The sequence below is a fragment of the Equus caballus genome, unplaced genomic scaffold, assembly GCF_041296265.1.
Source record: "Equus caballus isolate H_3958 breed thoroughbred unplaced genomic scaffold, TB-T2T haplotype2-0000437, whole genome shotgun sequence".
NCBI lineage: Eukaryota > Metazoa > Chordata > Mammalia > Perissodactyla > Equidae > Equus > Equus caballus.
The window spans coordinates 2,813,638-2,875,475 of record NW_027222394.1 but is presented as its reverse complement, the minus strand read 5'-3'; the positions used below and the strand labels follow the sequence as shown (position 1 = coordinate 2,875,475).

The following is a 61,838-nucleotide window of genomic DNA, read 5'->3' as shown; positions in this document are numbered from 1 at the left end:
AACAGTGGCAGGGTAGAGATTAAAACCCAAGTCAAAGCCCACACTCTTTGCCACTATCCTGTACTCATCTCGGGCCCCTGCTAATCCAAGGCTTGGTTTACATGGACTCTGGAGCCATTAGGCCTTAAAAGTTTATTAGACACACAAAGTGAGAGCATCTTTATTTATTTATTTATTTATTTATTTATTTATGCAGGGGAAGATTTGCCCTAAGCTAGCGTCTGTTGCCAATCTTCCTCATTTTTTCTTCGTTTTTTCCTCCCAAAGTCCCCAGTACATAGTTGTGTATAGTTGTAAGTTCTTCTGGTTCTTCTAAGTGTGCCAGCACCATAGCATGGCTACTGACAAATGAGTCGTCTGGTTCTGTGCCCGGGAACTGAACCCAGGCTGCTGAAGTGGAGCACGCTGAACTTGAAGTGCTAGGACATCAGGCTGGCTCTAGAGAGCATCTTTAAAACTGGGGAAAACAGAACAGGTTTTTGAAATGGAGAATCCTTTAATTGTAATTCTTTCCTCCTTTAATTCCAGTGGAGAATTTAGAGCCCCATTATCTTCCTTTCAGCTTTAACTGTTACAGGCAAATAGATTCATTAAGTAATGAAGTCCGGTTCTCCACCCAAGCCCTGCTCCCTGCCTTGCCAGGAACGGGGCTGGTGGAGTACACAGGGGCGCCCGCAGGATTTGAGCCTCATTCTAACTTTTCCCTTTTGTGGTCAGCTCACAGTAACTACCAGGTTTTGAAGTCCTTACTGTATTCCAGCTGCTATGCTATGATCTTTAGGTAGGATATTTCATTTCATTCTCACAACAACCTTATGTCTACGCAAAATAACCCATAACCAGTCTATAGGTTAGAGAGATAAGCTGAGTTTTACTTGAGCCAAGTTGAGGATTATAACCTGGGAAGGCAGTTTCCACAAAGGAAGAAAATGTTCCAGAGAAGCATGGTTTTCAGTACAGTTTTATAGCTTTTTAGAACAAAGAACATACCTTAAACATGCCCAGGATACATACTCATCAAAGTTTCAAAGAGGTATTCAGTTAAAAATTAGCAGGTCAACCTGACCCTGATGTCCAGGAAAGGGAAGTTATCTTCAGAGTGCTGATATGGGTGTTACTAATAGGGAATTACTGACACTGGATACTGGCTGAGACTGGCATTGTAGGAGGGGACGTATGCATTCTTGTAAGAGAATGCATTCTTTAACAGTTAAAGCAGATGTACAATGTGTGTTTGATAGGCAGTAAGTCAAGCTTCCTTAGTTCAAGCCAAATCAGTTTTGAACCAGAATGGCTACCCCATATACACAATATGTGAAAATCTCATATCACTTATGAAGTAGGTGTTGATATGACTCACATCAATGAAGTCTGAGAACAGAAATTGAGCAGCTCCAGAACTAGAGCCCTAGGTGGTCAGACTCTAAAACTAATCTCCGCTCTACATTATAAATTTTTCTTGAATCAATAATGATTTCTCTTGCTCCTATTTGGTAATCCAATTTCAAGATTTCAAGATTCCATCTCAAGATGTCTACAGATAAAGCCCATCAGATGGAGACCACCAAGAACACCTGAAGCTGGGTACCTGAGGGTTACTGTAAACATTCGATTCTTTTGACCTTGTTCCAAACACAGATGTAGGTGAAAGGAAATTAATCTTGTCAATTTGCTGCTTTTTTTGTTTAACTTGAGTGGTGACTCAAGGGTAACAAGGATTTATAAGCTTATTTTGCAGAAGAAAAAGAATGCCTTCATTGTTGTTACTTTTAATTTTATTATTATTATTTTGGTGAGGAAGATTGTCCCTGAGCTAACATCTGTGCCAGTCTTCCTCTATTTTGTATATGGGGCACCGCCACAGCATGGCTTGATGAGTGGCATACAGGTCCGTGCTCATGACCTGAACCCATGAACCCGGGGCTGCTGAAGTGGAGCATATGAACCTAACTGCCACACCACCAGTGCAGCCCCAAGAATGCCTTCAATGAAGTTACAATCACCAGATAAACAGCCCCCAGCTGCCCTTGATACCCAGAAGTCAAATTGCCCAAGGGCTTATCTGGAGCGAAAGGAACATCACGGATTTCCCCTTTGTTTCTTTGAAACTCCTCCTGCCAACCCCCTTAGCTTATGAAATCCCCCACCTTCCTCTCTTGTGAAGGTGGTTTTGAGAGAACCTGTTTTCCTCCCCCTTGTTTTGGCCAATTTGAATAAATCTTTCTCTGCCTCCAGGCATGCATGTCTCTGTGTTCGGCTTACTGTACATCAGACACGCGAATTTGAGATTAAGAGGTTTGGTATCACAAGTTGCAGTTAAGCAAAGTTTGGTTTATTTACTTGCTGCTGCAAGGGAGAACATGAGGCCTCCCAGGGGAACCCTGGGGAGTCTGGGCACAGTGACCTGGGAGGGGCTCACCTCAGGTTGTGGGCCCTGCTGGGTGATTCTGGGGAGGGACCCAGGAAGCAGGGATCAGCTCTGGATTGTCTCTGTCATGGGTCAGGGTTCATTTGGTCAAGTTGCTTAATTCTTTTGTTGACTCGTCTTTATATCATTGCTGAATTGTGTCTGTTTGGTCAATCAGCGCTGAGAGAGGTATGTTGAATCACTCACGATAATAGCAGATTCATCAATTTTTTCTCTGTAGTTCTGTAAATTTTTGCTTCATCAATTGTGAGCCTATTTTATTAGATCCATACATGTTTCAAATTGCTCTAGCTTGGTGAATAGAATCTTATATCATTGCACCATGACCCTCTGCATTCCTAACAATGTGCCAGCTTTCTTTTGGAAAACTGCTTGGCAATTTCCTATAAGGTTAAGCATACCCAGAATGACCCAGAAATACCACATCTATATTTCCCCAAGAGAAATAAAACATGCCCACAAAAAAGACTTGTACAAGAATGTTTATAGCAACTGTTGACCTTAAACAGACAGCCAGTTGTTTCTCCGGCAAAAATGGGTTTACGGGGAACCAAGAAAGAATTGCAATTCAAAGTCTGAAACCACGGCGAGCCAGGTGCAAGTCGCTAGCAGCATGGAGGAGAAACTCTATTCTGGGCGGAAGAGGAAGTTGGGAGGGCCATTGTAAACAAGGAGTCCAGAGGTGTAGCAGCGTTTCACTAGCTGAGTTGTGATAGTCTCTCATTGGCTGAGCTTCATGGTCAAGAAGAAGTCTGTCTTCTTCCTGTTGGGCTCTGCTAGGAGGTAGGGTGTGAAAGCTCCGCCTCTGGATCCCAAGACTCCAATTTAGTGAGGTTTCTATTTATTAATTTCCACACAACTTTATTCATAATAGCCAAAAATGGAAATAATCCAGATGTCCAGCAATGGGTGAATGGATAGACAAAGTATTCGATGGAATGCCTTTCAGCAATAAAAACCAACTCCTGATCACGCAACAGTAGGGATGGATCTGGAAAGCATGGTTAGAGAAAGAAGGGCCACCTGGGAGAGGACTACCCCCTTTATGTGTGTGGTGATGGAAATCAGAGCAGAGGTTGGCTGCCTAACAGTGGGCGCCTGGAAAGGGGATGAGGGAACTCTCAGTGATGGAAATGCTGTTTTCCGATTGGGTGGTGCTTACACAGCTGTTTACGTTTAGCAAAACTCATGAAATCGCACACTAAAAGATCAATCCTTTCCACGGTATTTAAATTTTACCTCAATAAAAACCGGATGAAAAAAAAAAGCCTGGCGATGTTGGAAAGTAACGCTAAGCGATGTAAGGAGAATTCTGGGGTAGTAAACCCTTTTTAAAAAATATTAAGTGAAGAAAACCTTCCAATAAGTTGTGCTGGATTTGTGTGACTAAACAAGGACATTAAAAGCCCTGCAAACACTGAGTCCCTTCTGCTCCGAGGAGCGCTTTCACCTTTCCTCGGATGCTGGGGCCCTGGAGCTCCAGGCGGTTTACGGACCGCACCGCCTCACCAGCGCCCCGTCCCCGATCCTCAGCCATAATCGCGTCGGACGCGCCCATCCTTTGAACAGTCCGTTCACCTTTCAATCAATTCGAATAGCGCAGGGACGGACGAAATCGCAAGCCTCGTCAAAAAAAGAAGGGGCGGGCCCCTTTCCCCGCGGGGTTGCTCAAAGGCCCTCCAATCAGAGGCTGGGTGTGGGAAGTTCGGATTCTGGGCGGCTCAGGTGTAGGCGGCGCTGCTCCGAGGCGGCGGCAGCGGCGGCTCTCCAGATACGGAGCGTTTCTTTCCTTTGGGTTTGACTGAGGTTTCACGCTACAGGCTGCCTCAGGGAGGTGGGTGCTGGGAGCTGGAGGAAGGGCGCTGGCTCGCCTCCTCCTAGAAGGTCTGGAAGGGTCTGAGGTGGGCGGCGGCGAGCTGGACTCCTCTCGGGGGAGGCTCCTCTAGGACCAGTTACCTGTCCTTCCCGCAGCCGATGCCTCCGTCCTCCAGAAGAGTAAATATTTGTTGCCATAATCTATGTAGCAGTCAGCGTTTCACCACTGGGCCGTGATTGGCCTCTGGGGCGGGACGATGCTTAGCATCCTTGGCCCCGACCTTCAATTCCATTAGCTGCTCCCAGAGCCGGCGACATCTAAAACCGCCCTGGTTGGGAACCTCTAGGCAAGCAAGATGAAGGCATTCTAGACTTTCAAGCTGGAAGAAACTCCACTCAGCCAAGAGGGGAACTTGGATGTAGTGATGTGAGGAGCCAGGCTGCGGGGCTTGAGATCCCAGCTCCAGCGCCTGTTGGCTGTGCCAGCGCGGGCAGTTCTCTCCCTCACCTGTGTAACAGCGATGATACTAACCACCTGTGCTGGTTTAGGTGACAATTAAACACGCCTTTGCTATTAACTCAAGCTTTTGCATGCAGGCTGTCTCTCTTTGTGGTGTATAGTGCTACGCTGTATTTTAAAGTAACTAATGGTTTATTGTTTCTTTAACATTTAGCACATTAATACTTCCAGGAGGTGGGAAGTCAAATAGTAGAGGAGCATGCTTACTGAAAAGTAGAGTCCTTTGGCACTTCCCCTGGGCTCTTACAGGAGAGTGTTATTAGCATCCAAGTCAGAAGAATTCTCATTTTTTGTATACTCTGTTGATCGTAACATTTTAATGGGTTGCATTTCTTGTGCAGATTTTTCTTTGGAGTTTTCTAGTGGACTGTCTCAGTTGTTCTTGTTGTTGAAGAGTCTAGTTTGCTTAGAACTTTTTATCTTCCTATTGGCAGACCGTCCCCTTTTTCTTTCTTTCTTTTTTTTTCTTTTGAGCCAGCAGCACTTCTGGAGAATCAGTCATCTTTCTCCCGTTGGGCTTGGTTGTTTTCTATACCAGCTGCATAGGTGACTCCCTTAGACTTTCCACTTTCCTTTATTCTTTTCCTCATTTGAATGAAGGATTTCCTGGAACACATGGCATCCTGTTTCTTGTCCTTCTCCCTTGTTTGGCTTGAACACGTTCTCAAGAATCTTTCTAAGAAAAGAGTATGTGCCAGCTAAACAATGTGATTTCTTACATGGCCGAAAATAATTTCATTATGCCCTCAAATGGCAAACTGTATGGCTATCCTTCTGTGTGACCATGGTAATTCTTCTAAAAACCCATCTTTTGCTCACTCTTGTATATCCAACTGCCTGCTTATCATCCCTGTCTGTCTAATAGGCATCTCGTGTGTTTGTTTTGTTTTGTTTTTTGGCTTGAGAAAAACTGCCAGGCTGCCTGCCTTCATCACAGGGAAAGGTTAGGAAACGATTCTGTATACTGTCCTTTGCTTACTCTCCCTATCCTCTCCTTTCCTTCACTCTTGTCACTTTGTAATGCTGTGCGGTGAGCCTAGAGCCTCTTGTTTGTGTCATGGCCCATCGCTTCCTGGGCTGCACTTCATCTGTCAAGCAAGGCCCTATGTAGAACCCCAAAATAGACTGTACTATCTTTTGCTTTCTTCCCACTTTGCAGTGTCACATATTTATTCCATTTTGTACTGAAAAATTTTTATGTCAGAATGCTCTGAGTTGGGGCAGGAGGTGAACTGGAATCTTAATTTTTTAAATAATGTGAAAATCTATATAAGTTGTCTACCTTTCTTTTGCCTGGCAGGATGGCTGCATCACATTTTGCCAGTCAACTGAGAAAGGATTTAAATATTGAGATGATTAGAGCTAAAATTGCTGAGGAGAGATTTCTCTCTCAGAAAGCAGGCAAATATGATAAATATGAATGAAAATGACACTCCAACGTTGGAAGGTAGAAATCTTGAATTGGAGGAGGCATCTCAAGAGCCTATTCCAGAAGAGATGCGTGTGAGGCAAAGTAAGTAAAGAGCTATTGTAGTTTTAACTGCTTTGAAGAGGGGAAAAAAGTTGGTTTAATACCTGAGGTTAAAAAATCCTTGACCAGGGGCCAGCTGGGTGGTGTGGTGGTTAGGTTCACATACTCTGCTTCTGCGGCCCGGGGTTTGTGGGTTCGGATCCTGGGCATGGACCTACATAGTGCTCATCAAGCCTGTGGCAGCGTCCAGCAAACAAAATAGAGGAAGATTTGGCAACAGATGTTACCTCAGGGGCAATCTTCCACATCAAAAAAAAAAAAAAAAACACCTTACCAGGGGGGCTGGCCCCGTGGCCGAGTGGTTAAGTTTGCGCGCTCTGCTGCAGGCGGCCCAGTGTTTCGTTAGTTCGAATCCTGGGCGCGGACATGGCACTGCTCATCAGACCACGCTGAGGCAGCCGTCCCACATGCCACAACTAGAAGGACCCACAACGAAGAATATACAACTATGTACTGGGGGGCTTTGGGGAGAAAAAGGAAAAATAAATAAATAAATAAAATCTTTAAAAAAAAAATAAAAAAAAAAATAAAAAACACCTTACCAGAAGAATGGAGTTTTGAAATCCCATTCTAAATAACTTGGTATTTTCTACAACTAAATACTGTCTATTTAAGGTAAAGGCTGTGAAAGTTCCATTCACTTGTGGAGTATTGTAACGCTTTAGGATTCCTATATGGCAGTACGGATAATAAAGTTCTGACTTCTGGAGTTTGAATAAGATAAGTGTTGACAAGATGAATTGATAAGGGACATTAAAATAGAAGTTTTGTAGATAAATGAGGTGTCCAGTTGTTTAAATGTTCACTGCTTCAATTTTGTCATTTTCCAGGACCAGTGAAATATGCAGCATGTACAACATATTGAACGTATTCAAGCTTAATTGATTCTGCAAAAGAGAGGCTTGGGCTAAAATATTTCTTCCAGATTTGTCACTTTTGTGATTCTAAAGGAAAATGAGAGAAAAGAATTGGACAAAAGTGTTGTAGGGTTGTTTTTGTTTTTGAGATGACGTGATCGGTGCATGTTTGAAGGTCAAAGGAAATGGGTTGGTAGTTGAGGGGGAGAAAGTAAGGAATAACGTGTCTTAGGAGTTGGGAGGAAACAAAAACTGGGCCATAGAATGATATAGGGTGACCTTTAAAGGAAGAGCTAGACATTTTTTGTCTGAGAAGGTGATATTGCTGCCTATATCAGCTCCTTGCGTCTACTCTAGCCCTCTCAAATACTCCGTTCCTTGACCAAAATCTCTCAAAGGAAAGTCTAACTCTGTCAGTATGCTGTTAAAATAGCCTTCATTTTCCATTTGTGAAAGTCTAGAGGTGGCAGTAGGCCTGGCATGTTCCAGAGAAGCAAGTAGGTGAGCGTGGCTAGAGAAGAACGAACAAGGGGGACAGTGCCCGTAGAGCCCCGAGGGCCTTCTTTATGGGGAGACGAGCTTTACTCTGAGTGACATGAGAAGCCATTATTGGATTAGTGTGTTTATAATCTGCTTTATGTTTTAAAGCATCACTTATGGATGGTAGGGTGACCAGCATGGCCTCCAGGAGACCAGCTGGGAGACAACTGCAATAATTTAGCTCATGGTTGACCACAGTGGGAACGGCAACCCTGGGTGGTTTCATTCTGGATATATTTTGAAGTTTGAACCAATAGGATTTCCTAATGGAGTGGATGTAGGTTGATAAAGAAAAGTCAGTTTGGTTCTAAGGGTTTTGGCCTGAGCAACTAAAAAAATGGAGTGGCCATTTACTAAATTGTAAAATACTGAGAGAAGAACCTGCCATCTATAGATGGCAAGTCAGGGTACTGTCTAGTATGGTCTGATGACGTGAAATATAAAGCTGGGCTGTTCTACTGAAGAGGAAGAAATAATTGAGAAACAGCAATGAGGGATCACCCCCCTGGCCCGCTTCAGGCCCAGTGATATGACCTTTGTGGGAGAAGAAATCAGTAAACCACTTGAGAGGACAATATGGGGAGGTTGTCTTCAGGGGAGAGCCAGGTTTCGGTTAAATCAAGAGATGAAGGGAACGGGAACTTCAGGGGAGTTGAGGATATAGGGGTTTCATCGATGATTAACCATTTCATCATCTGAGCTTTCGCATCTTCTGTTCTTTGCCTGGATTATTTCTGTTAAACAACTTTATTCAGGTAGAATTTGCATACCATAAAATTCACCCATTTAAGTAAATGACCTTTTTTAAGTAAATTTACTGAGTTGTGCAGTCATCTCCCTGGATTATTTTAAACCCTCACCCAGTGGGCAAACGCACTCTCATTCTTCAGAACCCTTCTCTGGTATTCACTCTTCTGACAAGCCTTTCCTGACCTCCCCAGACAGGTTTATACTGATTCTCAATTGTGCATTCTCGTAGTCTTCAATCCATGCTAAACCAAATTGAAACTGTGCTCATCTCCCCCACGATACTGTGAGCCCTTCAGGGGCAGAAATTCTCTTATTCTTACTTCCTAAAAATGTCTGGTACATAGTAGCTGCTCATATTTTTTAAACAAGTTTAAATAAACATGAGAATACATAGTAGAAACCTGAGTTGAGAATCATAGGTGAGAGGTAAGGAATCTGACAACTAGCCTTAATCTCAAAGGAAAAATTGTGTTAGTTACCCCAAAACTTAATGGTTTAAAACAACAACCATTTATTATTTCATACAGTTTTTGTGGGTCAGGAATTTGGGTGCTGCTCAGCCGGGTGGTTCTGCAGGTTGCAGTCAAGGTGTCATCCAGGGATGCCTCTGAAGCTTGACTGAGGCTGGAGGAGCTGTTTCCAAGATGACTCACTCACATGACTGGCAAGTGGATGCTGGCTTTTGGCAGGAGGCCTTAGTTCTTCATCGTGTGGCATCTCCATAGGGCTGCTTGAGTCTCCTTAAGGCTCCACGTGGCCACTGACTTCCCCAGCGCAAGTGATCTGAGAGAGAGCAGGGCCAAGCTGCACTGTCTTTAATGATACAGTCTTGGAAGCCACACTCCATCATTCCCACACTTTTCTTGGTGACACAGCTCAGCCCTATTCTGTGTGGAGGGGACAACACAAGGGCGTGACTACCAGGAGGTGAGAATTGTTGGAGGTCAGCTTGGAGGTGGGTGATCATAGAAGTTAATTAATTTAAAAGTGAAGTAATGCATGCCTAGTACATGACAAGCTGTTAATATGTGAACAAGAGAAGGCAAAAGGAAGAGAAACTTTAAAAGAATAGGGGTTGAAATGACTTGTGTGGTTAGCGTGCTAAGGAATCAATACGAAGTTACTGAAAGTATTGCTTAGCAGCTGTTGAAGTTAGACAATGGCATATTAGACATTTGGATAACTTTTTATTTGAACATTTTATATGCTATTTTCCCCCCTGCTTAGGATCAGCGAAGTCTCTCTTCTAAGTGATCAACGAAGACAAATGCTCCGGAAATACCTAGAGGAAAAGCGACTAAAAAAATTAAGAGAGAAACCTCAGCGACAACCGTTTATAGTGGGTGTTTATTGACCCAATAAGCCTATTTTTCTTTCATCAATACCAGCACACCAACCAAAAAAGGTAAATTTAGTATCATAACTTGATATTCAGGAATAGTTCTTAACCAGACTTTTCTTTAAGAGATTATACTTGATCTTAGCCAAGAGGCCAAGAAGCGATTCTTTGAGAGTTTAAATGACTAAAATAACCCTTTCCCTGTAGTCCCTTTATTCACTTAGCTAGTTGGCAGGAGCCGGGAAGGACATACTAATAGTTCAGAAGATAAAGATCAGGTCTCTCGGTGCAGCCATAGGTAGGTTGACACGGGATAAAACTAGCAAAGCAGTCAGAGCCGGGCTGGACGGGGAAGGCCGGGTGAAGGATTTGGCGTCCATCCTGTCGGATGCGCAGAGTCAAGAGAGGCTTATACATGAGCTTGTACCATGATCAGATTAATAATTCAGGAAGATTACCCTTGCCTGGAAGATCGTAGTCTGGAAGGGGAAGAACTTATAGGTAGGAAGACTGTAGTGAGACTGTCATGATAGAGTAGGTGAGACAGGATAAGGGGACTGGGGCAGTGGGCTTAAAGGAAGAAACAGGTGTGAGACATCTCAGGAGAGAAATTGACGGGGACCAAGCAGATGGTGAGGGGTGAAGGAAATTGAAGAGTCGGAGATAAGATGATTCTGAAGATAAATTAGTTTGAGCAACCATATAAATTGTGCTGCCGCTAAAAGAGGTGTGGAAGGCAGGAAAAGGAATATGCCTAAGTGGGTGCATATTGATAATGCTTTTTCTGCTTTTTTTAAAGCTCATTTGGGCCATCTGGATAACAGGCAGTTGGGAATAAAAATTTGAAAATCAGGACGGAGATCCATGCTGAGTGGTGGATTTAGGATATGATATTGGGAGTATGGATGGGGGTTTAAGCTCTAGGGCTAAATGAGACCACTCCAGTAAAGATATACACATTGTGAAAGAGTGAGGTCTAGAGAGCACCTTCAAGTGGGCAGAAGTCAGGTACCAGTGATAGGTCAGATTGGCAGGAGAGCTAAAACAGGACAGAAGCTGGAGGAGGGGTGATCTAAAGAAGAGAATGATCCATGAGTCAAGAGGGATGAAGTTTGAACACAGGCAGCTGGATTTGTAAATTAGGTAGTCACTGGTGATTTGCTCTTTTCAAGGTAGTCTCTTGTTGGCTGTGTATTCATTCCTGATTTAAATAAGAAGTGAATAACATAAAAGCTCAAGATATCGCCTGTTTTTGTTTGCTTCAGGAATGTCATTGATTTATTTGAGAGACCTTTGATTACTCTGCGTGTGACCTTAGGATAACATGGAAGTGACCAAAAGTAGTAGAATGTAGCTCAAGGTGGAAAGATACAGAAAAATATGGTGTGTATGTGTTCAAGGAGGTCGAGATTGTTTCTGTTTGGAGGAACATCAGAGAAGACCTCTTGGAAGGGGCTGAATTTAATCTGGCTTCTCAAGAGTATGTAAGGCACCAGTCATTGGTCTAAACTGTAAACAGCTATTTACAAAGTGTTATATGTAGGGGGGAAAAAGACACACATTGTTGTGTTAAATAACACGATTCACCAGTAGTTTTTTATTCTACTTAGACAATAGCCATCGCTGAATATTGTTTACTTTGTGCCTCGTTTCTTCAGCACTAGATCTTCCCTGAGATTTGGAGAAGCAAGTGGCTCCTAATCTAGAGGAGAAGTCTGGTTGTGCTTCTTCAGGAATTTTAGAGTTGATAAATATCTTATCACTTTTAATCAATCCTTCTCTTGCTGGATTTCTTCCTTGCTTTCTGATCAGGTCTCCATTTTCTTAAGGACAGAGGAGAAGTGCATAATCATTGGATTTGAAGGCAAACTGTCAAAGCTAAGAAAGTAAGCTGTGCAGTATCTTTTCATAAACAGGAGAGAAGAGATCTTAATACTCTAGTCTCTTCATCGACCCCTTCCAAATATTTCCAGTTCATCATATTAACAAGGATTCTAATACCTGGAAAACATAGTATGAAATTTCTCCTTTGTGCTCACTGAGAAATATGAGTACGTTTTGAGGCTTTTAAGCATAATTTAAATCAAACCAGAACCAGAAAAGAGAGTAATTTAAGTTAGCAAGTATCTTTTTGGCAAGTATCTTTTTGCCATAAATGAATAAGGGTTAGATGGCTATGGGTAAAATTTAACTTTAAAATGGAAACTTTATTTTGTAATGAGACATGGAAGTAAATTATGGCAGTTCCTTTTTTTAACTTTATCTTCTTTTGATTGTTTTAATGCTGTTCCATCTTGTATGGATTGCCAGGTCAAAGGCCAAAGCCCAAATGGAGCTGACTAGGGTGTAGTTGATAGGAGATAATTGTTACTAAAATGATGAATCATGCTCCTTTTCTCAGAGTAAGTAAATTCATTTTAAATCTATTATCAGCTTCAATCAGAGTGATTATTTTCCTAGAGTTAACAGTACCAAACTCCCTGTTATTGGTATGGTGACATAGAGCAGTTTTGGCTAGATGCTAAGGAAGTACTCACTTGAAATATTCATTGCCAAACATCCCTTATGAGATCTATACCAACTCTGTGTGTCACTCTGTTTGTTTACTGGGCTCTATTATGCATCCATGTCATTATAAAATGCAGATAGGGATATAAAGCACGTAGGGTGGGGGATAAACTTATGGGTCTTCAGAACACCATTATGAACAAAGTTAATAGGACGATTACTAAAATAAAGTGAAGTGGGCAAGGAGGTAAATAGCATGTCTCTTTATCAGGTGAGAAGGCTCTGTTTCATGTATTCAATAAATTGAGTCACTACCATGTTCCTCTAGTCTCTAGGATATAGTAATGAATAAAGCAACCTTCCCTGTTTTCATGGAGCTTACATCTGAGATAGGCAATGAAAAGAAAAATACATAGTATGTGATGGTCATTAGTATTATGCGGGAAATAAAAAAAAAAAGAGAAGGCAGATGGGGAGTATTGAAGCTGGTACAGGGTGAGCTTCTGATGGGGCCTCGCTGAGACAGTGGCATTTTGAATGAAGTCTCCAAGGAAGTTGGAGAGTGCACTGTGGGAAGAGTTTTCTATCCAGGAGAAGATTTTTCCAGACAAAATTCAAAAGTTTTGAAGCGAAAACATGCTGGTATGTTTAAGGACTCTCAGAAGATTATAGTCAGCTATTTTGAATAGCTTAGGCTATTAGCATTTTCAAAATTCTAGGATTCTACAAAAAGCTTGTAAGGAAATCTATATAATGGAAAACTTTTTTCATCTCATCTTATTTGGGGTGGTGGATTTTTTGCTGGGTCCTTTACAATAGTCAGATTTCAGATGAGGGGTCAAAATACGGATTGAAAATGTGGTAATTTGATTCATTAAGCAATTAAATCACGTACCACCTAATCTTTTAAATAGATCATTAATAGGAGTGATGTTCAAGCAACATGATCTGGTCAAAGGCAAACTTCTGAAAAGAAAGTGTCCAACGAGAAAAAAGGTAGGGGTGTTAGCAATTATTATAAGCTCTGATGTTGCCGCAACAATGCTTGAGTAATTGCCGAAAGCATTTAATTTCGTAGTTCCCGCAGCAGGGCAGCCTGCAATGCCCACGTGCGTGAGAACCACTCGGTCGATGACTCAAAGAGCGAAGCAGACCTCGGGGGCAGGCGCCGCCAGTGCAGCCTCCGCGGGAGCAGCCTCCGCTGCGCCGGCCACGCGAGCGGCGCGTGGTGAGAACTGTTCCTTCATCAGTGGCTGAAGTAGAATGCTCTGGTCCCTGAGGTTTTTCGTGTTCAGTTTTTAAAGTCATCGTGTACGTCTTTGAGGAGGCGAGGAGGAAACGGGAGATTCCAGGTCCCGAAGACAGGTTCAGTGCCCCACCATCCAGTTAGCACACAGTGGGCGCTCAAGCGGTGGAGTATGTGCATCGGTGGGCAGCGCCACAAAGTGAAGATTAATGGCCCCAGTAAATTACAGCCCATTTGTTTGGTGGAATACAGTGTACCGTTTAAGAACGATCCTGTGAAAGACACTTCATGACATGGTTCAGGATATATTAAGTGGGCAAAGAAAACAGGTCAAATTCTGAACAGTGTGATCACAATTCTAAAATATGTATGTGAATATGTGAACATAGGAAAAAACTGAAAAAGCATACCCTGAAGTGTCAGCAGTGATGATTTCTGAATAATGTCATCTTGAGTGATTTTTATTTGTTTATTTTTTGAGGAAGATTAGCCCTGAGCTAACATCTGCTGCTAATCCTCTTCTTTCTTGCTGAGGAAGAGTGGCTCAGAGCTAACATCCGTGCCCATCTTCCTCTGCTTTATATGTGGGACACCCGCCACAGCATGGTTTTGACAAGCAGTGGGTAGGTCCTCACCGGGATCTGAATGCCTGGGCTGCCAAAGCAGCAGTGTGAACTTACCTGCTGCGCAGCGGGGCCTGCCCCTCTGGGGTGATTTTTTTTTTTGCATTGTTTTTATGCTTTTCTTTTCCTGATTTTCTATAATAAATATGCATTTGATAGTCAGAGGCAAAAGGTAAAATACATTATCACCTTTTGTTTTGAAAACAGATATCCTATACTTGGCAGGAAGTTATATCTGTTTTTATCGTTTTTAAATAGGATATTTTAAAATGACTTTTAATCATAAAATCCTATAAGGCATAGATTCGTATTGTTGCCTTTTTGTCTTTCCCAAATTACCTAGGACGTTTTTATTTTTTTGAGGAGGATTGGCCTTGAGATAACATCTGTGCCCATCTTCCTCTAGTTTATATGTGGGACACCTGCCACAGCATGGCTTGATAAGCAGTGCAGAGGTCCATGCCCAGGATCTGAACCAGCAAACCCTGGGCCACCGAAATGGAGTGTATGAACTCAGCTGCTATGCCACTGGACCGGCTCCTTACCTAGTACTTTTAATGCAGAATTTTCTATCTAGTCAAAATGGATCTGTTATGTCATTTTTATTTTAGATAATGAAACAGAAAGAAAAGTACCCAATCAAGGAAGGCGTGCCGAAAAGATCGAAGAAGAACCAGGCAAGGTAGAGTGTAAGTATCTGTTTATGTCTAGACATTTGGAAAATCTCATTGCGATTTTCATGAAGCTGAAATTAAGCTTACAGAACTGCTTCAAGAGGGTAACCTCCACGTGTGTGAAAACCTCTTGAAGCACAAGGAAGCATCAAGAGGGTTTACTGTTAGGGTTTATGAGGTGTCTCATCTTCAAAACCTTATAGGTAGAGAATGTGTAGTTTGGTTAACAGAAGAGAGAAAATAAAAACACAGCTGACGGAAACCTTTATGTGAGCATCGGCTAGGAGACGGGTGCAGTGGGTGAAATGCGTTGACTCTGGATTCAGCTAGGCCTGAGTTTGCCTATTGTCTCACTTCCAATTGGCTATATAATCTTGGGGAAGTTATGAGTTTGTTCTCCCAGCTGTAACATGTAATATCTACATAGAGTAGTTTCAAGAATTAAATCACCTGACGTTTCTGACAGCATCTAGCGTAGTGCCTGGTAGAGTCTTCAAAAAGAGCCACCATTTCAAGGACCCAGTCCCTTAATTTATAATCCATGCTACAATTCCTTAGCCTTAAAAAAAAAAAAAAAGTTATGCCAAAGCGTAAGAAACCTGGCTAGATTCTTACCAAAAATCAGACATCGATCCTCCAAGGAAGGCAGTACAGGGTGATCTTCACAGGTGAGCAGCTGGACCTCACACTCCTCCCTCAAGGTTGGTTTTCTCCTTAAGGATTATCACTAGTGTCTACCTTTGCAGCCACACAGGCCTCAGGGACAGTGTTACCCTTAAACTCTCGTCCGAGTAGAAATACTCTGCTTTCAATTCATATCTCATTAAAACTCAGAGACGTAGAAACCTCTAAAAATTCTGTTGAAATGGGTGGGTTAAATTGGCAAAGGTGGTCGAAAGGTACAAACTCCCAGTTATAAAATAAGTAAGTAGAGAATGTAATGTACTGCATGGTGACTACAGTTAATAATGTTGTATATTTGAAAGTTGCTAAGAGTAGATCTTAAAAGTTCTCATCACAAGAAAACAAAATTCGTAACTGTGCATGGTGATGGATGTTAACTAAACTTACTGGGGTGATCACTGCACAATATACAAATATTGAATCATTATGTTGTATACCTGAAACTAATGTAATGTTGTATGCCAATTATATTGCAGTAAAAAAATACCAAATAACAAATTGACTTGAAAAAGAAAATACGCTTCACATTTTATATGGTTAATCTTACTGTGTCACATTGAAAAATGGTTTTGCTCATATGATGAAGTTATTTATAATAATCCAAAGTTATTAAAAAAAGGATTTTGTCCTTGACAATAGTAGTAATCCAATAAACATTGGATTTCTGATTCTCAAACCTTTGTAATTATCAACATAATTTAAGTAAAAAGATATGCATTTGTTAGGTGAGTGAATTTTTCCACCTTAGTTTTCACATATTTTAATTTTTGGTAATACCTAAAACCTATTATATAGTTTTTTTAATATGGATTGGTTCTCCCTCTTTCTGGACCATAGCAATGGTTTATGTAGCTGGTCTTCTGACTCCATGTAAACATTTAATTGTATTTGTTTTTGTTTCTTAAATTATGTACATGGGACATATCTCTTAACTTTCACATTTTCGGGCCTAAAACATTGGGGGAATATATCCCCAGAAGAGAGACTCTCACTCTGTTCTGTTTATTCACATCCAGGTCGTTTCTTTTAAAGTTGATAGTGAAGTAAATACTTTGGAATCACAAATCAGTGTGACAAACGGAAGGGATACAGATGGAGTCTTATCAAAAGTGGAAACGTTACGTAAGACAAATCCTGCAAAAATGAAAGGGAGGCCATCCTTCGCACCAGTAGATTTTCTGTTTCGGCCGCCAGATGGTCTGAAGAGTTGTGACGTAACACCTAGGACTCCAACAAGTACCGCTACTTTGACAGCCAGTTACAGCTGCATCTCTTTAAAAACAGAAGTGTAAGAATGAGATGTTATTAATGAATTCCTTGCTGAGATGCATGACGAATGCCTTTCTTAGATTTGGCCTGTGCTTTTTAAGTCATTTAGTTAGTAAACTATGTTCATTATAAATCATGAAAATTTGACCTTTCCAAAAAATTTTTCAGAAGGCTACAATAATGTATTTGACAGGTTTGATATTTTCTGTGCATTATTATTTTCATGATTCAATTTGGTTTTTTTTTGCTTTTAAGAAGTGACTTAATTGTAACACTTAGAAATAAATTTTTAGAAAGAAGAAATTGCTATACTGTAGTTCAGACATGGTTTGGATTTTTTTGTTTGTCTTTTTTTTACTGAGTATTACTTTATAAAAGCTATCTCAAAAGACAAAATGATTAACCTGTAAAGTGGGGAGAAAAAATCAGTTTGAATCTTTAAAAGAAATGGCAAGGTTGCTTTCCAAAGGCCGGCTGGCGGCAGATTGACTGGGAACTGCTCTGCGGCATCTGAGACTCCTAAGTGTGTATGTCCAGTTGAGAGGTCTTCGCATCTGTGGATCTCATCGCAGGGAGCAGAGACGGGCCTTCCCACTGGAGGTGTTTACGGTTTTCCCCTCCAGATTAGACAAGTTTTAAAAAACAAACATATTTCTATTTTATCCCATGTTTTTAAAAAACAACATAATTTTGAAATCCTTCAATGAGATATATGGGGTTCATGTTTCATGAAGTGTATTTTTGCTCTTGTTTAGTGATGAGGCTCCAGAAGTAACAAAAGAAATGTTGGCACGCAAAAGTAAAACTTCAGTACATTAAGATTCCGATGAATTACGACGTCCTTTGAGTTCTCTGACAGTTGAGAGCACAGGTATGGTATTTTCATGAATTTTTTACTTGTTTCTCTGGGTTATGATTTATCAGAGATCATTTCGAGCCCTTTTCACCATATGTCTCACCATGTAGCTCAGGGTGTGATCTCAGGGTCAGAAGAAACGGAAAAGCATGGGGAGGGCTATCTGGAGACAGAGCTGGAATGAGGACTACAGACTGAGAGGGGGACCGAAATGTAAATTTGAAGAGATGAAGAACGTTGAGCGACACTGTAAAAGGAGATCTGATGAATGAAATCATTGAAGCAGAAATAAAATTTTATTTAAATTTTAAATTTATTTAAAAATTTCAATTTCAATGTTGAAAAAATTGAAGGATTTAAGGAATTTGTCTTGTGGGGGATGTCATAGGAGTTGCTGCTTTGAAATGTATATGTAATGTTTTCTTTAATCTATAGATCGTGTCTTAAATAAAAATGAAACTACTACTGAAAATTTACATTGCTTTCCAATAAAAGAAGTCCCAACACTTGAAATAGATGAGGATCAGACATCTCAGCAGCGACATGTGCTGCATTTCAGGTCTGTGCATTTGTTCCCAGTGTAAGCATTTTGTATTAATGTCTAGACATTTAAAACCAAAATTAAACTATTTGAACCTTAATATAATACGTAGATGAATTAGGAGGAAACTGACATTGAGTGATTTTTATTTATCTTTTAAATTAAATTTTTTTCAATGGCTAGTACATTCTTGTGGTTCCTAACTTAAAAGATAAAAAGAGGTACAAGTGAGAAACCCTTTTTCCAACTGTGCTCCCAACCCTACAGTTCGAACCTTCCACAGAGGCAAGTGTTACTCATTTCTTGTGAATTTTTCCAGAGATACATAATGCATATGTAGATAAACATTTTTTAAATGTAAGCAGAAGTATACTATTCTCTTTTCATTTAATGTTAAATGGAGGAGATATTCCATTTTAGTACCTTAAGAACTTTCTCATGCTGTTTTTTTGTGTGTTTTAATGGCCGCATAGTATCCAATTGTATGGATACACCACGATTTACTTAGTAGGCCCCTATTCTGGTTGTTTCCATTGAGTTCAGTCTGGTAGTATTACTGTCAAGCCTGCAAAGAACAAGCTTGGATGCTTTTCAATCCTCTCCTGTGCAAATAAATAAAGACCTCAATTTACATTCCCTCAGCAAAATATGGGAGTTCCTATTTTATCATACCTTTTCTTTTTCTCAAACAAAGAAACTAAGTTAATGTTTATTTTGTAAAAGAAGGATAGAGGGAGATGATTGGAGGCTCCTTGGCCCACTAAATCATGAAATAGGATTATGTTTCTCCAACTATGAAGACTGAAAATTAGAGTTCCTGTTTGGGAACCTAAATGCCATGTCACCTAAATGCCTTGGTCACAGATCAGAGGACTGCATCTGGAGAAAGGCCCCAACACTCCACATCACACAGGAAATGATGACATACTATGTCCTTTAGTGCATGTAGCAAGAAAATTCTCACACCTTTTCCAATGCAGTCCTAACCACTTCTTTGGTCTTTGACAATCAAATAGAGGAGAAATATTACCTTCCTATAGTTTTAATACTCATTTGTTCTATCCTGAATGAGTATATTTCAGAGCCACTTCAGTTGTTTGTAGAACATAAGGTTTTATGATTGTAAGGGATTTTAAAGATGAGCTAGTCCACTGTGTTGTTGGACTGAGACATTGAGATAATAAACAATTTACCCAACTAAATAATGTCGGATCTAAGCCAAGTCTCCTCTCTCATTAATTAAGTTCTCATTAGATATAAACAGCTAAATTTTTCTTCTAAGAAAAAAACTATCCTCAGTTTCTCCTGCTAAGATGCTTTTTATAAAGAGACAGATTCAATTTATCTTGGGCCGGGGTTTCTCGCCTGGCACTACTGACACTCAGATTGGATAATTGTTGTTGTGGGGCCGTCCTCTGCATCGCAGGATGTTGTGTAACATCCCAGACCAGTAGCACTCCTCTGGTTTGTGACAAAGGTGCTCTAGACACTGCCAGATGTCCCCTGGGGGGCAAAATTGACCCGTGTTGAGAACTACTGCGCTTGGACAAGCAAAACCTACTGATTAGAATCTGTGAGGCCCTAACACTGTAATTCCAGACTTACAGGGTTTAGCTTCAACTTACTCTGGGGAGTTGGGTTGGTCTTAGTTCCATGGGCAATACCAGAACCAAAGACAGAACTCAGGCATGTCTGGTTCTTTCTGTTTCATCTGTGATAAATAAGAACAGAAAGAACTAGAAATATTAGCTTGGAGAGTGGCTCTTGGCGTTAACCATCCACATAAGTTTTAGGTGTAGAAAGATGGACATATATAGGATATCAACTTGTATTTATGGATTTTAATATATCACAGTTCATAAAATAAGCATCAGCTCTGGAAAATTACTATTGTACAAGTGTCATATTGCTAATACTTAGATATTAGTTTGAGAAACATTTGTAAAACTGAAACATATGTCATAATTTTAGAAAGATTCTCCAATATGAAAGAGAGGAATTAATACTGACCGACTGCCTTGAGTGGGAAAGGAAGCTTGAAGCATATATTCCAAATAAAGGGGAGGGAACATTTATGTTTTTTGTCTTAGCTTTGTTTATTTTATTTTATTTATGTATGTATTTAGGAAGATCGGCCCTGAGCTAACATCTGTTGCCAGTCTTCCTCCTTTTTTTCCCTCTCCCCAAAGCCCCGACATATAGCTGTATATACTAGTTGTAGGTCATTCTAGTTCTTCTGTGTGGGATGCCACCACAGCATGGCCTGATGAGCGGTGTGTAGGTCCGTGTCCAGGATCTGAACCAGCGAACCCTGGGCCGCTCAAGGTGAGTGCATGGACCCAACCACTTGGCCACCAGGCTGGCTCCGCATTGTTTATTTTAATATGTTTACATTTACCTGAAACAAAAATCTAGTGTTGCTGAACTTTATAGTTTTGTTATTCAAAATAGCAAGAATTTTCATATCTCAACATATGTTCACTAGTATCTCTGTGCTAAAATGGTAGATGACTTATAAGGTGTAAGTAATTAGAATGTTAGCCATCATTCCTGGGAGTTAAACGTTTGCCTATTTTATTATTAGATTTTTTTTTATGACTTTTTGAGTGACATCTATATGTAGTATTGTTTAATTATGCAAAATATTTTCTGAATGAAAATGACCTAAATAAATATGGAACAAATTTTCTGATATTTCCTTAATCTTATTTGGAGAAGCTTTTTAGAAAAAATCACTTGTGTGCCGTGTGAAGTCCTTAGATGCTGATGTACAGTGAGCTGTTTGAGGTTGAATTCTTGTAAAATACAAGGTGAGCAGAATGCTGTTTACTATGTAGCAACATATATGAGAATGAATATGGCTACGTTTTAGTGGGAACAGCAGCAGACAGTTAATGCTCAGTATTTGTATGACAAAGTTTTGTAGTCAATGTTTTTTTGTTTTGCTTTAAGGTAAGAGTTTGATTCTGGAAGCCCCAGGATATTTGGGGTGAGGTCGTCCTATCAGCTGGCTGACTTGCGATCAAGGTCCTGTTTTGTTCTCTCGCTTTTGAAAATCTCATCTTTCCCTTAGCAGAAGATCTCATTCCCCTCGCAGCTGGTCAAAAAAGGCTCCTTAAGGCAGAAATATTCAAACAGTTTGAAGAACTGGTGGACAACTTGGAATACAAACAAAGCGAAAAGGATACCACCTGTGCAGACCTGGATGGATTCTGGGACATGGCCAGCTTTCAGGTTTGTGGTCAGGATTTGGAATGGATTAACTTTCGAGTAGCATGTTTTTGGAAGTGAGGCAACAGTAGTAAAATGGGAGTAGTAGAGGCTGCTTAGGTATCTGTAGTATTAAATGAGATATTAGTCCCTTTACAAACTGTAAAGCACTGTCTAAATTTTATGGCTGCTGTCCCCTCCTCCCGCATACTGTCAGGATAATTTCTATCAGGGTTGGAAATTGAGATTCTATTCAGCTGTTGCCTAGTCTGTGATTATTCCACATGTGAGAAAATGAGGACGAGTCTTCAGTAGCTGGGTCCATCCAGCAGTTATTGTCCCTGCTGTGTGCCAGGCATTGGACGAGGAGCTGACAAATAAGGCACATTCTCTACCCCAGAGGAGTTTATAGTTTTATCAGAGTCAGACATAGCACGTCATTCCAATCTGGTGTAGAAAGTGCTGATAGAGGCAGTTACTAGGAAGATCAGTGAAGGTTGGGAGGAGATGACACTTTCTGGCTTTTTGAGCTTATTTTAGAAATAAGCATATAAAATACTATTTCAAGAACCAGTGGCCAAGAACTGTGAGACATTTGCAGACAGCCCGAAACCTGGAAGAAGGGGCCGCAGCAGCACAGGAAGGAAGCTGTCTGGATGAGGCCGTGGGCTGATCCAGGAGAAGGAACTTTAAAAGCAAGTGTTAATATGCTCAAAGAGACCAGGCATTTTTTCTGCCAAATAAGAACAGCTATGAAAAAAAGAACATTCAGAGAACGACAACAAGAGCTCTTTGAAGTTAAAAACTATAAGAGCAGAAATGTAAGATTCACTAGAAAGATGGAATATGAAGCTGAGATCTCCCATAAATTAGAGCAAAAAGAGAGAGAAAATAGGAGAGACTAGATAAGAATATTAAGGGGACCAGTCTAGGAAGTATAATATCCAAATAATAGGAATTCCAGAAAAAGAGAACAGAAAAAATAGCGGAGAGGAAATGATCAATGAAATAGTTTGACATTTTTCGAGAAGTGGAGGACCTGAATTCCAGATTGAAGGAGCCCATTGAGTGCCTAGCACTGTGAGTCAGAGTAGACGCACACCAATGCACAATGAAATATAATTGTACAACTCTTGGGATGAGGAGAGACATCTAGAAACTTCCAGAGAGCAAAACAAGTTTCATCCAAAGGGTCAAAAATCAGAATAGCCCTAGATTTCTCAACATCGACATCGAAAGCTGGGAGAACAATGGCCTCAAACTTCTCAGGGCAAAGAGCACTCAGCCTGGCGTTGTATACCCAGCCAGTCACGCTTGAGGGTGGAAAGGCATGCTTCAGACACACACAGTCTGAAACTTTACCTCCCATGCACCCTTTCTCAGGAAATTGAAAACGGCCCTCACAAAAATGAGGGAGTAAGCCAAGAAAGGGGAAGGAGCTGGGACAGATCCCCAAAAAGTCTAAGGGAATTGTGGCTGAGGTGAGTAAGAGGGTGGGCAGCGGGCTTAGGAAGCAGCCGTTCAGACTGGAGCAGGAGGCTGGGGCTCGGCAAGATGCTGTCTCTCAGGCTGAACGGAATAGAATACCCGATTGGTTCGCTTTTCTAGTTGTATTAAGAGGGGATTTATACACACTGTGCCGAGTTTAGAGGCAAATTGATGATAGATACATTAAAAAACTAAGCAAACAAAAAGCAAAGCAATGATGAAGTCTAGAGAAAAATGTGAAGAAACACAATATCCTGGTAATTATATGGCGCAGAAGTGAATAGTGTTTATGGAGTCAGAATAATGTCAGCATTACTTTATGACCAGTTGACATAATAATGAGTTGGTTCACTAGCATCCTTCAATGGTGACCAAATAATTTTGTCTTTCTTAGTATCATAATTATTTTATGGATTTAAAAGTATTTGTGTTGGCATCGTTTACAGTCATTATCCTTAGTGATGCTCATTTCCCAGCTTTGGCCAGTGGGAGCCTCTTCAAATTGGCTCCTGGGGCTTTTATTTATTTTGAAGAGCTGTACTGAGAATAAATAATCTACGTATTATAAAATGTGCCCATTCTAAGTGTAAAAGTCAATGATGTTTAGTAAATTTACAGAGTTGTGCAACCATCGCTGCAATCCAAACTTAGAACATTTTCATCACCACAGAAAGATGCCTCTTGCCTGTTTTCAGTCAGTTCCCACTGCCACTCCCAGTCCCAAGCAACCACGAGTCTCCTTACTGTCTCTGTAGATTTGCCTTTTCTGAAGGTTTCATTCTCAGTAGAATCACCCAATATGTGGTCTTTTGTATGTGGCTTCTTTCCCTCGGCGTGGTGTCTCTGTGGTTCCTCCGTGTTGCAGGGCGTGCCTGTACTTTGCTCCTTTCACGGCTGAGTAGCAGTTCATGGAGACATCACTCTTTATTCTCCAGTTGATGGACATATAGGCTGTTTCCACTATTTCACAATTACGAATAATCTATGAATATTCACTTACAAATCTTCATATGGGCATGTTTTCTTTCGCTTGGGAAGATATGGCTGGATCATGTGGTAGATTTGTGTTTAACTTTTTAAGAAACTGCCAAACTGCTTTCCAAAGTGATTACACCCTTTCATGTGCCCAACAGGGGTGTGTGAGAGCTCCTGTTGCTCCACATCCTCACCAGTGCTTGCTCCTGTCTCTCTCAGTAGAGCCATCCTGTGGGGTTTGAACTATCTTATTGTAGATTTGATTCATGTTTCCCTAATGAGTAATGATGATCATCATCTTTTCATGTGCTTATTAGACATTCCTATGTCTTCTTCAGTGAAATATCTATTCAAATCTTTTTGCCCATTTTTAATTGGGTTTGTCTTTTTATTATTGAGTTGTAAGTATTCTTTGTATATTCTGGATACAAGTCCTTTATCAGAAATATTTGCAAATATTTCCTCCCAGTGTGTGGCTTGTTCTTTAGTTTTCTTAGTGGTATCTTTTGAAATGCAGATGTTTTTAATTTTGATGAAGTTCAGTTTATCAATTTTTTTTAATGTTGTGATTTTGGCATTATTTCCAAGAACTCTTTTTGCCTAACCATAGGTCACAAAGATTTTATCTTATATTTTCTTCTGAAAGTTTTATCTCTTTCACTTAGGTCTGTGCCCATTTGGAATTCATTTTTTTACAAAATTAAGTTGTGATCAATTAATTTTGCTAGGAAAGGTTTGCCCTGAGCAAACCTGTTGCCAGTCTTCCTCTCTTTTTTTTTCTCCTCCCCAAAGCCCCGGTACATAATTGTATATTCTAGTTGTAAGACCTACTAGTTCTTCTGTGTGAGCTGCCACCACAGCATGGCTACTACTAGGCAAGTGGTGTGGTTCCACACCTGGGAACCGAACCTGAGCTGCCAAAGCAGAGCATACCGAACTTTGACCAGGGCTGGCTCTGGAGTTCATTTTTGTGTATGGTGTAGGAAAGAGGCCAAATTCATGTTTTTTCTTGCAGATATCCACTTTTCCCAGTACTGTTTGTTGAAAAAAACTATCCTTTCCTCATTGAATTGCATTGGCACTTTTGTTAAAAATCAATTAGTCATAAGTGTAATCCTGAGTCTTTTTGACATTTAACTTTTTAGAGAGAGGGAGATTGAGAGTACCTATTTGTATAAATGCATAGTACGGAGACTCAAAGCATATTTACCCAACTGTTGACAGTGGTTACCACTTGGAGGAGATTGGAAATACCAGAAGGATGGGGATCATATATTCCCATCCTCCTAGTATGTATATTATTTGAATCCTTTAAAATGAGATTGTGTCAGGGTAAGCCTAGTGGTATAGTGGTTAAATTTGGCACACTCCACTTCATTGGCCCAGGGTTTGCGGGTTCTGATTCCAGGCATGGACCTACACCATTCATCAAGCCATGCTGTGGCGGTGACCCACATACAAAATAGAGGAAGATTGGGACAGATGTTAGCTCAGGGCTAGGCTTCCTCAAGCAAAAAAGAAGAGGATTGGTAACACATGTTAGGTCAGAGCCGATCTTCCTCACCAAAAAAATAAAAATAAAATGAGATTGCATCAAGAGAAAGAGAAGGCAAGCTACAGACTGGGGGAAAATTCTGCAAAAGACCTATCTGATAAAGGACTGTTTTCTAAAATATACAAAGAACTCTTAAAACTCAACAATGATGAAACAAACAACCTGATTAAAAAAATGGGCAAAAGGGGGCTGGCCCAGTGGCCAAGTGGTTAAGTTTGCGCACTCCACTGCAGGCATCCCAGTGTTTCGTTGGTTCGAGTCCTGGGCGTGGACATGGAACTGCTCATCAAACCATGCTGAGGCGGCATCCCACACACCCCTACTAGAAGGACCCACAACGAAGAATATGCAACTATGTACCAGGGGACTTTGGGGAGAAAAAGGAAAAAAATAAAATCTTTAAAAAAAAATGGGCAAAAGACCTGAACAGACACTTGATCAAAGAAGACAGATGAATGGCAAGTAAGTGTTTGAAAAGATAAGATGCTCAACATCATATGCCCTTAGAGAATTGCCAGTTAAAAGTACGATGAGACACCAGTACACACTTATTAGAGTGGCAAAGATCCAAACCGCTGACAGCACCGGATGCTGGTGAGGATGTGGAGCAACAGGAGTGCTCATTCATCGCTGATGGGGGTGCAAAATGGAGCAGCCACTTTGGAAGACAGTTTGGCAGTTTCTTACAAAACTAAACAGAGTCTTACCATATGATGCTGCAGTCACGCTCCTTGGTGTTTACCCAAATGAGCTGAAAACCTGTGTCCACACAAACATGTGCACACAAAAGTTTATAGCGGCTTTGTTCATAATTGCCAAGACTTGGAAGCAACGAATATGCTCCTCAGTAGGAGAAGGGATAAATAAACTGTAAAAAAAAACAACAAGAACAACAAAAGGGAGAGAGATTGTGTTCACACTGTATAATTTAGGATATCTCTCCTACCATTTTAGTCATCAAAATAATTTAGGAGAGTTATTCACATATGACATCCTTTATGTAGATTTTGAGGTTTATAACATAAAATAACAATGAGCAATTTTACCATAAGAAGTGATTTGAATACTAAATTGAAAATGACAGTCTAAATTTATGTCACCAGTCCCAGTCGTCAATTTTTGGGAAACTTTTGTTCATTAGTTTGTGAATTTAATATGGTTAGCATTAATCTGATAAACTTGTGCTTTATTAACAGATACAGGATCTGCGCCACAAATTCAACAGTCTCACCATACTTGAGGAGTGTGGATGGGAGAAAGCCTGCAGTACGAGCAAAGATGTGTTTCAGGTAAATTTGTGGATTTCTAATATAGACTCTTTTACTTTAATGAATTTAAGCTTTAGAAACATTTAGCTTCAGGTTTTTCATCATTTCACAAAACGTGTCATCTATTACTTACAATGTCCTGATTGTCTTCAAAGAGTGAGGAAAGGTCAACACAAAATTCAGGATGTTCATTTCTTGGGTGGGGATGTGGAGGCTGAGATTGGATTTGGTCCCCCTGAGAGCTTCTGAGTTGCTAAGCAGTGGTATGTACCAGTGTGTTTTATTCTTTAGACTGTACCTAACCATTGTTTTGTAGTAATAATAACAGTAGTAAATAATTTATATAATGCTTAGTATGTGCCAACTATGCTTCCCAGGCCCTCACACACATTGACTCAGTTAATCCTCACAACAGTCCTGTGAGGTGGGTGCCGTTATCCTCGGGTGGGGAATCTGAGGCCAGGAAGACTCGAGCACGTGCTCAGGGTGGAGCTGGGTTTCTCACTCCAGAACCCATGTTCTTAACCCACAGGCTATGCCATCTCTGCTTTCTATACTCTTGTGCATGATGTATTTCAAAATGAAGGAACTTTTTAAGGAGAAAAGAGGAACAATGACTCTTAGACTCTCTCTCTTCTTCCCAAATTTTATCATGGAAAAGTTCCTATTTTCTCTGTAAAATTGGCTTTGTTGACATGATAGATTCCATTCTTATCTATTTGTAGTAATTTTTTTCCTAAAATATTTTAACTCCAAGCTTTTGGTTCAGATTGCTACTTCTCAAGCCACCTTGGAGCCCTGTCACTTTTTCTTTTAGATTTTAGAAAAACACCTCTGGTTGTAAAATCAGGTTTCTAAACTGGTACTTTATTATGCTGTGTAATCTAAATAAAAACTCTGTTTTGAATTCTGTCTTAGGAGTTTAAGATGTTAGAGTATTAAAGGATTATTGTAGGATTCTTTTACTAATGAAGTCTCCTTATTTTACTAATGAAGTAATGTCTTAGTAAGACATTGGTAATGTCTTACTAATGACAAAGGCCCTGAGGACAGTGACGAGATTGATTGAATGAATTTCAAGTCTATTAAGCAGGAAGGATGCTGGGACATTTGGACCTCCTGTGGGCATTTTTTATCCGGTGCTTAGTCCTGGGAACATAACACCACCAGCGACGCAGACAATGGCTGTGTCAAGATAGCATTATATCAGAGCCTTGTAATTCTGCCCCTTACCACCAGTGTTTCTCTCCTACTTTATTTTTTTTTTTTTTTTGGATTTAGTTGATTTTATTTACAGCTTGTTTTTTTACATTTCAGAGCATTACACAATTTCATTTTCTCATTTTCTGACCTGCAGATACCTTAAATGAAAATATTTTTTAAAAATTATCAAATTAGGTACATCCAAAATGCAACAATTACACATATGACAATTAATTCATAAAGTGTAATTTACTAGGACGTATCCTAGGAATTTAGGAACAGCCAGTCAGGAAATCTGACCAAATTCAGCAATCGACTATTTACATATCCAAAGACAAAGCTATCTAAACTCCCAACCCAGAAGTTTGAAAGTTTTTGTTAAATAACCATTGGACGGAAGAGAGAGAGTGATGATTCAAACCTAGCCAGCTGTGACAGACTCAGTCTCAAATACTGGGCTAGGTACCCAGTCTGCAACAGAATAATAGCAAGCATCTCAGTTTTTCAGACACCTATGCGCCATTCTTGCACCATTATGCACATAGAAAGGCTAAGTGTTCGTTAATTAAAAAGCAAGTAGTCATTAAATATCCACACTATTCCCCCTAGCTCACCAGCCTTACTGCAATCCGAATATGCAACCTGTGTCACATAGTGACAGGCTATATCATATATATATATGTGTATATACACACACACATATGTACGTGTCCGCATATATATACACACATACACACAGTACTAGGTACAAATGGCAATTAACAGTCCCTGCAAAAGATTCATTTTCAGTTGAGGCTATGGCTCCTCTGCCTTGGGATGGTTTTAGACGTCAAAACTCAAAAATACTGCTAAACTCTCACTTCCTTAAGACAAAATTTGATTGCTTCTTCAGTTTAAGCTTCTCAGTCTAAAAATGGCTATAAGGTAAGTATAAAAAAAAGCAGCCAGCTGAGTGCAATTTCTCTCTCCAATTTGGCCAGGCTATTTCATAGAAGTTACTCCTAACTAAATTAGGAGATCTGTGGTGCCTTCCAATGGTTCTTGCCTACCTTCCTGTCCATGTTCACGTTTCAAACGGTGTCAACAGAGCCCGCACTTCAGGGGTCAGCTGCTTGGCAGCCTTAGCTGCCTCTGTGATAGCCTTGCGATACAGGCTCTTTCTCTTCTTATTAAAGCATGACTGGAAGTTTTCTAAAAAGGGGGAGAGTTGCGAAAGAGCAAGGAAAGATGTTGTTGGAGACCCAAACCATGAAATACGGGCCTCCTGTCGAACTAAAAGGCCGTTATCTTTCCAGCTCACAGTTATAGTAAGAATACGGGCTGGCCACCAAGGGAAGCCATATATCTTGGCCCAAACAATGTCCCCTACACATATGATCCTGCCATCTGGTGTGACGCATTTAGAGACGTTTTTGGAAAAGACTTTCATTTTCAAGGAATTACTGAGCTTTTTCTCTTCCTTTGAAGAGGAGGAAGTGGAGGAGGTGGAAGGTGCATGCATACTGCCTGGAGGAAAATCAAAGCTTTCAGAAGAACTACACTCAGAGTTGGAGGATTTCAGCTCATCCGTGCTATCAATGCTACACACTGACGCACCGGAAGAGTCAGATTTCTTTTGATTTAGGGTCATGTAAACAGAGATATTGCTTTTGCTGCCCTCTTTGCCCAGTGTCTGTGGTTCCTCCTACTCACCAGGCACAAGCACTTCGTTTGTGTCCTGAACCGCACAGCTGGCCTCTTCAGGGCCGTCTGAGGGGCTCTGATTTTCTGAAGGGGCCTCACCTGCTGAGCGGGTAGAGGTGCAGCGAGCCTGGGGCTTGGGTGCCATCTTGCCACTCCGCATTTTCTCAAGTCCTGTCTTCAGAGAGGAGTCATTTTCTTCATTCCTGTACCTTTGTGGTTTTAAACGAACCCGAGGTGGAAGGGAACCTGAGCTAGGCTTCTGATAGCGGCGTGTGAAAGGGACTTTTGAATGTGCATTTTTGGACGTAGAGGTTTCACTTTGCTTCTTTTGTGCCTTTTCTTTGGCAATTTTCAACACTTCTCGAGCTTTTGCATGATCCATGTTCTTACTCTGGAGCACTTTTTTGGTACTTAACTGAGCTTCTGATGTGTTGGCCTGAGCAGAAGCTTTGACTACTCAGCTATGAGCAATATTTGAAACCTGAACCACAGCGTTTCTTTTCTGGCTTTCATTTTGGTTTTTCCCATCCACTTTATGGTCAGTTTTCAGTGTTTTGTTCACAGTAGTTACGCTTTCATTTCTCCGTTTTTTATCTTCGTATTTAGAAGAGTCACTTGCACTACTGCCTTTTCTAATTTCCTTTTTTTCAGCAACAACACTGTTTTTACATTTGTCACACAGGACTTGCCGGGGCCGTAGTTTAATAGCATTCATTATTGAAGTAGGTTCTTCCCTGTACATCTTTCGTTTGGGTCGCTTAATTTTCCGCGGAGGTGGCTGAGGTATTGATTGGTTATATGTGTCCCTGATAAACAAAGGGGGAGGATAAGGTGCTCCTTCGTGGAAGAGAGGAGGTGGTTTGGAAGTCCACAGGCTTTCAGCCAAGCTCGGCTGGGGAGGCGGGACAGGAGGGGGATCCCCAGGAACAGCACCATTCGCTTCACGCTGGACTTCTGTCCCTTCTTGGAATGTGTTACTTTGAAGCTGCATAGCTTCGGGTTTATCCTTCTATTCCCTTTTGGGAAATACTGTCCCACGGGGCCCAAACCATCGGAGTGTGTGCTGTTGCAGGAAACAGAATGGAGAGCCGTGAAAGGGAGTCTCTGCACTTCCTATCTTTTGGACAGATCCGTGAGGACCCCGGAGAAGAGCTTCTCCCCGAGGCGGAACGACACGACGAGCGCGTCCCCAATGATGGGGTGCAGCGTGACCCGCACCTCCGAGCGGGGATGAGTTGCGACAGCGCGGAGTCCCGCCCGCCGGCGGCACGAGCGCGGGGCTGCGGGCTGGGGCCGCGGCGGCTCCGGGCGCTCCTCGGGGGCCGGGGGCTCTCGGGCGGCGGGCAGGGGAAGGAGAGGGTCGGCCCTTCCTGAGCGCGGCTGCCGCGGCTCCAGCACCCGGCGGGCGGGCGGCTTCTCCTCGGCCTCCAGCCCCGGCCCCGCCGCCTCCGGGCTGCGGGCGAGCTCCCCCGGCGGCGGCGGCGGCTCGGCCTGAGGAGAGGACTGCTGGCCGTCGGCCTCGCCGTCAGGCACCGAGGCTTCAGTGGCCGTGACCGGGAGGGGGTCCGTGCCGGCCTCGCTGCGGGGACGGGCTCCATCTCCGGCTCAGCCTCCCCGGGGGACGCTGCAGGCGCTGCCGCCATTTCTTCCTGGCTTCTCCCTCCTCCTGGTCCTCTCCTACTTTACTTTATAGGCCACTGTTAAGATTACTGAACAAGTAAAATCAAACTAATCTTTTATCTGTACTTTGAAACCATTCCCTCAGACCTCTTATTCATTGACCTCTCCTCCCATCAGTTAGCCTCGTTCTCTAGTTTCCATCAGTTTTTAGACATGTTGAGGGGTCTTGTCTTTGTTTACATTAAATGACAACAGCCTAGACTAACTCCTTGAGGGCAGGAACTTTGTCCTTTACCTTTGACCCCCAGCACGTTTAGCACATACTAGGAACTTGATAAGTATAAGACGGATGTGTGAAATATTTCAGGTATGCTTTATTTTTCTTATAAGATGGTAACGAGTTGCTTTAGTAAATGTCATAATTTCTCTTTGTAGGACAAATTTGTTTCAGGTATAGCGAGTGAACCAAAACAGGATGGTGCTGGGATCCCAGACGGGGGTCGCCTCGCTGCTGTGAAGAAGGCAGTGAGAGAGAGGATGCAGCCGGGAGAGCGTGCTGAGGCCGTGGGCTCTGCGGTGCCGAAGGAAGTTGATCATATAATGTTTGACGCTGGATCTTTTAGAATCGAAAGTCCCGTTAAATCGTTCTCAGGTTAGTTTTTCTGCTGAGACTGCTTAAGAAAAGTATTTGGGTTGGATGGGAGCTTGTACAGCAGGTGAAAAAATTTTCACAGGAAGTGATATAAGCTGTCTGTGATTTCTGGAAAATAGACCACATCCTCACCCCCAAACACTTGCAGATTTCATTTGATGGATGGGATTAGATTACTTGAAGTGACAAATCTCCTGAAGTTGCTTTTCTGTGTTTGCTAAGTGACTTCACTTCTGTTATTAGCCCCTAACCCCACGGTCCTGGGAGAAAGGTCACAGGTCCCAAGAGGGAAGGGAGATGATGAGGAGTGAGGTGATTTCCTTCAGGTTGGTGCCAGGCTGGATGAGAATTTCAGATGCAAAGGAAGCTTAGGCACCAAACCATCACACTTCTCTGGCTGTGCTTAAAAATGATGCTTATGGAAGTTGGGTTTGGTTTTATTTTCATTTGTATCAAAACTTTTGCCCAGAACTTTTGAAACAGTAAATGTGCTAATTTCAAAATATTCCAAGGAAATCAGCTGAGGTAGACCCCGGTTGTGGTAGACCTATTAAAAATCAACAACAGGGGCTGGGCCTTCCTGGTGGCATAGTGGCTGGGCTTGTGCACTACGCTTCGGTGGCCCAGGGTTTGCAGGTTTGAAACCTGGGCACGGACCTACACACTGTTCATCAAGCCATGCTGCAGTGGTATCCCATATACAAAATGGAGGAAGATTGCCACAGATGTTGGCTCAGCAGCCATCTTCCTCACCAAAAAAAAAAAAAAAAAAAATCAACAGCAGATACTAATCCATGTTGGATATAAGTAGCATTTTACATTAGACCAAACTATTTGGGATCCTTCATTGTTTGTGAAGACTCAGAATTAGAGAAATTCCCTGAAGTTTTATTAGTTCTCCTCCTTTTCAACACACATCGTCAAACCTTTCTTCCAAATGACCAATTTTTCTTCCCTAATGCCTACTCCTACCTACTTTGTTGTGATTGTCATGCATTAGGAAAGGGCTCTTGCGTTTCTGTTATAATATAGCGTGTGATAGTTCTGCCTCCTCTCTTCTGCTGCTCTGTGGTGCTCTTCTGGCTGGTGCCTAACGCAAAATAAACATCACCTTGGCCGGACATTTCATGTTCCCCAGCTGGGTTCTTCATTGAGATTCTTTTGGGCACCTTTAATGTTACAAGCATGAGATTTGCTTGGAGAAGTCCCTTTTTATGCTGAAATAAAGGATGAGAATTTTGAAAAACTGTTACAGCATAAGATGACCTATATTTTTGTCTTAGCATTTGATATATGGAACTTCTCATATCTTTCAAAGCTTTGTCCATTTCTAATAACCCTTGACTGTGAGAATATTTAAAAAGTTAAAAATTCTTTTTTTTCAGCAGTATTTGATAATAAAAATCTCATGACTGAATGCCATCTTCTTGATTCAGTAAGTTTTCCAACTTAATCTGAAAAGTTCTTTTATATTCTAGACTTGTTTTATAAAATGAATAATACTCAGTTTTTAATTGAAATGCAGTTTAAAATTTACATCTTATTTTTTTACTCTGAAATCCATTTGTTATTCATTTTTATCAAAATGGGAACAAAATTTCGTGTTTACATACTTTAAAATATAGTTTGTTTTAGTATTAAGCTCTGAAGGTGTATTTCCTTATGTGACTTATGTGTCAAATGTGCTGTGACAAGTCGGTTGAGTACATGAATATCTAACATGTGGCCCGGGTTATGCAGGTGTTTCTAAGTGATGCAGGAAAGTGTAAGGCAAGGTTTCCACCCATCTGAAGCATGCGCTTGGGGACACGATGTCTAGCCTAGCTTCAGGTGTCATTGGTTGTTTTCGTTCTAATTTGCTTAGATTACTCTAATTATGTTCTATTTTATTTGGAAGCCCCCAGCCTTTACTTTTGGTGACTTCTTGCCTCTAACTCCAGCTCCAGCATCAGCCCTCTGGGCAGCCTTCCCGTGGACGCTCTCGTCTCTCCCGTGTTGCCTCATGTCCAGGCACAGGGGCACACGTTTAATCTCTTATGAGGAGAGGGATGTGAATGTGTTATGTTCCTAAAGCATGTTGTAACTTCAGGGCTCCATTTCCCTGATCCACCCTGGGCCTGTCTCAGGCAGAGCGTCTGCCTCGTGTTCAGGGCCACTGGCACGGGCACGATGCAGCAGTGCTCTCTTGCCCACTGAGTGTTTGCTGCCCTGGTTTTCTGCCCTTCCACGTGGTTGTAGTTCAGCGATCTGGGGTAGACCTGTGCCAGGTCATATTAATGTGTAGCCCGGCTGAAACTCTGGTGTACAGCCTTACCTTGAAATTTTCCAGGGCAATTGCTAAAATGGCTCAGGGAATGGCCTTGGTTTGTTGATCTTTGATTTCAGAATGTAAACAATTCATTATGGCAAGTGTGGCATCAAACAGCAGCAGCTGTTGTTAACCTCATGAAGCCTGGCCAATGCTTGGCTTCCTGAAGCCACCAGTTCCTTCAGGACCTCTGTTATCTTGGCTTTCATTGGCTCTCAAAGATGCCTTCTTGGTGTTCAGGCTTCTGGGTGGCCTGGTGTCTCCGGGGCAGAAGGAAGTGTGTTACTGTAACCCACACTCTGGTCCTTCTTGGTTCCAGCTGCCTTTAATCGCAGGCTGAGACCAGAGGGTCAGGCATTTCGGCATAAGGCCCATTTATAGAAACTTGACTTCATCTTGTTCCTAGATCTGAACTCAGAATGGTAGGTTCTGATAATATATGATCTTATAAGTAAATCTGGAAGCTAATGAATCACAATATTCTGTTTTTCATATATTAGTAATATGATTACAAGTACTTCACAGTTATCTATACATTATCTTGCTGATAAATCTTAGTACCTTATAATTTACTCTCCTTGTGAATTCTTTTCTACTTCTGTATGTATTAGAATTTTGATTTTTTGATATGTTTTTTGTTGGTCCCCTGTGCCTTTCACACCCAAATTATGACTTGCTCCATGGCATCACTTGAGCCTGAACTGGGGCTGGAGGGCGAACAGAGCAAAGGATCCCACAGGATCCGACTAGTAAAAGGCATATTAAGTGCGGCTCTATGGGTTAGGATTTGTGGACTCTACATAAGTGGCTTAAGATGTGGCCTCAGTTTTATTCATTCTGCATGTGCTGCTGAGTCCATTTACATGTTAATCACCCTTTCAATGAAAAAAGCTATAGTTTTGACATTATATCTGCTAGAAAGTAGCATAATCATTATGTTAATAATTTTATTAGGTACAAAAATGTTATGTTATTAATTAATCCACTATTAACTTGCAATGTTGCAGACTAAGTTGGTGAAACTTGAATGTTACTTTAGTGACTTCTCTGACTTTGTTCTCTAGCCACGCCCGGGGTGCAGTGATCCCTTCACGCAGGTGGAGAAGTGACAGGACCATGCCAGGCACGCTTCCTTTGGTGGGGGCTTAATTGCCTTTTCACCTCGAACGCCTCCTAATGTAAATCAACCAGAAGAACTATGAATTAGAAAAAGCAAAACATTGTTTTCATAATCTCCATGCTGCAGTGTATTCTTTGAATACTGAAAAGTTAAAGAATATGGCTTCATGTTCATGTATATAGTGTTATGTAATGTCTTAATTGTTAATATTTACTATCATGTGTTTTAGATATGACACTGTTTTTCAGGGGAAGTGGGGATATTTTTTACTTTATGCAGAATAAAAAATGCACTGTGCCTAGCCTCTCTTGTTTAAAATGTTTTAAGCTTAGGGCCGGCCCCATGGCCAAGGGGTTAAGTTCGTGCACTACTCTGCGGTGGCCCAGGGTTTTACTCGTTTGGACATGGCACCGCTCATCAAGCCACGCTGAGGTGGTGTCCCATGTGCCACAACTAGAAGGACCACAACCAAAAATATACAACTATGTAACAGGGGGATTTGGGGAGAAATAGCGAAAGAAGAAAAAAACATTGGCAACTGAGATAACAACTGTTGACAATCTTTAAAAAAAAAAACAAAACTTTAAGCTAAGTATATTCACAGCTTATGAACATTCTTCAGTTTAATCAAAATATGTTAAACTTTGACAGGAATATTTACATCCTTTCATACGCTATTCTTAGTTTGAACTCTTAAATTTGCTGGTGTTGAGCAGCTTTGCAGGCTGCATTTTCCAGGTGTACTGCGTTTCTTTAGATGAGCTATCTGGATTCTGAACTCAGTTTACACACTGCTGTTTCAAATGGTCAAATTATTAGAGGTGCCCATTAAAGTTTTGCCTTTTGCCTTTTTCCTTTGACATAACTGACAACCTTTGAAGGAAATGCCTTCTTCCTCTGAAGAGAATTATATCAATCACGATGGGTTTGAAATGTTCTTTTATAAGACTCACCTATGAGATTGTAGAAGGCAGGACCGTCAGAATAACGGAGCACCAAGAAGACTCGGAGTAGCTGAAGCTTGTGATCAGACCTGGGTCCAGTTGTTTGTGTCAGCAAATGGGCTGAGGGTTGGAGGTGTTGACCAAACAAGCAGGAACTTGATGGATAACCCCCTCAAGATTAGGGGTTTGCAAACAAGAAAAGAAAACGCATCCACTTCTGTTGTCAAAGGAAAGTGTGTTCGGCTTGTGGGGGAGACGGTGTTTATTATCAAGTCCATGTGAGCAGTTGGGAGGCTGTGTGAGGAATGTTCCCAGAATGCCTAGTCTTACCCGAGATTAAGGTAGCTTTTAATCATTAAGTTTGTCAATGAATAATTCAAGCAAGACGTGCAGAACAAAGAAATATATATAGAAGTTAGGGTTTACTAAGGGTGCAGAGCCAGGAACATGTAAAAGAGGTGAGTACAAAGTAACAATATGCAACATAAGATAATATTTGCCCTCGAGGATAAAGTAGATGAGAGTAAGACAGAGTCTGTAAGCAAGGTTTTTCTCTGTGGTAGGTTTAATAAGATCTACTACTGAATCGTTCAGAAAGCTTTTGGCTGTTAAGTAGCAGTAAAGTGAACTCAAACTGGCTTAACAGTAAGTCATCAGGATGATTCGAGGCACTTAAGTATCAACAGCTCAGTGATGGCATCAAGGTCCACATTCGGTTCGTAGTTCATTTGGTCACCCTCGGTGTCGGCTTCTCCAAGGCGGGGTCCTTTCAGGGTCATAAGATGGCTGTGGGTGGTCAGCAGAGCTTTGCCTTTCCCTTTGGTTGGGCCAACTGATGCCACTTGCCCATCTGCAGATCAATAGGAGTCAGTAGGGGATGGGAAACGGGGAATAAATGGGAAGGCAGCCGTCAGTGTCTCCTACAACTAGAAAGAGTGTTCCTGGGCTATTGGACTCTAGAATCATGAGGCATGAGAAAACTCTTTAAAGACCAAATGGAAGGAAACTGCTTGAGTAGAACAAGAGCCTTTCCAAAATCAAAAAGAAAGGGCATTTCCATTTATTGAAGACCTACTACATGACGACCCCTTTGCAAACAATATTTAGCAACCACAGTAACCCTACAAAAGATGTACTATACTGCCCATTTTATAGACAAAGGAACTGAGGCTCAGAGGAGTTATTTTGTGTAAACATAGTTCCCTCTCTTCTCCAAAGCTTATGTTCTTCCATTTAACCATAGGAGAAGGGCGGTCCAGACCAGATGTTAGGTTAAGGGATTTATGTAGTTTTTACACTGTGCTGTGATGCACCGCCCAATCCCTCTGAAGGACTGAGGAATGAACTCCTCTAGTCATCGGAAGTGCGGACAGCCCGCAGTCAGTTATCATCCCATGTGAGAACGGCCTCAGGTGAAGACAGACCCTTCACCCACGTTTCCGCCCTGTTTCCCAGGTGGCCGGTACTTGTTGACTAGAGTTCAGCTATAAGGACCTGTCCCCCTCTTGACTACTCTAAAGGATCATCCCAGCTTCAGCTCCCCTGCAGGGTGGGCTGAGGCATCCACGCCCCATGTCCTCCTCTGCCCAATCCTGTGCCTTCTTGTCCCTATAGCAGTTGATCACAAGAGCGCTCCCTCATAAACCACTTGCATTCTGATCTCTTTGCTTCCCGGGGAAACCAGCCTGTGACAATGAGCAATTTAAAGTACTTGAGAAGATGGTATTGTAGAGACAATAATAGATACAATAATATTTTGGTTTTCTATAAAATGAAGTCGTGTGACCACAACCTAGTTTTGAAATTTTATTATTCTTTGGGCTTGCTGGGAGAAAGGAAGGGCAGAAAGGCATAGTTAAGAATGTTGACAATGGGAACTATTAAACTTTTGAATCTGATATATGTTTAATTAAGATGATTTTTTTCCCCTCTACAAATTTAGAGATTTCATAAAAACCAAGAAAACCTATGGGGAGATAGTCTCATGTCGGTCTCCAATACTGATTTGAAAGCAGTGAAGTATAGTTTAGAGACAAAATAGGATTTAAAAGGATTCCAAAGAAATAGAATGCTAACAGTAATTGCCTATGGGTCAAGGGTCATCTATGGGTAAACTCTTTCTGCTTTTCTCATCTCCTGAATATATTTTATTTCCTGAAGTAAGAAAATGGGAGAATGATTTCCTTGTGGCATCTCCTGGTTTTTATGAAACCCAGGAAGAGAGAGGTTAATTTTGGGATAGTATTTACTTCTATTTCTTGTCTTAAAAAATATTTTAGGAAGCATAGAAAGCTTTGGGAGACTCCAACACAGTATTAATATTGCTACATATTTCTTTTTCCATTGTGCATTATTGAAAATCAATGCACATATGATTAAATGACATATGAAGACAGGTAACTCTTACAGTATTTATTAAATGGATGATTTACAAGTAGGACATTGATGAATAGAGGTAAAACTTTTCACTCATAGTGTACATAAACCCTTTAAATGTGCAAAGTTTACATTCAATTTCATTTTTTTAAAAAGCATCTGCCCCTTTAAGATTATATCATAGTGTGCAAAGCACTGGTGACATTTATGTCACCAGAAATTCACAGTTTGCTGACTTCTCTGAGATTTCTCTTCCGATGATTGTACTGCAATAAGTGAGCATCTCTGACTGCAACCTTGAAGTGGTGAGCTTCAACCAGCACTTGTATCTGAAATGGCACATACACAGAACTGTTAGAAATGCCCACTAATTTCAAAACCAGTCTGCCTGAGCTCAGGATGCCCGATGTTCCATCTTTAAGATCATTTGTGGAACTGACTAAAGTGCAGAAAGAGTAACTTTACAGCAAAAATAAACTCTAGATTATTTAAAGATTTACACAAAACAAAATGATAAAATTGTTAGAAAAAATATATAGTTGAAGCCATAAAGGAAAACATTAATAAAAACATAAAGTTTACATTAAAACAAAGTTTTTTTATGGTCTAAAACACATAAAAGTAAAAAATAAACACAAAAGTAGGACATCCTTAATAGAGTGGCAAATGTCATGAAGCTCTGTAATAACCAGTTTGGGCAAGAGCAGGGAAAACACACTCTTCCAGGAGCTCGTGGATGCATTAATCCTCACATCCTTCAGAAGGAGCACTTTGGCAATGTCTTCTCTACATTTTAAACATGTCTATTCTTTGAATAAAATTGTTCTTCTAGGGAGCAAAGATTTATAAGGATAGTTATTACAGTATTTCAGTAAAATAAATAAATTAACCTTCCCAGGTTTTATTTGTTTGGAATTTTCCATATTCCGAATTTTCATCAATAGAGTACCAGTTGAATTATCACATATATAAACAATGACATACCATTGGGTAACAATGTTCAGGAGGAAAAGACGTCCACCAGATATAGAACAGGGTCCCTCCGCTCCCTGCCCTCGAGGAGCTTACAGTCGAGCTGTTTTTTTGTCCACTCTACAGCCAACCACGGCCCAACAGGGAGGGCCTAGGAAATATTTCTTGAAGCAGCACTTAAAAACAGAAAGTGTGCTGTGTGTCGTAGACAATACTGGAAAGATATTCACCAAGTTGCAACTTTTGTGAGGATGGTGGAAGGGATGAAGGATGGAGGACTTTTTAGCCACTTTGAAAATGTATAATTTTTTTCATAAAACAGGCATGTATTCATTTTAGAATTAAAAAAAAGATTTTAGTTTTGACTGCCGTGCCAACTATGTTGATTTAAGGAAGCGAGTTTTAGTCCAACTGCACCGTAAAGACTTTCTGCCTTTTTTTATTAAGGATGATATTTTTCTCATTTCCAGAAGAGCTTAAACTCAGAGTGGTGGCCGCAAGCACGACAGCCACTCCTGGCCCTGTTCCAGCCTGCAGTGCCTGGTCCCCTGGGATGGGGAGGAGATGTCCTAGTTAGGTGTCTCAGGAGAGCTGATGAAAATTCATTTCAAGTGCATTGTGGTTTCGAGCGAGTCCCATGAGCAACAGACATTTTCAATATCTCATAGTAGCAATAACTTACTTTGGTTTACCACTTTCAAATGGGAAAACTGCCTGTCTTTCTTCCTTTTCCCAGATTTTATCCAGCTTTGTAATGCAAACAATGACTCTCCTGTTGTTCTCACTGAAGCGCGGGTTAAAGTGGAAGGCGACATCATGCCCTCTCTTGAAATCTCAAGCAAGCCTGTTTTAAACCAAAGACCAGAGTTAGTAAAATGATTCAAGCTGTGCATTTGTATCAAGTGAAGAACATGCAATTTTCTAAAAAGCAACTCATTGTATAAATACAGGATGATTTTCTAAACAGAAAACACACTGGACGTACATTAGGCCAAGGACTGGATGTAACACAGAAGCATCTGAAAGGAAGCAAGACAACGTGCTGAGTTTTTTGCCTCGTTGTCTTGGTCACGTCATTCTAGTCAGCTGTCATTCCCTCTTTACTGCCTCTACCCATGAAAGCTCCTCAAGGTTTTCTCACAGAGGTTTAGGGCCACTTTGAGGGCACTTTATGCTTTACTTTGCAGAGAATAACGGTTACCTCCTTCCTGTCCTGCCAGCCTGCTTTTAATACCTATTAACGGCAAACCGGTCACACAAATAAGAGCTTTCAAATACTTGGCTTCCTAATAGTTAACCAAAAGCCGAGTCCTGACACAGCCAGAACTAGACAACGTCGTTAAAGTTCAGTATTCTGATGCTAAGTTGTAAAGTCGTGACAATAAATGTGATAAACATTCCATGATGTGAGGTGGAACTAACAAAAGTGCTGCTTGGCTTTTTGACCCAAGTTCTTGTACTTGGATGTCAAGGCAAACACAAGTCCTGGCTGTCGAAGCACTAACTCTTTCCCTCAGTGTCTCAGCGAACCCCATAGAGCACTGACATCAGAATCAGCAGGTGCTCTGGTTTTAAAGCAACGTCTGCACTCTAGACCTTTTAACAATGATTCTCTGTATATTTTGATTCACCCAGTAATGGACACATACACCACACTGTATCTTCCAATGATTAAATTCACAGGGAAAGGACGAAGAGAGCCAAATGGCAATAGAATTTGTATTTCACTGAATATCCAATGCCTATATTTCCTCTGCAATGAAAAGCAAGATACTGTCATCTCTACCGCCTTCAGTGTTCTTTTTTTCATGTAATTCCTCACATAGAATTTGCAGGACCAAGCAATAGCTTTTTCAGTTTAGACCACCTTAACCACTTGCTTCACTGCTGACCCTCGAACTTTAGACAACAGGATTCCGCTGCCAGTTGCGAAGAGTTCCCAATCCCACCTGGTTCACCTTTGCCATGCCTTGGCTCAGCGACTTTATAACATTTCAAAATACCTTACAGTTGGCCCAAAGATGCTCTAAGGCAAAGTGGCCTGCAGGAAGCTCAGGGCCCCTCAGCACCCAGCCCTCATCCTGTCATCCACTCCCACCGCCTTCAAGAGATTACCTCCGACTCCCCCAGGACTGCATCAGTATCTGATCTTCCAGCCAAGGAAGCCCTTGCATCCATAACATATATTTCAGATATTTTACCTTCACATACTTAAGAGTCATGGAGGAATTAGTTGTTACAACATTCTTCCCAAAGAGGTGAGAACTATGGTTAATTGTCACGATTAAGCTACGATGAGCTAACAGACTCATCTAAGGCCCCTGTGTGCAGAAAACCAAAGCAGGCGGGGGTGAAACACCTCAACACCCTGAATCACCTTCTCGGCACCCCGGTGGTCCCCGATTCCTCAACACTCCCTGGCGGTGCCATCGCTGACAGCCAGCACACGGGCCCAGCCCACCGAGTGGCCAGTGGCCCCCTTCCTGCCTCCCAGCTACTCTCCACTTTTCCTCAAAAACATCAGCTCCTCATCAGCTCTGAGACATAGGCCTCAGAGTTTACCTAGAAAGATGGGTGTTATTCATGTATCAGCCAACACTGGAAAACGTTTAAAAAATAAGTTTATTATTTTGCAAAAATAAGTTAACTAAATGGTTGACACAAGAAGAGGTGCCTTGCCCACGCAGGCACATGGACAGCACTTCAGGCACCTAGATAATTCAGCTGCAGAAGGAGGTCCGTCCAGTCAGGGCATATTCTTCACTACAGCTTGGGTAGGGCTGTACGTGTGAAGGAGGGGTTCAACTAAAGTAGCACCAGATTGTATCAGTTTTAAAACTTGTATTAAGCTCTGTGCAGAATCCCCCTTAAAGACAGAGGGTTTCCAGCCTGTGTCTGACAGCACCCAGAAACCTCGGAGGCACATGCTCATCTGAGGGCCTCAAGGGTTCATGTCCCTCTTCAACAGCCCCACACTGCTCTCGGGGCTAGCATACGGAAGAAAACACTGTCGAGTCCAGGGTTATTTTTAAAACTCCCATTACTACCACAGCAAGCACAGGACTGGAGAGAGCAGCTGAGCAGAGGGGGAAGAAGGAAATGCAGATGACTGTGGGACTGACAATCATCCCACGAGATTCCTGTTGAGGGAAAACAGGCAGGAAAGGGGCCAGGCTCAAGGCCGCTCGGCCAGAAACAGAGGAATAGGCTTAAAATCCACGTTTACTGGACTCTCAAACCAGCGCTCTCTCTCGACACTCCTCGGGCTCTGGCACCTGGAGGCTGAAACCCTGTGGAAGAGCACAAAGCCCAGAGCAAGGCCAGACACACAACCAATTTAAAAGTAATTCTGAAAACATGAGACTAATCCGTAAAACATCTTCTCTGCTTCCCCATCCCACCCTGATTCTTTGAACATGAAAGTTCCCCATGACTGAGGAAGTTCCTCTGCCTCTCAGACAGGCACAGGACTCCTTATTGTTCTGATTTCTACACACCTCTGACTATATGTTCATACACCCAGACTGCGAGCCTGAAGTTAATTTAGTTCAACGAGATTTAAGACATAAGGAAAACTACTGTAGCTGCCAGTTTGCGGCTACAGACAAAGCCAGGTGGTGGGCAGGATGCCAAGAGCCCAGCATGGCCCTCTGCCAGCACCATTCCCCTCCTGCACGCATGCAGCAGATGCTGGCTGGCTGGGCCATCACTAGACACAGTGAAGGACGGGACCACTGGGGGAAAAGACACCATCATTCTCCTAGAAGGCATCTCGCCTGTTTACAAATCCCAGTTCTGTCACTCATAAGTTGAGTGACCCCACGATCTCTCTGCCTCAGTTCCTTCACCTGTGAAATGGACATAATATCTATCAAGCAATGTCATTGCGAGGACCCCATTAGAGATCGTGCCTGAAGAGCCAACACAGAGCACCGGGCAGAGCACGCGGCTCCTCCCCAATCTCCATGACAAGCAGGAAGGTGGCCAACGCCCTTATTTCCTCCCAGAAGACTTTGTGACTCCCCAACCACCCACTGCCTTGAAGAGCATGCGAATCCTGGTTTTGGAGAGCATGCCACCCTGGCTACCAATGAATCAGACACATCAGCCTGCACTGGGGAAAGAAAACCAGAGCTTAAAGCAGGGCTTCTCAAATGCTGGTGCTTCCTGAAAATCACAGGGAGTGGCTATTTAAACTGGATACCTGGGCCTTGCCCTCAGGATATTCTTACGCAGGGGTATGTCTGCAGAACGATGACATGGGGGATGGAGGGCTTGGCTGCACAGGAGGAGAAAGTCTCAAAGACGGCTCCTGGAGGCAGTCGAGCTGAGCTGTGTTGTCCCTCCTCCACACACTCCTAGGGCCCTGGGCACCTGTGTGCTACTCAGGGCTGACACAACACCAGAAGTAGCTGAAATCCATCAAGCACGAAGTGGACAAAGGTCCTAAGATCAAAGTAACCTCAGGGATTCCCTCCTGCAGGAAGCAAACCCCGAAGGAGCCAGAATCCCAATGGCTAATACTCGGCATCCTCTGAAGAGCACGCAGACCGAGCCCGTGCTTTACCTGTGAGCACAGACACCAGAGGAACTTCTCTAGCTGGACCTTCACATACTTTGGGGCGGACAAACCCACAGTCGCCTCCAAACAGGCACGCAGCCAAGAGCTAAAAGTGTTTTCCCTATTATGTATGAAGATGTGAACTGAGCTAAGGTCCTTGGCAGCACGGCCCCGACAAAATCGTGCAGCTCTGGTCTGTCCTGACTCCCAAGGCAGAGGAGGGAGAGAAGCCTCACAGAGTCAAGGGCAGCCCTCAGTACCACACACCTGCCTCGGAAGCAAGGGTACAACCTCTCCAGTTTCCACGTGAGAGAGACAAGGGTCAGTGTGTTTCAGAGCAGGCAGGGCTCGAGAGTATTAGATCCAGCACAACTTATCAAAAGGGAAGATTCTGACACATGCTCCAAGACGAATCACCCTTGAAGACATAATGCTAAGTGACATGAGCCAGACACAGAAGGACAAACACTGTATGATGCCACTTATAAAGGACCCTAGAGTTGTCAAATTCATAGAGACAGAAAGTAGAATGAATGGTGGTTGCCAGGGGCTGGGGGAGAGATGCTGGGGACTCAGCAGTGAATGGGGACAGAGTTCCGGTTCTGCAGATGGACACTGCACAGCAGTGTGAATGTGCTCAATGCCACAGAATTGTACACTTAAAAATGGTTAAGATGATAAATTTTGCTACATATATTTTACCAGAATTCTTTTGAAAAAACACACCTTAGACCAGCTTTTTGCCTGGCTTCCAGGAAGGAAAAGGAAAAGAACATGAAAGCAAGAGACCAGGCTGCGCAGAGCGCATCAGGGGCAGCCCCCTGTGGAGCCTCGGAGCCTTAAGCCCAGCGTGCTCCACCTGAAACTTGAGGCCCTGTTTCCCCTCTGGACTTGGTGCTTCTCCAGGAAAGCCTTCTAGTGGCCTTTGGGCTCTGACCACTAAGACCTTAGCTTTACATCAGCCCCCAAAAGCTCAAAGAGAAGTGGCAGAATTTGGCACAGTGGGCAAATTACAGGGGGAGAAACAGAAGAGGAGAGAGGCAGCAGTTTGGGTTTCTAGATTCTTCACTCCATCCACTCCTGAAGAACCAGAGGCCCAGCCAAATTCCTCAGGCTCCCACTTGTCTGTGAGGCTGCCCTGAGCCCACTTTACCTCAACTTGCATTTATGAAATTTCCTTTTTTGGGAATTTGCCTCTTCTCCACACCCACCAGTTACAGGGTATGTGGGTGTATTGAGAAAAAAATTTCCCAAAAAAGGAAAAGTGACTTCCAAAGGTTAGTCCCATCTCAGAGCCTCCTGGAAGAGAAAGGCAACAGTCAGCCCTTGGAGCCACACTAGGCCTGAAGGCCCCAGACCTAGCAGAGGGCCCCAGGCAGAAAGGCCTCTCGAAGCAGCCCTTGCGGCAGGCACCACCCCAGGGACTGCAGTCCTGCGCCTCCTCCAGGGCCTTCTGACAACCACCTTGACCCTCGCTCAGTCCCAGCCAGGCCGGGGGGTGGTGGGGCAGCCCTGCAAAGACAACCTTCCCCACTCTGCTCTCCGGAACCCTCTGGAGGTCACTCTCCCTTCAGCTGAGGAACCACTAAGAGATGCAACATGTGACGCACCTAACCTCTCTTCCAGAAGCATCCCAGGTCCCACCTTCACCCCACAATGAACGCAGAAATTCTGCAGCAATGCATTTACAAAGTTGAGTAGTTCAATTCAACAAATACTTACTAGGTTTGTGCCACCCAAGCCCAGCCCAGACAACGCAGAGAGATACCAAGAACTATCAGAGGGCCCAACAATGAAAAGAAGTCACAAACTAGTTAGTAAGACAACATTTAAACAAATAAAATGAAAACAAATAGTAACATTGTACAAAAGTCAAGCAACAATTTGAAACAGATTATAACTAAGCTTTAAGGGAACAGCCCAGCCACAAAATCTTACAATTTATTACTGCAGTAGATCAGCTCAAGAGGGATGAGTGGGTTGGGAAGGGGGAGGGCTGGAGCTAAGCTTGTCACCAGAGGTAGGATCAGCAGTAGCTACAGACTGCTCAGAGCTGCTGCCCTCGGAGACCAAACCCAAGATGGGGCCATTATATAGGCATGGTGGTCTGAGCATGCCAAGGGACGTGAGTGGTACCTACATGCTCCCTGGGTAAAAGCACACATAAGCAGTTCTGCTAGCCCTGTGGTCACCCGGATGTGCAGGGACAGCCCAGAGAAACCCCTCCATGCCAGGAATAGGCCCATCCCCATTCCACACCAGGCACTTAGCACACCAGCCAACAGGCTAACCCTGCCCCATCACCCACCTCTCTCCCAGAAATCTGACGGTGAATCCTTCCACACCTGTTAAGAACGGGTGATAGCAAGTCAAACATATTTTAATTTTTAAAAATAAAAATAATTTAAGCCACTGACCAGATCACGCAGGGTTCTCAGCCTTGGCACTGCTGTCATTTGGGGCTGGATCTTTCTGGGTTGTGAGTAGCTGTCCTGTGCATTGCAGCATGTTTAAGAGCATCCCTGGCCTCGACCCACTAGGTGTCAGTAGCAACCCCCTCCACCACTGTGCAGTTGTGAAAACCAAAGAGGACGCCAGACATTAGCAGGTGGCCCTGGGAGGCACAACATCCCCAGTTGAGGATCATGTTTCTACTTCTGGGCACTCAAAGAGAAAACCTCCAGCATGGCTGGAATTCAGTTCACACACAAGCCTGCCTGAAAAGTTCTCCTGCTCCGGGTCTCAGGACTCTGCTGGCCAGGCCAAGGCGGGAGTCTAGGCTTTAGGAGAGCTGACCGCGGGGTTGGAGCTCCAGGATTCTGGACTGTGCTCATCCAGGGAGCGGCCATGAAGAACAAGGCCTGATGCCGAGCACTGGCGCGGCAAAGGCCCCTCCAGCCCCTGCAAGAAGGAGCCTGCCCACAAGCACTACAGCAATGGCCATTAACACTGGCCACTGGGCAGCTGGTATCTGACTGCCTCCTTCACCTAGCCTCTCTTCAAGTGCAGCCCAGATGCTTCCTTGCAACTTTCCTCACAGGACCTTCCTAGCACAAGAGGGAAAACCCTCACATGCCTGAAACGCTGTTTTAAAGGTATTTCAATGCAACTGCCACTGTTTCTTTCACTCAAAGAAATAATGCCACTTCCTTCCCTGCAGGTTCAGGGTATCTGCACCGCCCAATTTGGGCAGATTAGTACTAACTGGCTCACCAATTCAGTCTCTTCAGCTCCAAAGTCATCTCCCAGAAAGGGGGACTCCCAAAACTCTCAATCCTAGGCATCCCCCACCAATGTGCTCTCTGCAGTCCCAGTTTTTCCTAGGACTTCTTTCTCTTCCCACGTCGCTGGCACAGTCCCACCTCTGCTCTAGCAGCACATGAAATAATACCCAACCAACACTCAGGTTGCTGGGAGACCACGGTGTACTGCAAGTGTCCCTACTCACAGCTCAGCAGCCTCCATCATTTTGGAGTGGCTCTCGGATGCAGCATGTGCCGACACAAAGGCGTCCCCAAGAGCGACCATCTTTGTGCTTGTGCAACTGAGCTGAAGGGAATAATGGATTGCGCTGGACTCCAGTTAGACCTAGAGAAAGATTTCCTAACCAGAATAATCAGTCTCCAAGGATAAGTCCAAGCAACTCTGTTTTTCGGAATGGTTCATGGCTCAGCCCAGCCTGGATGCAATCCAGTCAACTTGGGGGCCCCTTCTCTATTGTAAGTCTCTGTGGGACTTCAGAATGGGTCAGCCAGGCACAGGGAGGACAAAGGAAACCTCAAGGTTCATAGGAGCCCAGCTCCCACCCCAAGACTACTGCTCACATGACGGATGGCCAAGTGGGGAGAATACAGAGAGGCAGCGATGGGTCTGCCTCCAGGCCTGCTTCCTCCCCGAAAGGAACTGAGGGTCCAAGCACAGCAGTTGCCTGCTCCCACCTCTAGGAATTCTAGCACCCCATAGGCACTCACTTTCAACCCAGTCATCTCAAACTACTCTAGACCACAGGTGTTTCCAGGGCAAAAACTCTCTGTGGCCCATCCATGTTGTAGAAATAGTCTCACCAGGAAGAATGAGGAAGAAAATTCTTTTTAAGAAGGAGCCAATGAGGTGATAGTCGATATAGAACTGAGTATCATACCTACTAATTCCATACCTAGATATCATACCCATTAACTCATCCCAGAAACAAAACAGAGAAAGCAACATATCACAAAGATTAGGACCCAAGTGTGGAAACAACCCAATTATGGCCTACTCACATATGAGCTTTAATAACCCCCCTAAAATCCAGGTGTCCCAATAGTCCACAAGGTCCTTGGAGAGGACAGTCATCTCTGCTCACACTTCCAGAAGTCTGCTCTCAACCCTGCAGCAAAGATATGACGTCGGGGTGGGGGGTGGGGGAGTCAACCTATTTTACACGGTGTGACTATGTTTTTTAGGACAGTCCCAATTGAAAAATGCTGCCCACGTGAATGCACACACACACACACTCAAACGGAACAGGAAAAGGTAATCAAATCTTCCATCTTCAACCCTTTTAAAGCTTGGAATTCAGTCATACTTCAGATTAGTTAGGAGAGACTAATCTCCTTCAGAGAAAAAGTCAGGAGATGAAATGCGGTGGGGGGGGGGGAGGGAGAAAGAGCCAGAACGTTCCACCTGCTTGGTTTTCAGGTTTGCCTCTGGACCAACAGCAGTAAATACTAGTCCAGCCCAGGATGCAGGAAGCAAACCAAGTAAGCAGCAGGGCAGGAAGGAGCCCGCATGCCACAGCTTAGTGACCACAAGAACACTGACCCCATGACCAGGAGGCCTCTGAAAACCGAATGGGATGAGTGAGACCAATCACAGCAACGGAACTGAGAGGCAGTCCTGGGATTACAGTGCGTGAATGCACGTGTGCTCAACTTCCACACACACACCCAGAGCCAGCCCCCATCTGCCCACAGGTCCACAGCCTGCTCCACTTCTCTCTGCCTAGGAGCGCTCTGCCGAGTCCACTTCCTATCAGCCTTGAACAGAAGGGCCTTCTTTCCTCACTACTTACTCTCACCCACAACCACTACACATGCCTCAAACTAAAGGTCTGAGTTCTAAGGACCATCTCTACAAGCTGCCACAAGTTCTTAAAAAATTCCAGGCTCCCAAACAGAAGCCCAAGCGAAGAGCACACAGCTGCTGTGCTCAGAGACGACGCAGATGAAGCTGAGTTGAGGGGCATGGCAAAGGCTGGAGACGGGGAGTGGGCAGAGGAGGACACTCACCATCTCGTCCAAGGCGTAGCGCAAGAGGCCGTGCTTGTAGAGGATAAAGAACCGCCACTGCCATTTCTGCAACGGAGCATAGAGTGAGTGGTTAGGAGGGCTCTGGCTGCGATCTCTGCTTCCTGAGTCCCTGTGTCTGACAAATCTGTATTTACGGAACGCTGGTTCCATAGCTTCCATTGCTAGGGCAGATGGCATGAAAAGAGGGACCCATGGTGAAGAACGGTGATGTGCTAGCTAGGGGAGAGGCCCAAACCACCCACTTCGATTCCACACGAGTTAAGGAGATTTAACGAGACACCTGGTTTATTTTAATTTGCAAGCTCCTCGGGAGAAGAGATGGTGTGTTGGTCACCTTTTTGTATTCTTCATCGACTAACATGTGTCAGTATTTATTTGATGAATTATCTGACATGATATGGGATAACCTGAGAATGCCAGGCACTAATTCCCCACTTCTGAAACAATCTGCTATAAAAGCGTTGTTCCAATGATCCACAGGGAGTGGGAGACAGGGAAAAAGACAGCCGGGCTCCAGTACTCACTGAGGAGGAGCAAACTAACAAAAATCAAACCTGAGAAAGAGCAAGAGCAGCAGGAACAACTCCAACGTCCGGGAATGATGAACCGGCAAGGAGTACCCCCTCTACTCCCCACCCAAAGGCCAGCTGCTGGGGGCCAACAGTGGGCCGACAGCACTGACAGCAGAACAACAAGGACCTGAAGATAGACGCCTTCCTTTTGGTGGGGGAAAAACATGTCTAGAACATGAGACTGTTGGTCCCTGAATCCCAAAGATCATTATGAGGATCCATGACCTATTTTCAACATTTCAAAAAGCCCAACAAAATTCGTACTTTTCTGGCAATAAGGCCACAAGAACTAAGTAAAATACCATGCTCTGCTTTGGGCCAGAATTATATCATTTATAATAATGATTTTCCCATCAGAAGCTGGAGATGGCAATTCTGTATGACCTAAATATAAAACAGGAAGGGGAACTGCTCCCTAGTTGCTGAAGTCATTGGAACACAGTCACCCCTGTGGTCCTCCCGCCTGGGTGGCAGGAACAGGATACTCAAACGGCCTTGCAAAGAGGACCTGTAGAGGGCTGGTTCTGCCCTTGGTGTCCAGGGAGAGGCCACGTGGACTCTTCTTGAGAAACATTTTCAAGACTCCTACTTGCTGTTTTAAAGTCAAAATCCATTCCAGAAGGAATTCCAAACACCCCAGATACAACGCAGGGTCTGTGGGGCACTGTGGCCCCCACCCCAGAGTGCGGCATTCAGGCTGGGGGCAGCAGAGACCAAGAGGCAGGGCAGAAGCTCTCTGGAGGAGCCAGGGATGGGAAGGAAGCAGAGATGGAGCAATTTAGAGGGTGCAGGTGGCAGCACTTGGAAGCAAGCCCGTGGAAAAGGAAAGCATGTGTTTTAACTGGAGTCAAATCCAAAGGGGCTCCCTGGCAGAGGAACAAACCACTGGTCAGGGACAATGTTGGTTTGACCATCTCACTGCTCCCAGCAGCCTGTGCACAGCAGGGACCTGTCCTGGGCTGGGGTGCCCAGGAGAGATGAGGCAAAAGCAATGCTGGCCCTTGAGGCCCTTAACCCCTCACTAGGCTCATTTGCTGAGCGCCCAGCCTGAAGCACCGGATGGAAGAGGGGAGCTGCAGGAGGCAGGGCCTTGGCCCTGAAGGAACTGGGAACCTAATTAGCATAATACAAACATTTGCCAAACTGCTCTTTTGCCTTTTCCATTTAACTGTTTCTACAGTCAAGAGGACCCATGAAACAGGTGGCACCACATGAGAGCACCTCATTTTGAAGCAAACACCTATGAGCTCATGAAATGGGGGTTCCCTGCTCATCCTGCCATCCCACAACCCACTGTCCAGCTCCCTATCTCCCTCTTCCACTTGGCCAGTTTGCCCTTAGATGGGCCCTTCTCCAGTCCCTCCCACCCTGAGAATTCACTCTGACGCCCTTACCCGAGACTGATGCACTGGGTTGTCAAGGTGAGTCCCATCTGGAGCCAGGAGCAGCCAGCCAGCGTAAATGGGTTTTGCCTGGAGGAGTGAAAGGAGAGCAGATCATCAGTGGTCTTGGACCAAAGAGAGAGAGAACAGGTTCAACAGCCAAGTTAATGACAAACACTCTCTGGAAACACAAGTCACCTCTGCTTAGCACACTCCATGCATCTCATGCCCTAGCCACAGGCTGAGTCTCCAAGAGAGATGTCTGACAGCAAGAAACTTGTGGGAGGTCTGCAGCATCTGGTGTGGAGAGGAGAATGCAAAACCCAGTGGAAGTCTGAAAAACTGCAGACTAGAGGAACTCCTAGGAAACAGATGCCTCCTTCAAGCTCCTGTTCGAGCCACCAAGATCAGAAAACAACGGCATTTTCTTCAATAACCATCTGAGTGCCGATGTGTGCCAGGCGAACAACACAGTCAAAAGTCCTCATCCTAATGGCACAAAGCAGGGCCTGGGAGAAGAGAGACCCCTTCAGTGATGGCAGCCAGCGTGGGCCAAACCACTGTTGACTTCCTGGTTGTACGACCCTGGGCTGAAACCCTCTGAGCTTCAGTTCTCCCACTTGAAAGGTGGGGGCGATAACAATTCTATCTACACCTCACGAAACTTATGTGAGGACTGATGACACAATGCAAGTAAAACTCAGCACAGGAATGGAAAACAGTGCAGCCACTGTGGAAAAGTCTGGCAGTTCCTCCAAAGGTTAAGTGAAGAATTCCACTCCTTGGTATATACACCCAAGAAAACTAAAAGCAGGTGCTCAAATAAAAACGCAGACGTGAACGTTCATGGCAGCCCTATTAAACAGTCACCAAAGAGTGGAAGTCACCCCAACATCCATCATCAGAGGAAGGGATAAACAAAAGGTGGCCTAGCCACACAACGGAATCTTATGCAGCTATAAAAAGGCACAAAGTACTGACAATGCTAACACATGCATGAACCTGGACATTATGCTAAGTGAGAGTAGACCCAAAAGACCACATGGCGCATGATTCCACTTCTATGAAACATCCAGAACAGGTACATGTACAGAGACAGAAAGCAGACTGATGGGTGCACGACACGGAGGGAGTGGGAAATACGGGGTGACTGCTAACAGGTAAGGGATTTCTTTTCAGAGTAATAAAAATGTTCTGGAATTAGACAGTGGAGATGGTTGTATGACTTTGTGAATATGCTAAAAACTACTCTGTATACTTTAAAAGGGTGAATTTTACAGTCTGTGAATTATATCTCAAAAAAAATCATAGCAGAAAAACACACTAAGCAGTGTCTGGTCTATGAGTTCAATCAATGTTAGCTATGATTATATTTTTTTATATCCAAAGAGTTTCTCCTCCCCCAAGACCATGGCAGTCGGAGCTCAGCGTGAGCTAAAGATCTGGACAGCCACTCTGACTCCACCCCCCTTTTCAGCCAGAGCCAGCTGGAGAGAAAGGGCGGGGGAGGCACAACCAGGCCAATTTGTCCACTGCCCTCTGGAGGGCAGGACACAAATAAAGACCAAACCCTCTGCCTGCTGTCGACACACACAGTGATCTCCGGGTGAGCCTAAGGGCTCCTCTGGAAGTGCTTTTTATTCAACGCTCTCCAAACCAGGAGGCCCTGTCACACCTGTTCAGCTGGCAGCCTGGAATCTGTGGACTCAGAGAGGAAAGGTCATTTGCCAGAGGTCACACACCATCTGCCAAGAAGAACCCTCTTTTCTTGGCTTCTGCAGGTTCCTCAAGGCCCCCCAGGAAAGCAATGGTTTTTCCCTGTGAATGTGAACAGGGCACGTAAGGAGGGGCTTCGGGCAAGGGGCATGGAGAGGCCTGAAGAAAGTGAAAGACTGGCTTTGATGGACACAAGAGTGGGCACTGGCAGGTAACCAGGGGTTAGAGGGACACAATCCAGGAGGGCCATGGGGTATGTGGAATGAAATTCTGCCTGGGAAAGCAGAAGCAAAGAGAGTAGAGGTCTGTTCTCAGCAAACACCAGCAGCACCCAGCCATCCCCAGGCAGGTGAGCACGCTCGGCTTCTCTCCCGCACCACTCAGGGATTCACACACTTATCAGACCCCATCAAAGCTTGCACACAGGATGGAGCGGTCAGCACCGGGGCAGGACAACCCCCTGTGTGTATCCTGGGCCAGGTGACTTCCCCAGTTTGCCCCTCAGCCTGCAGTTCCGTGACCTGTGAAACCAGGAAGTTAGACGACGAGGTCATGTCTCCTCCATTTCTGTCCAGCTTTTATTGTACATCAGCCTCCCAGTCTCTGGCTGCAGGGCTTTGAGACAGCTTCACATTATCAGCCACATCTGGGCTTTCCCTAAAAGCGGCAGTGGGAGACCCAAGGGCTAGCACAAGTTCCCTCAGAACCCAGTCTTGGTCTCACCCTGGCCCACCAATGGTGTCCTTATTCACTCAACAAACATATACTCAGCTGACTGTGTGCATAGCCCCCATGTGCTGTACAGCAGGGAGCCTGCCAGCACCCACCTCGATTGGCCATGATTTTTTTCTTTTCTTTTTTTTTTTTTGCTGAGGAAGATTAACCCTGAGCTAACATCTGTGCCAGGCTTCCTCCACTTTATATATGGGTCACCGCCATAGCATGGCTGACAACTGGTGTAGGTCCACACCTGGAATTGGAACCCACAAACGCAGGCCGCTGAAGCCGGCCACACTGAACTTAACCATTATGCCACGGGGCTGGCCCCTGGCCATGACTTCTTTATACAGATCACCCCAAGGGAGACCTTTCCAGGTCGGCAGGTTGTATAGAAACGTAGGAAGGCCAGGTCAACACCGGGCATAGGGCCAGAAACACGTGCTCTGGGAGGAGGAGCAGGCTGGGAAGTGGCTATGTTCTATCAAGAGCATTTTCCAAGGCAAATCCACAGTGACTGAAGGCAGACAACAGTTGCCTAGGGCCAGGGGGATGGAAGGATTGGGGAATGACAGCTAAGAGGTACAGGATTTCTTTCCAGGATGATGAAAATGTTCTAAAATTGATTGTGGTGATGGTTGCACATCTCTGGGAATATACTAAAAATCACCAAACTGTACAATTTAAATGGATCAACTGTATGATATGTGAATTTCATCTCAATAAAGCTGTTTAAAAAGTCTGTGGAAGCAGAGATAAATGAGAAACTGCTCCTACCTTCATGGGTTCACAGTCCAAAGGAAATAGAGAGAGTCCTTTTCCCAAACCTAAGGAAGCCAAATCTGGGGAGGTACTGGGGGGGTCACTATGTAAGTCTTCAAGTGACTCTGCCCCCACAGCCAGATTTGGGAAACTTCATTCAAAGAGACAGGGACAAGGTTCCAAAGGGCAGTGACCCAGTCCACTGGTTTGTAGGAAGAGAGCTGGAACGTGCCAGGCACAGAGGCCAGAGAGGGAGCAAGAGGCAGCAGGCGCAGGCTGACGGGGTAGAGGGTGGAGCAAAGAGTTCCTAAAAGGGCCGACTTGGTGCCCACAGCTGGATGACAAGAGCCTCCAGATGTCTACTGTGCCATTCTACCTCCTCAGGAGACAGGGAGGTACCTGCCACCCTGCACAGCCATCCAACTGAGCAAATGATCGTGAAGGAGGTGAGGACCTCCAACCCCACCACACAGGAGGGCGGCCTGAGGTGGAAAGGACTCTCTGGGCACAGGCACAGCTAAAGCAAAGGCACAGAGGCAGGAATGACTGCATTTGAGGGGCTGGTGAGGAAGGAGCCAACCTAACCACACAAAGCCGCTCCTGCTGCTTCCCTCCTCAAGCTCCCCAGAACCTCTACTGCGAGCCCCAGGACTGGAACTCACCCCACATGCCCGAGAGCCCAGCACCAGGACAGCCTGTGGTCCTGAGCCGGCCACCCTATCCTCAGCCCACAGGCGTGGGAAGGGCCTCCCAGGAAGTGCTGCTGCTTCTCCCACCATTTCTGACTGTCTAAACATGCCAGCAGCAGGCCTGGCCGTGGCGCTAAGTCCAGAAGTGCCCCCCAGAGCCACTGTCCCCACAGGACCAGAGGCTCACAAGCAGTTTGTAAGGCAGCACTGCTCCCTCTCAGGCCTCACCGTCTGTCCTGGAGAGGGGCCTCTGACAGGCTTGAAGGCATTCTCTTCCTGAGAGCCCCATAATGACAGACACACAGACTCTCAACAGACAACCCAAAAGGAAGCTGGCACTGGGGAGCGTGTCTAGAAACTCTTAGTGGTATGCTAGCTTTGTTGTTTTCTGACAGGGTGGCTGGGGTTTCTGTTTTTGTTTCTGTCTTTTGAGGGAGAGACGGGGACAGGAGAAGCAGGGATCTGTTGTTGATACCGAGGAGCTGAGCAGTAAGGATCCAAAGGACAGGACTGAGTTCTGTTTCAAGCAGGCAACCCCAGAGGAAGCACACTGGTCCAGATCCCACATAAAAGTGACCACACAAGAGTGTCCTCTGAGCTACTTCCCTTCAGTTAAACTCGGCCTCCCCTCACAGACCCAATCAACTGGAGGCTGCACTCCTGGCTGGCCTCCGGGAAGAGGCTGCTGGCGGTCCGGGCATACTCCTCACCCCAAAGCCCTTTCGAAAATGGTTCCCTGAAACTTCTGCTTCCTGGAAGATGGAGTAGACATAATTTTGTCCATTCCTCCTACTAAGTACGAATAAAACCCTGGACATAGTACATAAGACAAACCTAAGAAGACTGAAAGGTGGAGAGACAAAGGCAGATGGGCTGGGAACCTTGGAACCTGAGAAACGACATGGAGGTATGGTGTCCTGGGTTTTCTTTTTGCCTCATTGTCCCAGACTGGGGACTGCAGGAGCCAGCAACCTAAAAGTGCCAACAGGCACAGATAAAAAGAAGCCCCAATAAAAGCCTGTTCTCTCTGACTGAAGCACCAGGCAAGGGACAGCTGGGTGAGAGAGAGAACTCTCAGACAACAGCCATCCTACTCCAGACACACACCACAGAAAAGATGCAGCTCCACCCTGACTAGCAAGGGCTGCACTTCCACCTTGCCAGCTCAGAGGTATCCTAGCATCCCTGCCAGGGAAGGGTCAGGAGGCCAGATAGGGAGCTGGGACTTTCATTCCCACCCAGCAGATCCGAGGCCCCCTCCCTTTCCCTGCTGGGGTGATGATGGAGGAGGGCACGTGGGGAGCTGAACTCCCACCTCCCCTGGCAGTACCAAGGAACCTCCCACCTCAGGTGTCAGTGCAGGCCAAGTGGAGAGTCTGGACTTCTACCTCCACCTGAAAGTAAAAGGCAGTGGTCCCCCTTCCCTGCTGGAGCAGTGTGAGAAAGAGCTGACTCAAAGAGAAGGATCAAACGCAATCCAGAGTCACCCAACATAACGTGAAAATGTCCAGGTTTCAACAGAAAAATCACCATTATACCAAGAAGCAGGAAGGCTGCAAAGTCAACGAACAAGACATTCGATGGACGCCAACATGGCGGTAACAGACGTGTCAGAACCACCTGACAAGGATTTTAAAGCAGCCATGCTAAAAGCTTCAACAAGAAATTATGAACATGCTTGAAATAAATGAAAACACAGAAAGCTTCAGTAAAGAAACAGGAGATATAAGAACCAAACAAATTATGAAACTGAAAAATACAATAACTGAAATAAAAAGCACAATGGATGGGCTCAACAGCAGAATGATGGGAGCCAAGGCAAGAATCAGTGAACTGGAAGACAAAACAATAAAAATTACCCACTCAGGGGCTGGCCCCGTGGCCGAGTGGTTAAGTTCATGTGCTCCGCTGCAGGCAGCCCAGTGTTTCGTTGGTTTGAATCCTGGGCACGAACATGACACTACTCATCAAACCACACTGAGGCAGCATCCCACATGCCACAACTAGAAAGACCCACAACAAAGAACATACAACTATGTACTGGGGGGCTTTGGGGAGAAAAAGGAAAAAAATAAAATCTTTAAAAAAAAAATTACCCACTCAGACAGCTGAGAGAAAACAAACTGAAAAAAATAAATAAATATGAGAAGAACAGCATTTAGGAACTTGTGAGACTATAACTTGTGGAACTCTGTCATCAGAGTCCTGGAAGGAGAGGGGGGTAGGGCAGAAAAAGCACTTGAAAGAATGGCTGAAAACTCCCCAAATTTGTCAAGAGTGGCAACCTATAAATTCAAGAAGCTGAGTGAATTCCAAACGATAAACTCCAAAGAAATCCACACCAAGACAGAAATTTAATTAATATCAAAAACAAATATCAAAACTAAAGACAAGCATAAAATCTTGAAAGTAGTCAGAGAAAACAACAGCTTATAGATAAGAGAAAACCAAATATAATTAAAGCAGATTTCTCATTGGGAACCACGGAGGCCAGCGGGACGTGGCACAATGCTTTTCAGGTGCTGAAAGAAAAAAACTGTCAAGAATTCCACACCCAGTGAAAACACCCTTAAGGAAAAGAAAGGGAGATAAAGACATTCTCAGACAAAGGAAAACTGAGAGGATCTGTTAGCAGACTTACCGTAAAAAATATGGCTAAAGGAAGTTCTCTAAACAGAAAGAAAATGATAAAAGAACCAACCTTGGATCATCATAAAGGAAGCAAGAATACAGGAGGCAAAAATGCATGTCATCAGGCTTCCCTTCTCTTGAGTTTTCTAAATTATGTTTGATGACTAAAGCAAAACTTACAACAGTGTCTGGTGCATTCTAAATTATGTAGAGGAAACATTTAAGACACTTACATGGGGAATGGTAAAGGAACGTAAAAGGTACTCCCTTTCCTTGAACAGGTAAAATGACACCACTAGTAGGCTGCGATAAACTATATATATATGTATAAAACGTAATGCCTTGAGGAATCACTAAAAAATCTATACTGAAAAAATCACTATAGATAAATATAAAATTTATCATAAAAAAATCAAACCCTAAGAAAAAAAATTCAAGGAGAAAGAGAAATGAAAATCAAAGAGAACAAACAGCAAATAAAAAACAATTATAGCCTAACATATCAATAATTATATTAAATGTAAATGGTCTAAACATGCCAATTAAAAGACCAAGACTGAAACAGTAGATGAAAAAAAATGATCCAACTATACACTGTCTACAAGAAACTCATTGCAAACATAATGATACAGACATGATAAAGTAAAAGAATGGTAAAGATACATCTTGCAAATATTAAAGGAGAGCAAAGTTGCTATGTTAGTAACAAAGTAGACTTCAAAATAAAGAAAATGACAAGAGACAGAAAGAATATTATATAATAACAAAGGCTCGATTCATCAAGAAGACAAAGCAATCCTAAATGTATAGGCACCAAATAACAGATCTGCAAAGCACTGTGAAGAAAAACTGACAGAACTAGAAGGAAAAAAAAATAAACCCACAATTACAGTTGGAGACTTCAACATTCCTCTTTCAATAGTTCATAGAATAACTAGACAGAAAATCAGCAAGGAACCAGAGCAATCAACAATACCATCAACCAACAGAATCTAATTGATAGCTGTTAGAACAGTCCACCAAACAACAGCAGGTTATACTTTTTTTTTAAGTGCCCACAGAACATAGACCACGACAGATCCTACCTTGGGCCATAAAACAAATCTCAATAGAATCAAAGAACTAAAATCAACGTTCTCAGACCACGACGAAACCAAACTAGATATCAGTATGAGAAAGGTAACAGGAAAATCTTCAAACATTTGGAAACTAAACAATACACTTCTAAATAATCTTTGGGTCAAAGAAGGAACCTCAAAGGAGATTTAAAAAAACACTGACATATTGGGGGCCGGCGCAGTGGTTAAGTTCATGTACTCCGCTTCAGTGGCCCAGGGTTCACAGGTTCGGATCCTGGGTGCACACCTAGCACTATTCATCAAGCCATGCTGTGGCAGCATCCCACATAAAATAGAGGAGGACTGGCACAGAAGTTAGCAGTCCTGAGAGGGAATGTTATTGCACTAAAACACTTACATTAGAAAAGAGGAAAGGTTTCCAATCAGTAAGCTCCCACCTCAAGAATCTAGAAAAAGAAGTACAAAATATACCCAAACCAAGAAGGAAATAAAGACAGGAGCAGAAACCAATTAAACTGAAACAGAAAAAGAGTAAAATCAATGAAACCAAGAACTGGTTCTTCGAAAAGATCAATAAAATTGATAAACTTCTTGCAAGACTGACCAAAGAAAAGAGAGAAGACACAAATTAAAATTAGGAAATACCACTATATATCCTGTCGACATCAAAAGGACAACAAGGGAATATTATGAACAATTCTACAAACATTAATTTGACAACTTAGCTGAAATGGACCAATTTCTCAAAAAAACCCCAGATAATCTGAATATAACCTTAACTATTAAGAAAATTGAATATGTCAAAAGGGGCAGAGCAAAATGGCGGGGTGAGCTGACCCGGGATTCTCTCCCCTCCAAAATACAACAAAGGATTAGAAAAACTGAATTTCAGAGAATAAACATAATGCCAGCACGTGAGAGACCTACAATACCAAGAAGGCGGAGATCATAAACCCTACTTACAGCCTTGGAGGCGCTGGAACGGTAGGAGAGAACATCGCTCCCTACCCTAGAGTCTGCGATCGCTGCTGCACGGGTCAGGAAGGAGCACGGTAGGGGCTGCGCGACCCGGGATCACCCAGGACTCCTGCTGCTGGTTCAGTGGAAACCTGCTGACGGGGGGAAAGCTTCTGTCCGTGGGGACCCCATAAACCAAGGGCCTCGGGAGACCAGAGAACAGAAGTGATCTGAACCCAGACAAGCGCGTGAGAGTAACAGCCCCATCCTCCCGGCAAAGCAAGTGGGCGCAGCCATATTGCCCCAAGGCAGAGAGCTCATAACATGCCGCTCTCGACGCCCACCTAGTGGCGACAGGCTGTAACTGCAACCGAATTCTACCACCATGTGAAAAAACCGCTCCTCCACCATCCAGCAATTTATAAAAGCCCCAGACCAGAAGGAAAACAGTAAAAACATAGAATTAAGTCCTGAGGACTTGGAATTAGGTAAACTAAGTGATGATGAGTTCAGAGCAGCTATAATCAAAAAAATCAATGAGGTAGAGAGAAAGATAGAGAAACAAGCCGAGTTCTGGAGTTACTGCACCAAAGAGATTGAAATCATAAAGAAGAATCAAACAGAATTACTAGAGATGAAAAACACAATGGACCAGATAAAACAGAATACGGATTCCCTGAACGCCCGTGTAGACACCATACAAGAGAAAATTAACATAATTGAAGGTAGACAGACTGAATGGCTCCAGACAGAGGAATAAAGAGAACTAAGAATTTAAAAAAATGAGGAAAATCTCCAAGAGATAACGGATTCAATGAGGAGTAAGAACATAAGGATCATAGGAATTCCTGAGAATGTGGAAAAGGAAAATGGAGCAGAAAGTGTGCTTAACAAAATTATTGAAGAGAACTTCCCAAATCTAGGGATTGACAGAGAAATGTGTGTAGAGGAAAGTTTCAGATCTCCTAGATTTGTCAATGTAAAGACACCTACTGCAAGGCACATAGTAGTAAAATTGGCAAAAAGGAAAGAATACTCAGGGAAGTAAGAAAAAAAGAGAGAATAACCTATAAAGGAGCCCCTATCAGACTGTCAGCGGATTTCTCTACAGAAACCTTACAAGCAAGGAGAGAATGGAGTGACATATTCGAAGCTTTAAAAGATAAAAATATTCAGCCAAGAATGTCTATCCAGCAAGAATTTCCTTCAGATATGAGGGAGAAATTAAATCTTTTCCAGACAAACAAAAGTTAAGGGAATTTGTAACTAAAAGCCCTCCATTACAAGAAATCCTCAAGAAGGCTCTCATACCTGAAAGAAAAAAGGGAGAAATGGGACAGAATCCACAGACTAGGGAGACCAACGGATAGAACCAGAACAGGAAATCAAATATTCAACTATAGCATTAAGGTAAAGGTAAGGAAACTACCAAAGCAAGGACGATCTTATCACTCTAACTACAAATTCATAAGACGAGTTGGAATAAAAATGAAAATAATTATTTAGGAGGAGAAGAGCAAAGGGTCTAAATCAGTATTGGTCAAGTAAGTAAGAGACCACCAGAGAATAGACTATATTATACACAAGATTCAAAATACAAACTTCAAGGTAGACACTAAAATAAAGTACAGAACAGGGTCACAAATCATAAATAAGGAAAAATCTAAGAAACCCAGCATAAGAAATTGCAGTATTAAATGGGTAGTCTAAAGCACACAGGAAAAGAAACGCGGGAAAACAAGATAATGAGCGATAGATTGACAGCATTAAGTCCACAGGCATCAATAATCACTCTCAATGTAAACGGACTGAACTCTCCAATAAAAAGACAGAGAGCGGCAAAATGGATTAAAGAACAAGATCCAACAATTTGTTGCCTCCAGGAAACACACCTCAGCCCCAAGGACAAACACAGACTCAGGGTGA

At 43.4% G+C, this 61,838-nt stretch overlaps 1 protein-coding gene and 1 pseudogene across 8 annotated transcripts; one reads left to right on the top strand and one right to left on the bottom strand.

The window, feature by feature from the left end:
- Positions 1-4,169: 4,169 nt before the first annotated feature.
- On the top strand, positions 4,170-35,564 carry LOC138922996 (disks large-associated protein 5-like). 8 transcript variants are annotated; one of them, XM_070259519.1, is made up of 12 exons: positions 4,170-4,262; positions 6,064-6,276; positions 9,669-9,846; positions 14,769-14,846; positions 16,532-16,803; positions 17,540-17,655; positions 18,076-18,199; positions 21,255-21,415; positions 26,606-26,698; positions 31,619-31,835; positions 33,221-33,270; positions 35,208-35,564. In XM_070259519.1, exons 7-12 carry the CDS (start codon positions 18,157-18,159, stop codon positions 35,250-35,252), a joined length of 609 nt encoding a protein of 202 aa, XP_070115620.1. In that variant the 5' UTR covers positions 4,170-4,262; positions 6,064-6,276; positions 9,669-9,846; positions 14,769-14,846; positions 16,532-16,803; positions 17,540-17,655; positions 18,076-18,156; the 3' UTR covers positions 35,253-35,564. The 8 variants fall into 8 exon arrangements, with proteins under 8 accessions (XP_070115620.1, XP_070115622.1, XP_070115619.1 ...); XM_070259521.1 differs by lacking the exons at positions 4,170-4,262; positions 6,064-6,276; positions 9,669-9,846 and adding an exon at positions 13,278-13,516 and having other exon boundaries at positions 33,224-33,270; XM_070259518.1 differs by lacking the exons at positions 4,170-4,262; positions 6,064-6,276; positions 9,669-9,846 and adding an exon at positions 13,279-13,516.
- Positions 28,944-31,206, bottom strand: LOC138922997 (PWWP domain-containing protein 2A-like; annotated as a pseudogene).
- Positions 35,565-61,838: the final 26,274 nt, after the last annotated feature.

Coding starts and splice junctions, on each gene's coding strand:
- LOC138922996 (XM_070259519.1), top strand. CDS start 18,157: ATGAGGATCAGACATCTCAGCAGCGACATGTGCTGCATTTCAG. Junction 21,416..26,605: donor GGGACATGGCCAGCTTTCAG/GTTTGTGGTCAG, acceptor CTTTATTAACAG/ATACAGGATCTGCGCCACAA. Junction 26,699..31,618: donor CGAGCAAAGATGTGTTTCAG/GTAAATTTGTGG, acceptor TTCTCTTTGTAG/GACAAATTTGTTTCAGGTAT.